Source organism: Lytechinus variegatus, chromosome 7 (genome assembly GCF_018143015.1).
Source record: "Lytechinus variegatus isolate NC3 chromosome 7, Lvar_3.0, whole genome shotgun sequence".
Classification (NCBI taxonomy): domain Eukaryota; kingdom Metazoa; phylum Echinodermata; class Echinoidea; order Temnopleuroida; family Toxopneustidae; genus Lytechinus; species Lytechinus variegatus.
The window spans coordinates 9215336-9276283 of NC_054746.1; the positions used below are offsets into that span (position 1 = coordinate 9215336).

The 60948-nt window shown below is 36.4% G+C and overlaps 1 protein-coding gene and 1 long non-coding RNA gene across 2 annotated transcripts; one reads left to right on the forward strand and one right to left on the reverse strand.

The window, feature by feature from the left end:
• Positions 1-23431: 23431 nt before the first annotated feature.
• LOC121417957 lies at positions 23432-25810 on the forward strand. Its single transcript, XR_005970405.1, has 3 exons — positions 23432-23581; positions 24301-24358; positions 25251-25810. It is a non-coding gene; the product is annotated as an uncharacterized LOC121417957 (long non-coding RNA).
• A 19115-nt stretch (positions 25811-44925) lies between these two features.
• Positions 44926-60670, reverse strand: LOC121418385 (DNA repair protein RAD51 homolog 1). Its single transcript, XM_041612224.1, has 10 exons — positions 60565-60670; positions 58184-58276; positions 57089-57226; positions 55930-56047; positions 55083-55174; positions 54216-54310; positions 51505-51618; positions 48354-48483; positions 46959-47080; positions 44926-46288 (listed from the first exon to the last, which is right to left on the reverse strand). Exons 2-10 carry the CDS (start codon positions 58256-58258, stop codon positions 46165-46167), a joined length of 1008 nt encoding a protein of 335 aa, XP_041468158.1. The 5' UTR covers positions 58259-58276; positions 60565-60670; the 3' UTR covers positions 44926-46164.
• Between the last annotated feature and the right edge of the window lie 278 nt (positions 60671-60948).

The window sequence follows — 60948 nt, forward strand, 5'->3', positions numbered from 1 at the left end:
AATAGATTAAACAAATATAGGCCTAAATATAAATTAAAAATAAATATAAATTAAAAATTACCTCGGCCTCGAAAGGGACTTTGCTTGTCTCTTCTACAGAAATACAAGGAAGCCCGTTGGTGGCGCTAATAATTTCACAACCTTGATTCCAGGGTGACCAGATTTCACAAAATGAAATACGGGACATTTGACAAATTAAGATCAACAAAGAAGCCCACACAAAGTAATAGACTTGTGAAAAAAAAATATAAATAATTGGAAGAGAAGGTGAACGAAAGAATAAAGGAGAAAGAAAAGAGATGATTGAGAAGGTAAGAAAATAAAGAGAAAAAGAAAATATAACAGAAAGTTAGAATAAAAGAAGGATGAAAGAAATAACAAAAGAGATAAAAATGTAAGGTTCTTTGAAATTAATATAGAAAGAAAGAAAAAAAAAAAAGAAAGACAAAAAAAAGAAAGAAAGAAAAAGAAAGAAAGGAAGCGAAGATGAATAAATGTCTGAAAGACAAAATAAAGGAGAGATTTAAAGGGGGAAAAGGTAAGAAAAAGGAGGAAAGAAATAATGAAGGAAATAAACATGTTTCCTTCATTCTTTGAAAGAAAGAAAGAAGAAAACTGGAGGAAGGAAGGAAGGTAGGTAGGGAAAGAAAGAAAGGAAGAAAGAGCGGAAGGGAAGAATGAAGGGAGGAGAGAACGCAAAAAAAGAGAAAATAATGGGAGGAGAGAAAGAACGAAAAGAAACAGGAGACGAAGAGAGAAGGAAGCCACGGTAATTATAAGGAAAGAAAGAATGTAGGAAATAAAAAAGGATATTTGATAAAGAAGGAAAGTAAGAGAAAGAAGGAAAGAAAGAAAAATGAACAGAGAGAGAGAAAAGAAAATGTCTAGGAAAAAAGATAGGAAATAAAGATAGATGCAACAAAAAGGGCAAGCAGAAAAGATAGGGTATATATAAAAGAAAGAAAAAGGGAAAAGTTCAAACTTCAAGTAAACAAAAAATCCAAACATCTAATAAAAATCATAATTTTATTTGGTGTTTTTTAATGTATTTTTAAAACTTAAAAAATAAAATGTTTTAGAAATTAATAAAATTTCAAAGTGAAACATATTGTCAAACTTAAAAATTAGGTGAAACATCGCGGCATCGTACACACCAAGACCCAAAACGAAAGCTGAAACAACTAGATCTATGAAAAGTCAATAACTTGTTCCTCCGATTACATCTCCAAATCATTAATCTGAGAATCCATAGTATAATTATAAGAATTTCTTATTTTGGTGGAAAAACTGTTTATCATGTGAGATTGTTTGCACCATTGAGAATTTGCTTCGATCCTACATGCCTAGCTAGTAGCCTGCCACACACAGGCTGGAGGCCAGTTCGTTTGCAATGTATTGGGTTAGCAAGAAATCACCGCAGAACTTGCAAAAGTTTACAGTTATCGATTTAATTGTTGTCCCTGCTTCGTCAGCTGTTGGTTATTTAATGAAAATTCGTCACTTTTAAAACTACATTTTGTTCAATATTCTGAAATACGGGACAAATAGGCGTCCCGGGAAGGGTTTGTCGGGACGAAGGCCCTCGCTGCGCCACGCGTAATTCAATTTTGGAGATTTAGCGCCACGCGTAAATAATTCCATCGATGAAGCGCCACGCCAAATTCCGCGAGCGCCACGCCTGAATTGCTCGAAGCATTTTCTACCTCCATGCTCGAAGCAAGCGCCTGGCTGACCGCTACCATGCAACCCAAACCAGTAGGTGAGCGGCATGCACTGACTGACTCCAGCACACCGCCCTGACAGTGTGTAGGCATGGCGGTTTTAGTGAGCGTGTTTACGTTATTTGCCTGCATGGCGAGCTGGTATAGCCAGAGAGCTACACATTTTCTAACAGAAGTACATGTACACACACAATCAGTGACTGAGAAAGAATGTATTGCTATGAATTCAGTATCCTCGAAGTCTGTGCATGATCGCGTACTAGTATTTCAAAATTAATTTTTGATGATTGTTTTGAGTGACTTGATAAAGAATTAACTCCATCAAATGTTACATGTATGATTTTGTTTACCCTTATTTTCCGACCTACCTTTTTCAACTTTGTCAAGTTTCACAACTACAGGATGTTTGTGTTTTTTCTTAATCATATGGGCCAATAGATTGGCGCGGTTCCAAAATTTTGAGGGGGTGGTTGTGTCTCCTAAATTAGTCGACCTCCACTATAAAAATAGTAAAAAAATGCCATCATTCATAAAGGAATTTTGCCCCCCCCCCTGAAAAATGACAAGCAAATAAAAAAAGTCATCAATTCCAAACTTATTTTGGGTACATGTATGCACACACCCCACCCCTGGATCCGCGCCTGTCTGTTATAATAGACCTGATATTTTATTTTCATTTTTATTTTTTAATGACTTAAATTGATTGAAATATTGTTATGTCACTAATCTATAATTTCTCTTTCTTTGATGGTACCGTGATGGTAATGAAATATCGGAGTGATGTAATGGACACTCACAAAATAGAAAACGCCAACTTAATTCATACATGCAGTTGGCGTTTACGAGGTAGTACACGGGTCATATAAAAAGTTCCTTTTTTCTAGTGTAATACAAGGAAAGTCGAAGTTGCAATTTTTAGTGTTAGTGGTAAATGGTATTCGATGGTTTAATGTTATTTGAACTGATTTATGAATGTGTAATATTTGAGACTTGGGTTGAGGTGAGGTTTTGGTATTTTTTTTTACCTGCACGAATTGTCAAATCAATCTTGAAACTGAAAGATATGCCTTTGTTTACAATTATTAGGGCGCAAAGTTTCGAGTGTTGGATAATTGTGATTTTTTTTCAAGCAAAGATAAAAGTTACACATTTTTTGACAGAAATTGCAATGTATGAAATAAGTTGACATAGTTTTTACCAAAGTTAGGCAATCATAATAGATCATGAATGCCAATATTTTCCATGTTCTTACCATTATATTTCATGTCTCACAGTTATGCTAAAACGGGCCAACATTGAATAAATCCCAAAATACATCATCATGAATGCTCAAGAAACCTCGATATCTAAGCAATATCCCGGGGGAGCAATATTCCTTCAAAGTCAAATAAGCTTTGTCTCGCCTTTGATCTGACGGTATTTTCCACTCCCCCCCCCCTCCCATCTAGAATGAAAACCCCAGACAACACAAGTATCAGATTTCTGATGACCATGTGGTTCTCGATCAAGATTGCGCAATTTGTACTTTTCCGTAAACATAGGGATGGGAGGAGGGTTCTTGAAAGGGGCTAGTCTACGTTTTCAGTCGGTTCTAAAATGTCAAACTACCAAAATGCATATTATTCAGTAAACTATACATGTATTCAAAATAAGGAATAGTTGGATGAAACTAAAAACGTTTGCATTAAATATGACAAGAAAATGTCCATAATTGAATTTGAACCACGACTGGTACTTTTATTAATCATTATCGTGCTATCATTGATTTCTTGCCAATAAGGCAAGCCTCCAATTTAAGACTAGCAAACAAACTTCTCTGCTTCAAGGAAAGTCAGATGAACTGATGCCGAAAGGAGCGACATATGGAGTTGGAAATGGTACAAAATATTTTTTCCGGGGGGGGGGGGCGTGTTATCATCTACCAATACAGCAGATCAAGTTGAACAACTGCTCACACAATCCACACACAAATTAAAGCGCAAACATGTGATGTCACTCAATGGTCAGAAGAATAAAAAAAAGTTTTACGACCCTCATAACTTACACATCAAGCCTGGGATCCACTTGTTAAGATAACTTGATCGACTGTAAATAAAATGTAACCTACGAAAATCCTGGGGGACAAGCTGTCCTTATCTGACCTATAGTCAAAACACTGAGGCTAATCATTTGTACGAGAGCCAAACCAAAGAAGAAAGGGAGATCATAACAAAATGTATATAAAACGAATTTTAAGCCATTATAATACACGAAAACAATTCTAAAACATTCTAAATCGATCGTTATTCTGAGATGTTTGTGACTTCTGTTCGAGAACGGGATTTCATAACGAAATGTATATGAAATATATTTTAATTGTTAGCACAGGTCTCAAAACAATTTCAAAAAGTTCCTGATTGTCCGTATAACTGAGATATTTACGACTTCTATTCTGTTTTATTTCCCTTTCCACCATTGTCTAAATAATATTATGCCATTTATATTTCTTTTTGGAGAACGGGATTCATAACGAAAGGTATATAAAATATATTTTACTTGCTAGCATCTCAAATCAATTTTAAAATGTTCCTGATTGTCCGTATAGTAGTCTGAGATATTTAGGTCTTCTTATTTTTATTCTGATTTATTTTCCATTCCGCCGTTCCTTTTGGAGAACGGGATTTCATAACGGAAGGTATATAAAATATATTTTTACTTCTTAGCACCTCAAAACAATTTTAAAACATTCCTGATTGTCCGTTTAGTAATCTGAGATATTTATAGGACTTCTGTTTTATTTTCCTTTCCGTCGTTCCTTTTGGAGGACGGGAGTTCATAACGGAAGGTATATAAAATATAATTTTTACTTCTTAGCACCTCAAAACAATTTTAAAACGTTCCTGATTGTCCGTTTAGTAATCTGAGATATTTAGGAAGTCCTTTCCGTCGTTCCTTTTGGAGGACGGGAGTTAATAACGGAAGGTATATAAAATATATTTTTACTTCTTAGCACCTCAAAACAATTTTAAAACGTTCCTGATTGTCCGTTTAGTAATCTGAGATATTTAGGAAGTCCTTTCCGTCGTTCCTTTTGGAGGACGGGAGTTAATAACGGAAGGTATATAAAATATAGTTTTACTTGTTAGCACCTCAGAACAATTTTAAAACATTCCTGATTATCCGTTAAGTAATCTGAGATATTTAGGACTTCAATTTCTATTCTGTTTTATTTTTCTTACCACCGCTCGTTTTGGAGGACGGGAGTTCATAACGAAAGGTATATAAAATATATTGTTACTTGTTAGCACCTCAAATCAATTAAAACGTTCATGATTGTCCGTTTAATAATCTGAGATATTTAGGAATCTTATTTCTATTCTGTTTTACTTTCCTTACCGCAGTTCCTTTCGGAGGACGGGAGTTCATAACGAAAGGTATATAAAATATATTTTTACTTGTTAGCACCTCAAATCAATTTTAAAACGTTCCTGATTATCCGTTAAGTAATCTGAGATATTTAAGACTTCTTATTTCTATTCTATTTTATTTTCCTTTCCGCCGTTCCTTTTGGAGGACGGGAGTTCATAACGAAAGGTATATAAAATATATTTTTACTTGTTAGCACCTCAAATCAATTTTAAAACGTTCCTAATTATCCGTTAAGTAATCTGAAATATTTAAGACTTCTTATTTCTATTCTGTTTTATTTTCCTTTCCGCTGTTCCTTTTGGAGGACGGGAGTTCATAACGAAAGGTATATAAAATATATTTTTATTTGTTAGCACCTCAAATCAATTTTAAAACGTTCCTGATTATCCGTTAAGTAATCTGAGATATTTAAGAATTCTTATTTCTATTCTGTTTTATTTTCCATTCCGCCGTTCCTTTTGGAGAACGGGATTTCATAACGGAAGGTATATAAAATATATTTTTACTTCTTAGCACCTCAAAACAATTTTAAAACGTTCCTGCTTATCCGTTAAGTAATCTGAGATATTCAAGACTTCTTATTTCTATTCTGTTTTATTTTCCTTTCCGTCGTTCCTTTTGGAGGACGGGAGTTCATAACGGAAGGTATATAAAATATATTTTTACTTGTTAGCACCTCAAAACAATTTCAATACGTTCCTGGTTGTCCGTTTAGTAATCTGAAATATTTACGACTTCTATTCTGTTCTATTTTCCTTTCCACCATCGTCTAAATAATATTATGTCCTTTATATTTTTTTGGAGAACGGGATTTCATAACGAAAGATATTTGTACTTGCTTGTTAGCATCTCAAATCAATTTTAAAACGTTCATGATTGTCCGTTTAATAATCTGAGATATTTACATGTAGGAATCTTATTTCTATTCTGTTTTACTTTCCTTACCGCCGTTCCTTTCGGAGGACGGGAGTTCATAACGAAAGGTATATAAAATATACTTTTACTTGTGAGCACCTAAGAACAATTTAAAACGTTCCTGGTTGTACGCTTAGTAATCTGAGATATATAAGACTTCTGTTCTGTTTAATTTTCCTTTCTGTCGTTCCTTTTGGAGGACGGGAGTTCATAACGGAAGGTATATAAAATTAAAATATACTTTTACTTGTGAGCACCAATTAGAACAATTTAAAACGTTCCTGGTTGTCCGTTTAGTAATCTGAGATATTTACGACTTCTGTTTAATTTTCCTTTCCACCATTGTCTAAATAATATTATGTCATTCATATTTCTTTTTGGAGAACGGGATTTCATAACAAAAGGTATATAAAATATATTTTTACTTGTTAGCGTCTCAAATCAATTTTAAAATGTTCCTGATTATCCGTTAAGTAATCTGAGATATTTAGGACTTCTATTTCTATTCTGTTTTATTTTTCTTACCACCGCTCCTTTTGGAGGACGGGGGTTCATAACGGAAGGTATATAAGATATATTTTTACTTCTTAGCACCTCAGAACAATTTTAAAACATTCCTGGTTGTCCGTTTAGTAATCTGAGATATTTCAGACTTCTTATTCTTATTCTGTTTTATTTTCCTTTCCGCCGTTCCTTTTGGAGGACGAGAGTTCATAACGGAAGGTATATAAACTATATTTTTACTTGTTAGCACCTCAGAACAATTTTAAAATGTTCCTGGTTGTCCGTTTAGTAATCTGAGATATTTAGGACTTCTTATTTGTATTCTGTTTTATTTTCCTTTCCTCCGTTCTTTTTGGAGAACGGGAGTTCATATCGGAGGGTACATGTATTTTTTTTTAATTAATTAGCGCCTCAAATCAATTTTAAAATGTTCCCGATCGTCCGTTTAAGCAGCGCGCACGCGCGCGCGTGTATCGTGGGCGCACGTAATGCGCACGCGCGCAATGGCGCGGCCCGGCGCTAAATTTGGGTGTTGGAAAATATTATCAATTCTGAAAAATGGGCCACGCGTAATTCCTTACTTTGCGAGAGCCCTGGTCGGGACGCCGGGACACAGGAGCAAAATACGGGACAATCCCGGGAAATACGGGACGTCTGGTCACCCTGCTTGATTCAGCTCCTCGGTAATTTTATAACTGTGTCTTAATTCTTTGAATGCGCAATTCTCATTATTAATTTACTAATTATGGGCACCAATTAATGAAATACCTTCAAAAAACATAATTAAAGATTATTATTGGTGATGATAACACTTATTTGCAATTAATTTAAAAAGATGACTAATAAAAAAAATGAAAATAATATACGTGCCTGGAAAGAAACCAGCAGTACAAGCTTTAACGAACGTCAATAATACGTATACGGTATACCAAAGTCTATACAATAAAAAGATTGGACACTTCACAGACTTTGCATAATGCCTTGCGTCGATATGCGTGTAAAATGCCTATTCTTTCCCTTGTGTCTTTGATATGAATATAGATTGCGCGCCCTCTTCAGGAGAAAATTGATATCCACGCTGATCGATTTCTATCTCCGTGAAATCTTCACTAAAGATCAAGAAAATATACATATTTTTCGAAAGAAACTTCAAGAAGTCACGGAAGGATCTAAATGATTCGGTAAGTGTCATAGCAGGATGTGGAATACATGTACCAAATCATACATGATGTTTTATGTGGGCAAAAGCCCACTGTATTTTGGAAGTGTCTTGTGTGTCGCGTGCATATGACTGATATTCCTTCGCACGCGAGATGATATGAACCCATGGGTGTACTGAGGTCAGAAGCCCATTTGTTCTGTGTGTGATTGACAAAAAAAATATCAAAACAAAAGTAGACTGTGCATTTTCAAAGTAGACAGTGAAAAGGGGTAATTTTTCATGAGGAATCTGCTTATCACATTTTGGCATACTCTTGATAAAGGCCCCGCTCGAGAAAAAAATTGTAATCGATCATACCTCAACACAGTGAACAATTGTGTACAACGGATAGCGGAGCGTGAACGCTAGCGGTCATGTACATTTTTGCTTATTACATGACGTCATCCAGTCACTGCTGAGAGCCGATTTATGACTGAAAATATAGTAAGCATGTGCAGTGCAAGCTTTCCATTTCCCCACATAGTATTCCACCAAAACAAGTGTGCAATTCTCTATCACCTTGTATCAAAATCGGCCTAGAATTTCACTTTCCTATATTTCTATATGAATTATGAAAGTATTCTCGGAGGATCTATTTTCTCACCGATACCGCACAGGTAAGCGAATTTCAATTACTTCTTGCTTTTCCGTCAAAATCTTACGAATTAGCGTCTATATGGCATCGTGTTCATGGAAATTTGTAGAGTCTACCGCAACGGGCACAAAGTCAATTGGCTTCCAAGTTTCGGAGCGTCGCGTGAATATGCATGAATTTGCATGAATTTGCAGTTTTGATAATTTTGGATCGATACCGGAGCGATCCGATCACGAACCAAGACCATTTCCTGCCTATACAACATGACCAGATATCGTTATCGCATTTGATACTTCCGCACACAGTCCGAAGGAATTATTTTTGGGACCACGTGGTCATAATGTGATCTGGGCGATTGACCAATCAGCGGTCTCCGAATCGCTGTGCGGAGACGATCTATCCGTTGTACACAGCCTATGGACAATTGTTCGTTGTGCTCAGTATCTAGGTTGCTAACTTCAGCTCACTATATATACTCGTGATATAGGCCCGCTGCTGTGTTGAATGGCTTGGAATAGCCGTGCGCGGGGCCTATTTCACGAGTATAGTACTATAACCGTAATATAGGCACCGCACTACGGCACTTCAGACACTCCAACACAGTAGCGGGGCCTGTATCACGAGTATATATTAAGCTTGCATGCTAATAAGATAGTCGCCAAACTGGCCCCGTCCAATGCGCTTGTCCCAGCATTCGCACGTGTGTGGGGCTTGGATGACGGCTAAATGTATACTCGTTATCGAGGCCCTTACACTATAATATAATGGAAAATAGTGTGGTCATGGGGCTTGTTTCCCCGCGCGGTGCTCTGGAATTATCACGGCAGCGCCGTAGGGGGCCGGGGGGGGCTCCAATTTATTTTCCAAATAAACAAGGAAAGAATATCATGGGTGGCGCCAGTTTAGGGGCCGGGGCTCCAATTTACTTCTTCAGAAATCTATTTGTCGAATTACTTACCTAAATAGGCACGTGATCATAAGGATGCTGCCCTAATTCAGTACATATTCACATATATGAGCTTCATTCCAAGATGAGGAACAATTTACTACATGTAGGTAATGATAATATATATTTATATATATATAATGTAGTCTGCCCTTAGAAACAGTATTATTTATCCCTAGGAGTGATTTAAAGAAGAAAAGTGTGCGCAGAATATAGACTTACATCGTCACAGCGCTGGGCAGTATGTTTGATTCGGGCGAGGGGATCTCCCTGCTTACTTACTTCTTACTTCCAGGATACTGCCCAACTCCCCTGCACAGTCATGTTGTAAAAGCTAATGTGAAGTCAAAATCAAATCGGTTTATATCTTGTCAATCCTCGACAATATGGTAATGAAAATCAATCAAAAAGTGAGTAGAAAGAAAATGAATAATACTAAGCCAAAATTTGGAAATAATAATAAGCCAAAAAATAAAAATAATTTGCCAAAAAATAAAAATAATTTTTGCTCTTCGGAGGACCCAAAAATACGACCTCTCTCTCACGCGCGCACGCACCCTGGGATGAGATTGTGTAATGATACACAAGGTGCTCATGAGATGAAGGCACTGCTGCAATCCCAACAGTCGTTGTGGTTAGTGGATGACTTGATAAATGGATAAAATAGAAGATAGCAGCTCATTATGAGTTTCATGTCATGAACCACCCAAATTCGCACCATGTATGTTTGTATCATTCATGAATAATTAATTCAGGTACATGCGGGCCTGATTTGCATAATACCGTCGGACGGACGAGATTTGCATATTGTCGATTTTGCTGGCAGAACAAGGGGGGATAGTAGGGGTCCAAACACACGTTTCACAAGATGGAGGCGTACGGTCCTCCAAAAAGGTATAAAATGTGTGAAAATTTTGAGGTTGACCATCAGTATCCTTCAAGATGGCTTGCAACTTCCGTAAGCGTGTCGATCCTTCAACATGCAGGGTTTCCGATTTCTACAATCCTTGGAGTTTTTATAGCCTGTTGTGGCATGGATGATGGGGCAAGGACTGCTCTGTGAGAAGAAGGTGTGCACCCGATGCCAGAGAGACTGCTGTCTGGTTCAGCGCAAAGGCAAACATCATGGGTACCGGTGGCGATGTCGTCGGAACGACGTCCACAAGGATGTCGAGTTCTCAATCACATAGAATTCATTTTTCAGGAGAAGCCACTTCAGCTTCCAGGATATCATGGAGTTTATCCGTGATTTTCTCCTGAAGAACTCACTTCGATCTATGGCTACCCAGGCGGGACTGGACTACAAGAAGACCGCGGTCGACTGGGCCAACTACATCAGGGATCTGTTTCGACAATATGTGGCCGAGGTCTACAGCCCTGACGCCCCCATGAAGCTGTCTGGTGAAGTCGAGATAGATGAGTCATTGTTCAGCAGACGTTGCAAATACCATAAAGGCAACCCAAACGTCGGCATGAAGGTGTGGATCGTCGGCATGGTGGAGAGGTCGACGAAATCATTCTCTACCCCGTAGAGGATAGGAAGGAAGACACCCTGGTCCACATCATAACCCGCCACGTCGAGGTGGGGTCGACAATCTTGACCGACGGCTGGGCTGGCTATGCCTGGCTGAACGATCTCGGCTACAAGCATTTCAACGTCATTCATAAAGAGACGTTCAAAGCAAGCTACTGACATGCGACAACGGGGGTCATCAAGGAGGTGTGTACCAACCGAATCGAGGGCACCTGGAAGCATGCCAAGGATCATTTCAGACTGATCACCGGGACCACCATGAGCAATTTCGAGGCGCATCTCGCCGAAATCATCTGGCGCAACCACATTTCCGGGTAAAACATCTTCGACGCCTTCTTTGCCCTGGTGGGCTGATTCTACCCCCTGACTACAGCCAACCTCCTCGACGCCGAATCGCCTCTCTTTGACACGTGGACAGGTGAAAAGGCAGACTTGGCAGACATGTCGCTCTCGAGAATCAGTGACAGTGAGGATGACGATGACGACGGTGACCAGGAAGTCGACGACGTCCCTGCAGCTACCTCCACGCTGACGAACAGGCCCGACAAGACATCCAACATTCCGAGGAAAAGGAAAAAGATGCCAGCGAGAAAGGTCATCTGCCCAGCTGACTACATCGAGATTAGGACGGAAGGAGGAGAAGAGGAGGGTGCAGGTTCAAGCAGTCGTCAACCAGCCACGGCATACAACTACTCAAGGAGCGCCTTCACCTGGAGCGAAGGCGACGACAGTGACTTCGAATGACTCTCAGGAGTAATTTTGGCGTGAGATTTAATCTCGTCCATAAACACAACGGCTCTTTTCAGAGCCACCAAATTACCAAGAAAGAAACTGAATAGATATGTCTCTATCTCCCTCTCAAACAAAAATTGATAAACACCCTGCATTATTTTCGTCAATTAATACTTATGGTTAAGCGATTGATTTCTAACCCAGAAAAAATACAGTATCAACGGATGCGATTTTGAAATAAGATATATAATTGGCAATTTGATTTGATAAAAAAGAATAAAAATAAATAATACAACTATAAAGACAGGGATAAACCTCAATGCACCCCTAATATAAGGCACTAGTTTCGTCAATGCTTAATATATACTCGTGAAATAGGCCCCGCTACTGTGTTGGAGTGTCTGAAGTGCCGTAGTGCGGGGCCTATATAACGGTTATAGTACTATACTCGTGAAACAGGCCCCGCGCACAGACATTCCGAACCATTCAACACAGCAGCGGGGCCTATATCACGAGTATATATAGTGAGCTGAAGTTAGCAACCTAGATATTGAGGTAGTATAATCGATTACAAGTTTTTCTCGAGCAGGGCCTATATCACGATTTTGCCCACATTTTTATTTGCCGCCAAGGTAATCCTTTTGCAGCAAATGTAAACAAAGGAATTTGGTCTCCAAAACTGGAGACTGCCTCTGAAATTGGATACCCAAATTCTTTACAAAAGTCTCTGATATTGGAGATAATCTCCCACATTATTTGGAGGCAGTCTCCAATATTGGCAGTGCGCCTCTACTGCTCATTCAATGAATTGACTTGAATTGAGTTGCATCTGTCTTTCTTCTGACTTTCGGACTTTAGCCTTTAATTATCTAATTAAGTCAGTGTGATATGTGAACAGTTGTGTGAGAGTGAACCTTTATTTTTTTTGTGGCTTGGGTTGTGGGCGACAAAAATACAGTCAAGACTCACACATTCTTGTCAGTGGTTACGGTGGTTACTCTGTGAGTCCTCACCATTAGTTCCGAGGTTGGTCAAGTCTCAATACAAGAGACAGCATGGGTGTCGATCGGACACACCCATGTTACGTTTGGCCTTGGCTTGAGCATTTTTTTTTTTGGGGGGGGGTGACTAAACCAAATATTTTCTCTAACTGTGAAGGATTTTTTTTCTTTTAGTTTTCAGGGGGAGGGGGTGGCTTGCAATGCGAGTCTACAAAATTAAATTAATGTGACCAGTTTGATAATGTGGTCGGCAAAGCACCCCAAATTAAAGGGGAAATAAATGATGCACTTACCTGGATTATATGGATGAAGATCCATTGAGAGACAATCCTGACGTCAATGCATAAAGTGCAAGCTCAAAATGGTGAAAGTTAGGTCGCGTTCGTTCTCCTGCTTTCAAATTGAAAACAAAATGGCTGATTGATACTGAGGCAACTTTCTCCTTTTTTGAGCTTGCAGTTATATGCATCGAAGTCATGATTGTGTCTCTCGATAGACCTTGATCCACATAATCAAGGTAAGTGCATAATTTCCTTTCCCCCTTTAATTTAGGGCAACCACAATTCTACCCAATTTTATGTCTGCCAACTATTGTACTGACTCTGCTGCAGTTCCCTGGGTTAGATTTTGACATGATATTCTTGTAACTTATATCTAAACTATTTCACCCTTTTTCTTTTCCTTTCTTCTTTTTTGGTATTGAAATGTTTTTGGGGCTCCATCATACTCATAGTCTTAGTCCAAGCCCCACGTGTCTGTGCAAGTGCTATTTGAAGGGGTTGGCAGGATAGTCGTGAGACTGAAGTTCGGAGTAGAGTTTCCAGGGATGTTTTGTAATCAATATACTGGTGTTCTGATGTTGATGTGTTAGTAATCAAATGTTTTAATGTTTATTCTACTTAAAACATAATAGATGGAGCACAGCAACGTTGCAGCAGGAGCAAATATTGGTTGTGATGCTGCAATTGCACCACTGCTGCCTCCACCATCAGTGCTGCTAATGCCACCACCACCAAGTCTGCTTCTGCCACTGCCATCGCCATTGCCACCGCTACTACCAAGACCACTTCTGACACAAAGCCCCCTTGTCCTCAACTGACCAGCTATTGCCGCTGGAGAAGGAAGACCAGCAACTTCAAAGCCAGGGCTTGCTGATCTCCTACATTAAGAAAAGTGCCAGGGGCCCATCTGATGAACTTGTAGCAGAATATTTGGCCACAGTTGTAGAAATGCAGCCACAGGTAAAAATCAATGTCAGATATATAATGATTACAAAATGATGGATAGTCCTTGAAATATGGGTTGCAGAATGAACACCAGTAAAACCAATTATGATGTGCAATCTGATTTAACCCTGAAAAGGCGTTGGGGGGGAGGGGGGCAATATTTTTCACAATAAATCCACAACGTGTAAGGTGGTGCCGCGTTATTTTCAAGTTTCATGAGTTTTCAGACAAAATTTGTGACACCTGGGTACCCAGTTCTTAAATTATGCAACGTTATGTAAGTACATGTCAGAATTGCTTGAAAATGTGATTTCATGAACAAATCCAATTCAAATTCTGTTTCTTGCCAAAATTCATAACTGGTCATTTTCAAACGTGAGTGACACGACAATCGGAGAGGTTTAAGGGCTCATATCTTCAAACTTAAATGTTATGAATCAATCATGACTACTATATTTTATGCAATGTAGGACTGGCATGGGCCACTACGAGTTTGATTTGAATTCAACAATTCGTTTAGTAGATATGATTAAAAAACGGTGCGTGAGTGACACGACAAATTTTGGACATGGGTTTCTGACCACTAACACATATGGTTGGATTCGTGCCCAAGTAGTTGTCATGGAGTACTGTGAGTACCAGTAAATGGACATAAATAGTGTACCTATCTAACACATATAGTCAAAATCAATCAAACCTTCTCTATGGAAAATGGTACCCTCCTATATACCGTGAGTGACACGACATCCAAAACGTGAGTGACACGACAAGTGCAAAAATACAACATTTATCTCAACATTGAAAGTATTTTTTGCATGATGTAGAAGAGTAAAATACCATTAACCAAAAAACGAGCTTAATTACATAATAACTGCTTTCTTTAAAGTTCATAATATGTCCTCCTGATGTTTTTTCTTGGTTTATGGTCATATTTGCCCATCAACTCACATTCTCTATACCATACCAAATTGTCACACTAGGGCTTCTACCACTCTCCTCTTTAGAGGAGGAGGGGGCACTTGAAGGAGGTGTTATGAAGTCTTGGCATTGACATCAACTCAAACATTCTTTTTGTGGCCTGATATCATTCAAAACTTTAACTCTTTCTCCCTATCTGTATATGAAAGTTTACAGGTTTATACAATTCAGCATTCACGGATGGAATAATTTTTCCTTGTAAGAAACGTATTCTCAATAGTCACTCACATCATCTGGCATGGTCTGGTAGCCAATGATGTCATGTATGACTCCTTTTTCTTGAAATATTGGATTATAATATTATCCTCCTTTAATATTTTAGGCATTGTCCAGATAGGACATGGCAGTTTCAATGTCTTTTTTGGTACCAAACCACAATCATGTTGCTGCACACTTCAGATGGACTATCAGCAAATTGCCTTGAGAAACTTGGGAATTCAACTCAACAAGCATAGGTTTTCTCCTGAACACTGCTTGTATGTGGACCCTCCCAAGGCAGTACATGTAGGCACTGTACCAAAATTCAGAGCTATGCTTTTTGCTGGAATCTTGTAAGCGCCTTTTCATTGCTAATTATTTGATCATATACCATACCATGGGAATCCAGGGAAAGCCACAAGGTGAAAGATGCACCCAGTACCTGATTCTTGCAGTCTGCTACTATTACATAACAACTACAAGTCATTAGCCTTTCCTTTTCTAAGCCCTTGGATGTCACACTAAAATCCAATTCAGCATCCCAACCAGGCTCCCTTTTTACCTCAATAGCTTTTTCCCCTCGAGGTCCAGCTCTGTTCTTATCAGGGTACCCCCCCAAAAAAAAAATGATCTACTGGTACATGGCAACCCATCCAAAGTTGCTTGGTTGGGACTTGTTGGGACCTACATGAACATGCATCATTTTGTTGTAATGAATATGTGTAAATGCAAATCTGCTCTGAACACACATCGGCCCACTTACGGTAGTTTGCTGTTCAGACCCTACATGTAGTTAATCACTAGCGGTATGAATGGTGGCCGAACAAATAATGATTTTGAACTTGGCATGTAGCTGCTTCAAGCAATATCCAAAATGTTCTATCAAATCTCAGTACATTCTCACCTGAAATGTTTGTTTTCTTGCAAATTTGTTTATTTCATGTCCTGGAATACAAGCTTTATGGCAAATGAAAAGGTTGATTTAATCAATCAGAAGGAAAAGAAAAATATTTTCTTTTCTGAATTTGAAAAAATGTTTGGTGTTCATGGTGATCTCTTATACACTACTTTACCACTAAAATTTCTGCAAATTTCAAAAAAGGATCTGTGACTTTTCTAGCTGAGTATAACAAAGAAATAACATTACTCAAAAGAAAGGTGAACTTTCTGCTTATTTCTGTAAATGGAGACAGAGAATGTTCGAGTAATACCTACATGTAGGTATGACTTGAACCATCACCAACCCTTTATGCATTGTAAATATGTCCATTGCTAAAGTATAGTGGTTTTTCTCTTGATACATTCATAATTTTGTGTTGATTGATTATGTTGTTATATTCTTAATCACAGTACATTCACCAAAATATGAATTAGGATCCGAGTCTTCACACCAATGGAAAATTGTCAGGATTTTTTAAACCAAGGCAACCACGGAGAGGAGAGAAAATAGATGAACTCAATGTCAAATTCAATATTTCCATAAAAAGGAGTAAAATTAGGAAGATGGAGGAAATTATTAGCCTAAAATAGGCCTAAATGATGTCAGGAACAACATTTTGACTGTATCCCTGGTAAAACGCTTCAAAAATTACTGGATGTCCTTTTTTATACACAATATAATACCGTGAGTGACACGACATTTCGTGAGTGACACGACATTGTGAGTGACACGACACAACAGTTAATTTTAGCTTTACCTTAACACATTGGACCAAGTTACTTTATATACAATAAGGTACAGATAAACTGTATTTGCTCCAGTACTGGGATAAATTAATTTTCAGAATACACAGCTCTAGAAAACTTTTTGCATTTAAAACGTGAGTGACACGACAACCAGTTTTGAAAACTTCGAAACCCAATTTCTTTCAGAAAAACACTTCACATAATTTTTTTTTGCTATTTAGGAGTTAGATACAATACACAGCTTGTATCTTGCCAACAAATGTGCTTCTAATACAAATTTTATATTGTGATAGGCAATATGTGAATTTTAATGCAAAAATCAACATTTTGTAACATTTAATTTCCCTTGCATAAGATTCACTGTATCTCAAGACATGATTAATAATTTTATGTAAATGAAATGAAAAAATATACTTTAAGATGTCTAGTTTCAAAAAACATTGAAGCCTAATGATTTCTAGCAAGTTTTAATTTTCACCCCCATGTCCACTTTTGTTTGAAAATGACCAACTGTATCAACCGGTAATTTTTGTCTCACCTGCATAGCAGAGTGAGACTATAGGCGCCGCTTTTCCGACGGCGGCGGCGGCGTCAACATCAAATCTTAACCTAAGGTTAAGTTTTTGAAATGACATCATAACTTAGAAAGTATATAGACCTAGTTCATGAAACTTGGCCATAAGGTTAATCAAGTATTACTGAACATCCTATTAGAGTTTCATGTCACATGACCAAGGTCAAAGGTCATTTAGGGTCAATGAACTTAGACCATGTTGGGGGAATCAACATCAAAATCTTAACCTGAGGTTAAGTTTTTGAAATGTCATCATAACTTAGAAAATATATGGACCTAGTTCATTAAACTTGGAAATAAGGTCAATCATGTATCACCAAACATCCTGCGTGAGTTTCATGTCACATGACCAAGGTCAAAGGTCATTTAGGGTCAATGAACTTTGGCCGATTTGGGGGTATCTGTTGAATTACAATCAAAACTTTAAAAGTTTTTGGATCTGATTCATGAAACTTAGACATAATAGTAATCAAGTATCACTGAACATCCTGTGCAAGTTTCAGGTCATATGATCAAGGTCAAAGGCCATTTAGGGTCAATGAACTTAGGCCGAATTGGGGGTATTTGTTGAATTACCACCATAACTTTGAAAGTATGTTGGTCTAGTTCATAAATCTTGGACATAAGAGTAATCAAGTGTCACTGAACATCTTGTGCGCATTTTAGGTCACATGACCAAGGTCAAAGGTCAATGAACTTTGGCCAAATAATTTTGGCCAAATGAATTTGGCCACATTGGGGGTATTTGTTGAATTACCATCCTATCTCTGTAAGTGTATTGGTCTAGTTCATAAAACGTGGAAATAAGAGTAACCAAGTGTCACTGAACATCTTGTGCGAGTTATAGTAGTTTTCAAAGTCAGCAATGCTGCTATGTTGAATCGCGTGATGCAGGTGAGACGGTCAGAGGCATTCCACTTGTTCATTAATACATGCCCTTTTATTATACAGTGCGTCCCAGAAAAAACGAAACCGAACATGATGAACTGAACATGCTAATCCTCTGAAGACTTGTACAAGCTGGTAGCTGTCAACAATCAACCACTAATGGTTATGACCTTGAAAGAAACCCAGGCTGTTACAAGAATCAATATAAAGTAAGTGCAGTGTTGATATTACTTCTTGAATTGATAACTTTATTATCCCCTGACGGGAAATTTGGTTTTCCCTGGTGCATTTCAATTACAAAGTAATGCTTACAAGGAAATGAAGTTTACAAATGAGATGACAAATATGAATAAATCAACAAGTCAGCAGGAATAATAAACTTAATTTAAACATAACAAACATAACAATGATAATTTTTGAATAGAGATTAAAGTGTAAAGAATCAAGAATACGGGCATACACTCATTCAGGTGAAAGATTGTCTCGTCCTTGCTCGGGCAGAACTCGGTACGCAAAGGCGAAAAGCCGAAAACCTGAACTTTTGTAGTTGTAGTTATAATGGAGTGGATGGGTGGGGTCATTCATGATTCTTTTTACTTTAGCCACTACTCTTTCCTCATATAGAATAGTCATCGAAACTAAATCCTTGCATCCAATTATCAGAGCTGCCAAGTAGTACGATTTTTCCGTATTTCATACGGAAATCAATTTAAAATACGGCAGTACGCTTTTTCATGATAAAATACGGAAAAAAACAAATTAGAGAAGCAAAGGTATTGTTCGCCCTACTATAGCATCTGGGAGCTTTCGGGCGGAGATGAAAAAATGGCAGCCGTGTGTTGCTGCCCTCTACGTTCAATGAGTTATGCTTTCCGATTAGAATTTTCGATATCCTGGCGAATCAATGCGGGTGACAAGTTCCGAGCGCACGCACGTAGTTTACAAGCGCAAAGCAGCGGCTCAAATCGCGATATTTTGCGACTGGTAAATACGTCTGTAAGGATGATGACGTCATCCAAGATGGCAACTTACGTTGACCGACGGAAGGATCGAAGATGACGATGTTTCGATCATAATTTGAAACGAATTAGCAGTAACTGCGGTCTAAGGTACGATATTTCTGAATTTCATACATTTTTCCGTAAATATGGATGCAATTTCTTTTTCATAATGTGACATTTTATGATTTTATGTGCAAAAAACGATCGGAAAAAAATCAGGTTTCCGTCGAATGTTCGATCTAACGTTACTGCTAATACGTTGTCTGTACGTACGGGCCTCCAAATTCTTCAGTCTATGCATTGGTGAGTGAGCCAACGCAGTTCAGCGGATCAACCAAAATCTAGACTGAAGCTTTCGGTCTCGTGTGCGACGGTGTGGGGCGCAAAATAATGTAAGAAGTGAACGAACTTTGCCATTATGCATGCATATATATCTCATGGTAAAAATACGGATTTTTTTGTCAAAATACTGATTTTGGGGGATAATAATACTGAAAATGCAAAATACAACTTGGCAGCTCTGAATTATACGTTGGGCTACTCATCGTTCTGTCTAGCTTTTTTATACCTGCCTGCGCTGCATTACAAAAATAGCAGATGATGTTGTATATAGCAACACTTTCATTTAGTGATCTGTAAAAGAGAATTAGTATAGTTTTATCTACGAGCATTTTTCTCATCATTCTCAGGAAATAGATTCTTTGATTGCACTTTTTCCTCAACAAAGTGACATTTGGTGATCGGTCGAGAAATTCACATACAGTTGTTCCCAGATATTTATAAATTTGCACTCTTTTAATTTCTGATCCTTGAATAATAATCTGCTGTCTTGCTTGTGGATTTCTCCGGAAATCTGTGACCATTTCCTTTGTCTTTGAGACATTCAATCTGAGGTCGTGGCATTCACACCACTCTACAAACCAATTTACGCAACAGATTTCGGATATCTGATATATAGCCCGAAATTAACCTATCATCGGCATACTTTGTGATGTGGCAATTTGGCAATACACTCTTACAATTACTTGTGTAGATAGAAAATAACACTGGGGAAAGAACACAGCCTTGGGGCGCTCCAATAGTTATAGATCTGACATAAAAGTTTACGTTTCCCATGTGAACATATTGTTGTCTTTTGTTTAAAAATTCTTGAATCCATAAAATAGGGTAGGATGTGCTGTCATCTCTACAAGCTTGTTAGCAAGTATATGCGGTACAATGGTATTGAAAGCACTTGAAAAATCAACGAATAAGCATCTAACAGAATTACCTGCGTAATCCAAGTGATTATATATATTATGTAGAAATGTCAAAATTGCATCATCTACTCCTCTACCTTCTCCATAAGCAAATTCAAATATTCAAATATGATTCAGTACCAGATGGTTTCCTTTTAACACTGATGGATTATGATTGGATCATTGTTTAAACAGACCATTGTGTTCCAGAAGAGTGACGTTTTGGTCAGTGTTGTTGATATAATCAATGAATTTGTTGATATGGTCACAATCGATTACTAATGTGTTGTCCACGTATCTCTATCAAATCTGACGGGGAGTGTTGCTTCCATGAACCTGTTATAGGTATAAAGAAGTGAATGAAGTTGTTTCTTGAAAATTCCCCAAGATTGTCCAAAATTCCCAATCTTCCCACAAGTTCCTGTTTGTTTCCACCACCACAAAAATTCACGGGAAATTTGCAACACTAATACAGGCAAGTTGCTGGGTCCTCCCTTTGTTACCTCTCTGCCACATTGTTGATGTTACCACGTTTAACTGCTCGGCCTACCTCTTCCATCTGTGCTTATCCCTCCATGCCCCTGGAACAAGGTTGTAGACTTCATCTTCTGCATACATTTGGCCAAAATCCAAATTGGCATTCCCCATTATGGTAAGGTCGTGAAGGAAATATAAGCAATGGCTATAGTCCTCATAATCTTTGGAGTTTGAAGTGTTCTTTCACTCAATCATTGACAGTTCTTGTCAACTCGTCTCCTTTGTGAGAGATGGTAATTGAAGATCTTCTGCTGATGTGTGACATTGGCATGTCTGTAAGGTCTTGTCATTGTGGTTCTCATAAGAAAGATGTCATCCTTAAGTATGACAAACGGAAAGCATTCAAGTGTCCTGCCGTCGTTTAGGATTGGTGATAGATCTTGAAACCCAATGCTATCGTCTTTGATGCTGTCATTCAATTTGCAGTTGTTATAGATCTACGCATCAGATTTTTGGTCGGATTGGTCCAATCCTCTGGTATCAAACCAAATGAACTTGTGGTTACTGTTCACCAGTGCCATGAGGACAATGCTAGTGAAACCTTTATAATTGTGATAAAGGCTTTCGGAGTGATCTGTATTTAGATGGCCATATGCTTGCCATCTAATGCTCCCAAAGCACGGGGTATATTCCACCTTTGTTTTGAGCCATCCTACTGGGGTTAGGGGGGGCAGGGTAGTACTTCTTCTTTGTATTCAGCTGCAGTGGCCCTGCAGACCTCGGGTACAAAAGGGCATATTGTTCAGATGATGTCCATTAGTCAAATGACAATGAAGTGTAGGTATCGGCAGTTGGCATGTACCTTAACCTCATGACCAGCTTCAGGCCTGCAGTGATAGTTCTCCCGAACTATGTATACTGCTTCTGGATTTGATGATGCACCTGATGAATATAACTGGGGTAATTCTCACCTTTTGAACAACTGTACGTCTTCAGCTTGGAGTTCTTGCATGTGTCCAAATTGATGCCTCCTTTCTGTTGTCACCTTGTCCATGGTTTCACAAACCCTGCTGTGACGTCTTCTTTTTTTTATTTCATTGATAGCTCTATCTGTTATATTTGATATTGGAAAGTCCAAACTGAATTTTTAGTATACAGTGCGTGTCAAAAAAAAAGTTTACACTTTGAAAAAGCCGTGGGAATTAAAAGATATGCAACATGTGGGTATTTTTTTTCACATATAATCTTGGGTTTGGGTCTCATCTATCCAATGAAAGTAAAATTTTTGACAGAATGTTACAATTGAGTGAGCACTGTCCATTTTGTAAAGCTCGCAGAAATCTGTTTGTGCAGAAATGCTTGTTTTCATGCTGTGTCAAGGGAAAAGGGCTAAATCAAACTTATCCTGCAAAACATTTCTCATCCATTTTCTTGCACTTTTAGTTAATTGAAATAAAAAGGATACATTCAAGCATTTAGTATTAAATCATTTTGCCACCCAAATTGAAATTTACCATTTTTGTGCCAGCTGGATCTGAGGACATAACTGACTCTGAACAAAAGTTTATATCAGACATCTCTAGCATTTTTTCACTAAGTTTTATCATTTAAAGTGGGTTTACATTTCATTTTTCATTTAATACATGTTTCTCCACACTTTTTCAAAGCTTGGCAATGATTAACAAAGTAAAAATCAAGCCTAAGCCATTTCATGTAAATCACAGCTCAGTGTAAATCAAATATCGTCACAATGGCCTCGGTGTGTAGGGGAGTGGGGAGGGGCACAATGCACTCTTAGAAGTGTTGTGGGCAAGGAAACAAGTTTAAAAAGGTAAAATATATCTTCAGTTCAAATTTTACTAGCTAAATTCCACGTGTTCTTCATTTAAGGTCTACTTTGGTTTGCATAACTATTTCAAGGTTCTGCGCAAATCATTTTTCACTAACTTTTCAAAAGTAAGTGGTGCTCACTAAACCGGAAATATTTTTCGACATTTATATCGTCATTTGCTTAAATGGATCTGTACCAATGTGATAAAATGTGGAAAAGTTTTCAGGATATTTATACAAATGTATAACTCTACAGGATTTTTTCTAAGTGTAAACTTTTTTTGATACGCACTGTATAATACTGTTACCTGTATCAAGAAACTTTTCATTGTACAAGAAGCTCTTCTGTCTGCACAAGAAAGGTATTGTGAAGAGCATGAACAGTCTTGAAATGAAAAATTGTGAAATTTTGGATTGGCAATGCATTTTAAACATCATTTCACAGTCACTTTGATAGGATTTCTTTCATTTTTCAAATTCAATACTGAATAGCAAAAATTGAATTTTGTCTTAATGTTTTCTCTCTGCAGCAGGCACAGACTGCTATCCAAGAGAGCAAAGCCCTGGAATCAAGGGTTCATCTGGATGTCATCAGAAGTCACCCAACATGAAGCAAGCAATATGGACAAGGTTATGAAGAAGTCATTGTCATGCTGGAGGGATTCCATGACATTTGCTCCAGCAACAATTGCTCTGTTTTAATTTCTACACACTAAACAAATGACTAACTTCAACCCTGGGTTTAACACTATACCCTACCCTAACCCTAACCTAGGACCCTATTAGAAATCTAACCCTGCATCTTACATGAAACAAAGTCCGGAGCAATTGTTGCAGGAGCAAATGTCTTGTCACCACTGGAAGATGGACTCGACAAACTCAGTCAAAGGTCAAGAAAATTATCAGAAATATGCTGTGAGATCCTGTGGTAAGTTGTGCAATGTTTATTATTTTTACATGTATCTCTATGGGGCATTTTAGCAGTGCATTAAAAATACTTATTTTTTCATAAATGGTTTGTTGGTGCAATATCAGGGCATATTTAACAATGGCCAAAATCTTATTAATTCCCCATATAGGCAACCTGCTGTGCAATGTCAGGCCTCAGGTCACTTTGATAAAAGTATTCAATTTCTTTGTGTGAGATGGTTTAATATTTGATATCAATAATTACATTCTGTCATTAAAGTTCACCTGAAACTTCTACTAATGATCGTAAAAGAATAGAACGTTTTCAAGTCTTGGTCAAATGTTATTTTAGGTCAATGAACTTGAAAATAAAATAATTTCATTTTTCCTTTAATTTTGAAAAATTGTTCATTTTGATTACTTTTCATGAAGCTTCTATAAAGTGTCTCATTTTCAAACATAATTTTGAACCTTATCTTATCCTCTCATTATTATAAACCAAATCCAGTCACTACTTTCAATCTTATGTCTTCCATGAAACTTAGATGGGAGTGGTCTGTCACCGTAGTAACTGTTTGGTCAGCCATTGATAGAAGCTACATGTACATGTATGCATTGTATCAGGTTTCAGTACAGTGAAGTTTACTTTTGCAATCACCTTTTTTTATATAAACTTGATTATTTTTTCATCTTACAAGGACTGGAATAATTAAGTTGATACTTTTCTTTGGTTCACAGCTTTACCTCATGGCTGAGAGGAGGCTTACACAGCTGAGAGATGACAGTGCCATTTAAAGTGAGTAGAGGGAAATAAAGATAGTTGCAGTTCATTGAAATAAATCTTGATTATGGAATGCCAATAATGCAATTTCAAGTTCGGTGTTAGTTTGCAAGCACGATTGTGATCACCGACCATAACACCTAGTGGGACTTTATAACAAGAATGATCCAAATCACATTGTTAGCTTAACATAAAGTGAGATTGGTTCTTGAACCAGCTTTGCTTAAATATAAATGCCCAGTTCTAGTGACAATATATAAATGAGTTAAAACAGAATCCATTAAAATGACCACCCAAGTGTTTGTATGTATTTGATAATGAACAAATATGTACCAGATGATTCTAGTAGAAAAAATATGTAATTGGTGAGAAATGGACAGAATAAACAAAGCATTCCAGGCAGAAATTGGTCCTTCTTTTTATTCTTCCAAGCAATGATGATATACTGTACCACATGTGCTTATCTGTGTTTGTGATCTTGAGTGTAATCATTTTCAGCCAATATTTCATGATTTCACAGATTTAGATTTATGTACCGATAAATGAACCATGACTAGGTAGAGTGATTTTAGATGATATATGGTTTCAGTTATGACACAGTGTACTTCTTCATCAAATTCAATGTTGGAAATATATGTGTGTAAGCATCATGCCTTATGCTGCAATATGCACATATGAAAACTAGATACAATGTAATCAAGTTAATTAGCAAGATGTTTTTGATGATGTCAATGAATTGATGCAAATCCCCAAATTAAATTTTATTTCAGTGTAGTCTAGCAGTAGTACATTTGTCCTAAATTCAAATTGTATTAAATCCTATGTAGATGTGTCACAGTACAATTTTTATGCTGGATATATGTTTAATGAATAATGTTTTTTTTTTCCTTTCTCCTTATACTTGCAGTCATATCACTCGTTGTACAACATGGATACACCCCCTTTCAAGGAAATTCTACCAGAGCTAAAGATGTGATGCCAATCTTGCCATCTTTATCTGCACTGAATGTCTGGTGTGATCATTTGTTGGTACATACATGGACATGATGTATAATCCACCTGTATAGAAAGACCACCTTTTCAGATAGACCAATTGTTATATCCTTTGAAACATACAACAAAGGAACCTGTTTTGTAAATACCTCTTTTTCTTATCTCTGAGAGGGACTGGTATTTTGACACCAGACATTATCCATGCTCTGTTTTGGTGCTCCTCTGATGTACATAATATGGAAATTTCCACCATGTAAATCAAATTGAATGAACCAAATGCCAGTTTAAAAGACTAACTGCATTGAGCTACTTATGAACCAGGATGGGAAATGGTTTTTGTCTTACCTGCATAGGAGAGTGAGACTATAGGCGCCACTTTTCTGGTGGCTGCAGAGTCAACACTAAATTTTAACCTAAGGTTAAGTTTTTGAATTGACAGCATAACTTAGAAAGTATATGGACGTAGTTCATGAAACTTGGCCATAAGGTTAATCAAGTATTACTAAACATGCTGCTGAGATTCATGTCACATGACCAAGGTCAAATGTCATTTAGGGTCTATGAACTTTGGCCATAATGGGGGTATCTGTTGAATTACCATTATAACTTTAAAAGTTTATGGGTCTGATTCATGAAACCTGGACATATGAGTAATCAAGTATCACTGAACACCTGTGAAAGTTTCAGGTCACATGATCAAGGTCAAAGGTCATATAAGGTCTATGAACTTTGGCCAAGGTGGGGGTATTTGTTGAATTACCACCATAACTCTGAAAGTTTATTGGTCTAGTTCGTAAAACATAGACATAAGAGTAATCAAGTATCACTGAACATCCTGTGCAAATTTCAGGTCACACGACCAAGGTCAATGAACTTTGGCCATGTTTTTTTTTGGGGGGGGTTCTGTTGAATTATCATCATAACTTTAAAAGTTTATGGCTCTGATTCATGAAACTTGGACATAAGAGTAGTCAAGTACCTTTGAACATTTCATCCGAGTTTTTGGTCACATGACCAAAGTCAAAGGTCATTTAATGTCATTGAACTTTGACCATTTTAGATTTAATTATTACATTGCTGTCATAACTTTCAAAGTTTATAGATATAGTGTTTAAAATGTGCATATAGGGGTATTCAAGTTTCACTGACAAGTTTTAGATCTGTGAATGGTGTTTTTTATGAATAATTATTTGATAGTAGTTTTCTAAGTCAGCACTGCTGCTATATTGAATTGAATGATGCAGGTGAGACCGCCAGAAGCATTCCACTTGTTATTTCTAGGGGCTATTTTTGTCCACAATGGTGGTGATTGCAGACTTTTTGGGGTTATTTCTTTCATATTAAGAGCTACATTTTTGTGGAACAAGCATTTACGCTGCAAAAGCATTTCTCATCATTCTGCTGTATGTAGAAAATTAATTTTTTAGACAATATTAGCACCCCAAAGTGTTCAATTTTGTGAATTTTCCAACACTTGTCATGAACCCATTTTTAAGGTATTTATGATGACTGTGTATCTTAGAGGAGCAGGTCCAAGCTATTATCTCTGAACAGTGATTTTTAGTTTAAATTGAAAGAAAAAGATCCTTTCCCTTTCTTGAAACCTATTGTTCTGTTTCAAACTTGATCGAGAATGAAATTCTGTTTTTGAGAGAAAACGTACACATAAAAAGCATGAATTCCATTTTGCAGTGAGTTTTCTCCCTATAAGTATAGAACCAAAACAGATTTTTCGTTTTGATTTACTGGTTAACAGAAGATCACTGTCCCTAATTATTTGCTGACTTTCCAAATTATCTGAATTATCTGTTGTTTGATTAATGGATGCATAGAATGTAGAGCATGATTGCTAGGAGAAAATATGTTCACAAGGTTGCAAATGTTTTTCAAGTATCCTTAGGTTTATAATTAATATGGTGTGGTAATTAGGGCTTGTAGGTTTTTGTGGAGTTAACTCAGTTTACATGAAGTTAGTAATTGTGTTCATATTGTGTTTACTATTCTGCAAAAGTGGACCCAAAGGTTTTCCAGAGTTTTTCTCAAATGAATTTTACCTCTGGTTTTTTACCCTGGATCTACTTGTCGTAGAATAATTGCTTAAAGGGGAACAGAAGTCCCGGACCATGGGGTCTACGTGGATCTACTTGTCGTAGAATAATTGCTTAAAGGGGAACAGAAGTCCCGGACCATGGGGGAAATTGGATCGTAAGCAATTTGCAAAAGGCTTGTTTACTTTATGCACACAATAATAATACTGTACTGGATTAATGAAATAAAAAATTGGAAGGTGCGAATTCAACCCAACTAGTATCACACTAATATGTTCAAAGTAAAAATTTACTTTCATTTGGATGGCTCTGCGCCAATTATGTAATACCCCTTAACCCTATTAGGACTGGGAGGGGGCCATTATGGCCTCCCTCTGATCTCGGCTGCCGTTTGTGCAATCGCGCCGAAATTTGGCAGCACATTCTTTACCGCATAAACTACAAGCCAGTATAAAAAAAATTTAAAAATTCTGAAAATAATTATTTTTTATTTATTATTAATAAAATTCCCCTGTCTTTTTCTCTGATTTTATTTGTTATTGCTTTTTCATGTAAACAGCCACCCCCAAACCAACAATAAGTTGCCAGGGAAGCTTTTAAATAGCCAAAATAGTTCATTTGATCCTCAAAATAAAAAAAATAGCTTCTTCTTCATACTGTCAAAATTTTAGATTAGAAAAATTGAATAGAAAAAAAATAGATACAAGGGTTTCTTTGACATTATTTTTTTTGCAGGCTGCTTGAAAATTCCACAGTGGGCTTCACCATGGTTTATGACTTGCATTCACTTTACAAAGATCCCCCCCTCCTTTGGAATTTGTGCGCAATGCAGCACAATAGCTTGATGTACACTTATTTTCCATGAATATCATTAATATGTTCTGTCCAGTTTCATAAATTGTTATGATACAAAAAGAGTTTAAGATAGTTTTTTTATTTATTCTAAATTAGAGATTAAGGCTATTTCAAATGCAGGAATAGCAAAGTTTGTTCCAAGCTAATTCAGTCTGTTTTTTATTACAATTTCATAAAATATATTTTGTATCATCTACATAGATAATGAAATGTGATACTTCAAAGGATTCAACTATGAACGCAACAAACACCCAAGTATACTTCATTGCAGGATAACACATGTTTTGGAAAGAATGTCTTTGGACAAAATATCAGATCAAAAGTTATTGGAAGAAATTAACTAAATTGGTCCCGAGATGAAAAAGGTCGCAAGTCAAAAGTCACAGAGGTAATTTTGTACCCCCAAATATCCTTTTTTCATGAAAAAAATAAATAACCATGTGAAGATTCAACTTCAAACTTACCTCTTGCGTATGGGTGTGACAAAGCTCATGAATCCATCTATTTTGTATCTTATTTTTATTAGTCCCAGCAATATATAGTGCTAGACTGCTAGTGATGTGTTTTTCTTTTTGTTTCATTATATCCAGAGTATATAGTCATGGTGTTAGATTTTTGAAAGGTTTTATGAATCTAGCAAAATGATTCTTTGAACTGTTTCACGAATAGAATGAAAGTCCTGCCTAATTGTTAATGTACATATGATATTTCATGTGCAGTCTCTTTGATTCATACGCAGTAGAGTGCATCTTCTGAGGGTGATCCAATCAATATGGTGATCTGTTATTTTCCAGTTTCCACATGCAAGTGGAAATTAAGAGCGATTTTTTAGTCACACTCAAATCTTTGTGAAACACTCCTTTGATTTGTCTCTTATGTCACATATAATGCCAGATAGCTTGGACCTGCCCAATAATGTTTGCTTGTTTGTACTATATACTTGTTTTGTATTCATGATTTTATACTTATTTTTTATAAAATTATGTAAGACCGGCAGCCTGGAAGATTTATTCAAGTTGCAGGACCATAGCAGTAGACCTCGATTGATGGTGGTAGGCCCTAAACCTTACAAATATGGCTTCCTGTCTGGTTTGAGCTGGGATCTTCCTGCCAGAATCACACAATTAGTGACGTTACTACCGAGAGATCTATTATTCAGTATGCAGAGAAGGGCACTGGACACTGTTGTGCATGGTATACAACTTACCACAATGTAAGTGCTTTGATAATGATTTCAATGATATTTTGTGTAGCCTATAGTATGCAAGACAATGCAATCGGTTTTCCAGTGATTATGTACTGAGGGCAATAACATTTGTGAAAATATTGGGTGGCAATTTTCCCCATATCAGGATTTTCTCTCTTTTCTTTTAATGACTTTAATCCCTTCTCTTGACCTTTACTGTTATTTCTTCCCATTCCTGTTTCCTTTTGTTGGGTATAGTCTTTCTTTGTATACCTCCCAGTGCTATCTGTTCTACCTATATCTTTGTTTCACATTGTTGTAACATGATATTTGCCATGACTGATTTAATAATTCGACAAAAAGATAAATTTTATAAGAATTTTTTATATATGTATTATACTTTTTTAAAAAGCAGAGAAAGAATAGAGCAATGTGAATTATGATGCAAAATATTTATTCTCCTTTTCTGTATGTGTTATTTTGGGGGTCAGACTAATTTGAATTACTATTTTCAAACTTTATCGCGGTCATTTCACCATGTACCTACATGAACCTTATGATGCCGAGTATGTATCCTTCATGAAATCACAGAATGTGAAGAGGTAATGTGGACTGCACGAATGTTAAGATATGTGATGATAAGGTAGATTCTCAATATAGGTTTGTCTGCCCAAATCTTCAACTTCGGATGTGAATTTTTCACCCATTTTATGAGGGTTGTGCACTTCAATGGTTTTTCCATGGTGTGTAAAAAAAAAATTCTCCTTCAATCAGAGCAATGTATGTAAGTCTGGAATCTTGTTTTTGAAGTGCAATGTCAAATTGTGATTTCTAGAGCCTTGCCAGTATAGTGTTTCAAGTTATATTGATATTTAAAATATTGATGGAGCAGTTTAGCCAATATGGATGTGAAACTTGTTGAAATTGATCCAGATTGATGAAAAACTGGTTTGCACTCCAAATTGACGCAGGTAACCATTTGTTCTGCACAAAGAGAAGAGAGAGGAACGGGCAACGATACTGACTTCCAGAAGTTTGTTTTAGTTGATGTGACATCTTTATATTTGGTGTTTTGGAATCTGGTAATGTTGCGATAATCTTCAAGTACTGTCTGACCACAAGGAATGGTACTCCTTTCAGCTTACGCATGATAATTGGAGCTCTTCAAAACCTCATGAAACTCACACATTTCTTGGACTTACAAATGCTGATATCTTGTGAGAGTGTTGGCCTCTTCGTAGTGGCATTAGAGGAATTCTCAGTGGATCTTGTTCTTGGCGGTCATTTGTGTCTTTTCCAGCCATTTGTGGATACTTTCCTGTGTTTATTAGATTTTCCTGGATTTATTTGGCTCATGAAGTGAAAGGCAATGTGAAGCCTTGGTAATATAGAGTCAGAGTAAAAAAAACAATTTTTTGCTCCTTATGCATGCCGACATTGTCACCAAAAGGGAAGCTACGTACATCTGATACTGATACATCTGGTTCTTGAAGTCTTTGTCTACGTTCATTTTCTGTGTCCAGGAGGAAACGTTCTTTGTTTGGAAAGAATTTTGAATAGATTTTCTGTGTTCATCAGTTCAGATATTCAGAAATGTAATTCCTTAAAGTGAGGAGAAATTACTGTGTTTAACCCAATATAGCCCGGGGGTATGCTTTTTTTAGCTCTCCTCTCCCTGATCTTGGTTGTTGATCAGGGCCGGTACTCAATTCGACACTGAAGCCAGAATTTTAAGTACTAGTATTTTGCCTTAAAAACACAAAAAAAGCATCCATCTTTGGTAATCAATTGTATTTTGCTCATAAATATAAGTCAGCCACATACCAGGCTTGAGTCTGGCTTGCGTATAGTTTACAAACGTGATATGCGCAGTCAGATATTCTGCACTCAGATAACATACATTGCGCGTTATTTGGCTCAAACTTTATCATGATGTCAAAATGGTTGTGATGTGATTTAAATTAAAAAAAAAACACCCCCCCTGGGCTAGATAGGGTTAAGTTATGTATGTACCTGCTTATTATTGCCAGTTATTTTGAGAGAAGGGCCTCCACTCAATGATTATGAATGTTTCTCAGCCAGGTCCTGAAGCTTGACGACATGAAGTGATGCTAGGCTGTTCATTCATCCATCTTCTGGTCTGTGGTAGGGCAGTGATTGGTAGATTTTTTCCAACAACGTCCATTAGTCTGAAGAAATGGTTTCCTAATATCCAGTGCGGAACAAGTTTGGGAATTTTTGTTGGGTGTTGTTTGACAGATTTGGTAGATTGTTCCAACTCCCCATGACCCTTTGGCTAAAGAAGTGGTTTCCTCCATCCATTCTGGAACAAGTTTAGGCAATTTTATTGGGTGCTGTGAGAGTTGTCATTGGTTCTTGATGACCATTTGGCTGTTGAAATGGTTCCTTATATCCTTGGAAAGATTTTTTTGAAATTTTGTTGGGTGCCGTCTCTGAAGTTTGACATTCCGCTTCAATACTAGGGTTCATGCATTGTATTGTAATGATTGATGGGGAATTATAAACCATTGTGGAATATGAAGTGTACTCCCTCAGGACAAGCCTATGTTGAGGTTCCAACCCATTAGATCTATCTTTCATTGTCGGTGCCTCGCCTGATCTCTCAGAGTTCATGGTTATGTGATGGATACAGTATGCAAGCAAACATTTGGTTCTTGTATGATGGTGAATGAATAAATTAGCTTGACGGAAAAGAAATAGTCAAGTATTGAAATTCATAGAAACGCTATTGCATCATATACAGAAAAGGGTATATTTAATTTATTTGCAATATATTTTAAATGTATTCCATTTGCTCTTTTGAAAAGAAAAGCCCCCCCCAAAAGGCAAAAAAAATGAATTTTTTTAATGTGATTATATAAATTGAATTTTTTTTAATGAAAATGATTAGTAATAATACTATGAAAATATTAAATTGAAAATTAGAACTCTGTAGGATCAGTCATGGATAGTTAATGTTGAAAGGATGTGAAATGATTGAAAATTGGCAGATACTGGGAGCATTTCATGACAAGTTTTGTTAATGATTATCACTGATTTGCTCTAAGCCAATCAGATGTAAGGATTTTTTGAATAAAAATCTTCATGAAAAGCTTCCCTGGATGGATAGTACAGGGAGGTATACGAATAGAGCACAATCAGTGGATTAAATGCTATTAGTGTTGAATTGGGGAGAGGGGAGGGGGAGATGGTTGTAAGGAAGGGTGGTGGTTTTGTTCAAGGGCGAATGAAAAGACTACAAAGGCAAGTAAGGGGAGTAGTTCGGAAAGATTGAGGGGGAGGGTTAAAAAATTGCTTCTTGAAGCAAATTTCAGAGGAATATAAATTAAATTCCCCCCCCAAAAAAAAGTAACTGTTGCCCCCAGGAACACAATCACTTGGAGAGTCGGTCATTAAAAGAAGAGAGAGAAAATCCTGATAAGGGGAAAATTGCCACCCAATATTTTCACAAATGTTATTGCCCTCAGTACATAATCACTGGAAAACCGATTGCATTGTCTTGCATATTATTGGCTACATAAAATATTAAAATCACTACCAAAGCACTTTCATTGTGGCAAGTTGTATACCATGCACGACAGTATCCAGTGCCCTTCTCTGTACACTGAAAAATAGGTCTCTCAGTGGTGATGTCACATATTGTGTGATTCTGGTAGGAAGACCCCAGCTCGGACTAGGCTGCTGGTCATTTTGTGAGGGGTGGGGTTTGCTCCATTGAATTCAGAGGTCAGCTGCTATGGTATCCTGTATACTTGAATGAATCTTCTTGGCTGCTGGTCTTTTTTTTTGTTCTTTGAAAAACATGAATTAAAAATCTTATAAATTAAAACTTATTTTAGGCTCATTTGTGTATCTATATATGTACCATGTCAACCCCCCCCCCTTATCAATTTGACCTGCCTGCCCCCCCCCCCCACTATCAATTTCAACCTGCCCCCTTTTAATCTATTTTGACACCCCTTTTCCCTTTTTTATTGGGAGTGGGGGTGCCAAGGGCCCTGTCGCATAAAATTACTATAAAGTCATTTTGAGCTACCATTGGATGGTATGACCTTATACGATATGCATCATAGAGAGCATTAGAAAGAATCATACACAATTTAACTGGAAGTTCCAATATGCTCAAGGCAGAGCTGAGAGTGTTTGGAATGTTTCTAAAGTAACAAGTGTAGGCAATTATTCTAATGCCCAAGCAACATGTGCATTATTTGTTTTATAAGATAGTGATATGGATTCCCATTTGATAAACCATCATCTCTTCACCATGACCGGTCAAAATAATTTTTTTTTTCCTGAGCGCATAGAGAAATGTTGACGTGTGATATGCGCTATATAGAAAATATGATTAGTAGCACCAATTTCGGCAATTTTACCCCGTTAGCTAAAATGTATTACTGATCATGTGATCGATTTTAGCCAATCATTTGATTAGGATTCATATCACCATTTTATATTTTTTATGCAACAGGGCCCAGGGCCTGTATTCTGAAAAATCGTGTCATTTTTGCAACCTTGTTATTAAATTTTTTAGAATGTCATTATTTATGTCATTTCTGTACTTTTTCTTAAAATGAAATATTAAGTAACCTGGACTTATTTTCATTGTACTTCCTTTTCATATCGAATACAGGCAATATACAAAAAATGTATATAGAGCAGCCATGAATACCATTTAAAAATTTGTAATGGCATTCAATATAGAAAAGGTAATGCAAAGAAAACACGATTTTCAGAATACCGGCCAGCTTTTAGGTTGTACAATGTGCAGAAGGTAAACCAAAAATTAGAAGGCTTATGCGTGATTGTATTCTTCCAGGTTTTTTTTAAGAAAATTTCTTGGGCCTACATTTTCCAGGTGCAATTTCCATCTTTTCCAAGATTTGAGAAGGCGGAGATGAAATTTTAAGTTATGAATTAACCGAGTGATACGTCACTGAACTTTTGCGATAAGGAGTATGCAAGTTCCGTCTCATTTTCAATGACCCTCACAATTCAAATTACCTTCTGCACTGTATAAACCAAATATTGAAGTTAGTGGCAATTTTGCAGGTGATTATCTTGTAAAATTAGTGAAATGCGAAACCTCAACAATATCAGCTGATAAGTTACAAGAATATTGTCAGTTCGACATTTAAAAGTATGTTCAGTTTTTAATATTTTAGAAGAGTGAACTTCACAAAATGAAAATAATTTTATTCAATACATTTTGATTTTGAACTATATTCTAAATTTGCTTGAATAGTATTTTAAGATGTGCTGTATTTTGTCACCTATTTGGTTCATATTTTTAAATAATCATCAATGCCTTAAGAAATGCAATACATAAATATTATATGGAATTTACAAAACAAAAATGAATATTATTTCAAATTAGCAATGAGAAAGGTTATGTTTAGTTAGACAAATTTGAGTTTTCCAAAGTTTGTAACAGCATCTATTATAAGATGTTTTGCTCAAGTTTTGAGTATAGTTAATTCATGTGAAGATGCATTCCACTAAGTTTATTTTTCAAAATCCGTAAGAAAATGAGGTAGGCAGAATATACATAAAGGGATTTCAAAATTAGTCATTCGACCATTGCGGGCATTACTAAATTTGGCAAATTTTAAAGTAACCAAACGGTCGCAAAACTAAGTGTGAAAGTCCCTTCAGAGGTAGATCATCATCTTCTTTGCTCATGAGCAAAGAAGATCTGCAGGAGGGGGGGGGAGAAAGGGGAGGAGAGAGACAATGGAAGAAAGAGACAGAGGTAAAGAGAGGGAGAAATGGCAGAGAGGAAACCGTGTTGTACTAGAATAAATACAAGTAGCCAAAAGCAGCTTAACGATTGGCGGCGATTTCATGGGATTTTTGGTCCATATGGGGGGGGGGGTGGACGACAGCCCTCTACAAAAAACTTCTGTACAAAATTTCTAAAAATCAAAGGGGAAGAGGGCATGTTCCCTTCATCCGAAATCACCGCCAATAGTTGTAACACAATCATTTATTAACTAATCATCAAGGCAAAATAACAAATTCTTTAAAAATTTGGCCATATTTCATTTACACAGCAACTAATAGTTCGGATTTACCAGGTGAAATTGTAAAATAGCCCTACCGTATTTCATTCTTCGGGGAGATGGGAGCAATCAAACGCATACAACGAAACATTTTTATTGTCAAATTCTATCAAGCTTATTTTTGAAGACTTAAAAGTTTGTCAGGTGATAATTACCAGTACTGGGGCCCATTGCAGAAAGTGTTGCGTTTAAACGCAAGCCAAAAAATCAATCGCAAGTCCCAAATGCGCGCTGTTGATTGGTAGAAAATCAATTTGCACATGATTTTTAGAGTTGCGATTGATTACAACTCTTTCTGCAATGGGCCCCTGACCGCACAGAAACGTTGTTAGGATAACAATGCATTGACAGAGGCCCTGTTACAACAGATAATGTGGCAGCGATTCCTTATGTTACAACAATACATTATTTACACATTGAAATAAATGTTTTGACTTCACAATCCGGAAGATGTGACTGGGCTTACTGTTAACGTTCTGTAGTCACTAACTTCGTTTCTGTACGGTCGGTACAGAATGGACGAATTCATTAAGAGCAGATATCAGAAATATATCGTTACTTAGTCCCACCCCACCCCCCACCAAAAAACAGATAGAAACGTCCATGAAATCAATTCACTTAAAAACGGTCTGTTGAAATATTTGCCTTATCACTGGCTGTCTTTTTTTTTTTAATCTGTAATCTGAATTTGCATCTGAGAGGGGTATGATCTATATTTTTTTTCTACACTTCTGCATCTAACCTGTGCACCAAGAGTAAATGAAGATAACCACCCCCGGGGGGCCACTTACATTGACGAGTGGATACCATGCGCGACCAAAAAAACACGTAAAAAGGATGTCTTTTTCATGATAGGGCACGTACGTTACGTACGTAACGTGAAGGATTACGTGTTTAGGGTCGAGTTTGCGGGGATGATAAAACAAAATTAAAATGTTTTAAAGGATGTCCTTTTTGCCCCAACACTTCGTGTTTAGAGTCCGATTTGCGCGAGGTGTAGATGATGGGGTCGTAATAAACCAAATAAGGTAAAGCCGACGACCGAAGGACCCATAACAATAAAGCATTCCTATATACTTGTTTAGGGGTTCATTTCAGGGAATATATGCCAAGAGTATCGTTTTGTTTCCAATACTTGTTAGGGGTAGGGTTTCACACGCCAATACTTGTTAAGGGGTGCATTTTCAGAATATGGAAATTACGTGTTTAGGGTGCTTTTCGAGACCCCATGGTCGCGCATGGTATCCACTCGTGAATGGAAGTGCCCCCCCCCCCTCCCCGGTAACCACCCTAAAAAGTAAATATACCAGGGCACTGAATAAGAATTAATCAAAGAAAGGAAGTAATTAATATCAGACAACATATACAAAATTACAACATATAAATATATATATTACAATTTTTGTTCATTTGACATTCGTGTATGAATTAATGAATAAATGGATGGATGGATTGATAAATGAATGAATGAACAAATAAGTGATTGGATGAATGGATTGATTGATTGATGGATGAATCAATAAATGAATACATGTGGTCATACACAAATCGATTAATGGCTAAGTGAGAGAGTGAGTGAGTGAATGAATGATTGCATGAATGAATGAATGAATGAATGAATCAATCAATCAATCAATCAATCAATGAATGAATGGCTAAGTGGGTGAATGAATGAATGCATGTTGTATGCGAGCATGCATGAATTAATGAATGGATGGATGGATGGACGGATGGATGGATGGATGGATGGATAGATAGATAGATGGATGGATAGATGGATGGATGGATGGATGGATGGATGGATAGATAGATGAATTAATGAATGCATGTATGCGAGCATACATGAATATTAATGAATGGATGGGCGGATGGATAGATGAATGATTAATAAATGGGTGAATGGATGGATGGGTGGATGAATGAATGAATAAATGGGTGGATGGATGGATGAATGAATAAATGGGTGGATGGATGGGTGGATGAGAATGAATAAGGATGGATGGATGCTCGTCCATGGACTTTCAAAACTGACCCTAAAATAAGCATTCTTCATTTCAGACCCCTTCTCAAAGGGACGATACCGGCCCTACACAAGTATTTTTCATGTTTTCCCTAGCCTTTATAATACCATTTTCACGTATCCAGAGTTGGAGATTACTTTTTGGGTTTGGAAATTTTTATTCCCTTTTTACTTTATGCTCTAGTATCCCCCCCCCCTTCCCTTCCCCGCTCCCTCCCCAGGGTTCCTCAGACAAGCGGAAGATCAGCATGATCTTGATCACCTCCTCACCATGATGGACTACATCGGATGAACTTTCCACCATGGTATTATCAGGATACTCGTCGACAGAAGTCTACCATCCACGTCCTACTCCTTCTCATAGTAAAACTGGGTCCTTTCGTGCATGGAGGAAGTCAGTCGACTTGCATGGCCATTCGACAGTGACATCATCAGACCTCATCTCAGTGATCTCACCATCAGATAGATGAGTGCAGATGAGCGGACGCCTTTCAAGTTCCAAACAACTTTCTCCTATACAACTGATTAACCCACCATACCAGCTATCATCTCCTGATGAAAACCTGCTCCATGAATTTCTTCGCCGCATGGATGGTGATGTGTAGTCTTCTCGAGGGTAGGTCTGGATCTATTCCACTTCCAGTTGTGGCTCAGGGTGTACTGGCAACAGGCGGCGATCGATCTTATTGAAAGTCGTGGACTCCGGATTAATTCTTTGCTGATGGAAAAACAAAACAGAACAGAAAACAAATGAAACAATCTGATACATGTTCCATTTTTGTCTCACCTGCATAGCAGAGTGAGACTATAGGCGCCGCTAGGTTTTTTGAAATGACATCATAACTTAGAAAGTGTATGGACCTAGTTCATGAAACTTGGCCATAAGGTTAATCAAGTATTACTGAACATCCTATTAGAGTTTCATTTAGGGTCAATGAACTTAGACCATGTTGGGGAATCAACATCAAAATCTTAACGTGAGGTTAAGTTTTTGAAATGTCATCATAACTTAGAAAATATATGGACCTAGTTCATTAAACTTGGACATAAGGTTAATCAAGTATCGTCAAACATCCTGCATGAGTTTCACGTCACATGACCAAGGTCAAAGGTCATTTAGGGTCAATGAACTTTGGCCGATTGGGGGTATCTGTTGAATTACTATCAAAACGTTAACAGTTTTTTGGATCTGATTCATGAAACTTGGACATAATAGTAATCAAGTATCACTGAACATCCTGTGCAAGTTTCAGGTCACATAATCAAGGTCAAAGGTCATTTAGGGTCAATGAACTATGGCCGCATTGGGGGTATTTGTTGAATTACTATCCTATCTCTGTAAGTGTATTGGTCTAATTCATAAAACGTGGAAATAAGAGTAACCAAGTATCACTGAATATCTTGTGTGAATTATAAAGTTTTCAAAGTCAGCACTGCTGCTATGTTGAATCGCGTGATGCAGGTGAGACGGCCAGAGGCATTCCGCTTGTTCTTCTATGTTATCGAACATCGTTATCTTCGTATCAATCTGAAAAATCCCTGAAACCAAATTAAGTTTATTCCTGTTGACTCACATAAGTGCTGTTCAAGACAACTCGAATATATAAATTTGCAATTTGAATAAAATGAGCAAAATAAACAAGCACTATGAAATTTTTATCAAAATCTAATGTAAAACGAAAAAAAAGATACATTTGAAGAAAAAAAAAATTTCATAAAATAAACTAAAGATACATCAAAATACATTACCACGGGGTATGAAAATGGATAACTCTGAATTTGATAGAGTATATCTACCTTGGGTAACATATCAGAATGGATCACTGGAGGAAGTTTAAAGGAGGACAATTAAGGGCTGGATGGAACGCTTTGGGGAATTTCAATGACATTATTAGAGCAATATGCCGGGCAATATGCTAATTTACCTTTAAAGAACAGTTTTTAACCAATGTGTTCTACCGGCAATGACCTATAATATGGTTCCGAAACGTTGTCTGTAACAAAGAAAAAGGAACAGAAACTAAAAACCATTTTCAGCGTTATGATTGTTGCATTTTTTCTGCTTATTCAAACCAATTTTGTTGTGGACTTCACTTCTACAGGCGGAGCTAGTAACTTTGATAATATTTTTTTTCAAAAATTTACGAAACATCCTATGCACTCCCCCCCCCCTCCCCTAACAAAAACGGGAGAAGGGAAATAGATAAAGGGGGGAGAAAAAGGAGAAAGAAGGGAGAAAGAGAAGGGAATTAGGGAAAAGGAAAGGACGAAAGAGAGGGAAAGAAAACGAATATAAATCATAGAAGATAAGGAAAAAGTAGGGAAAGGGAGAGTAGAATTAAATACCCTTATTTATGTACTTTTGATAAAATTTAATGTCCCTTTTCTTTTTATAGTTTGTTCTATTAATGTTCTGATGGCGCTCCTTTTCTTTGAGAACAAGTGTTCCTAAATGAAGGGGGGGGGGTTGTAAGAATAATCCTACGTGCCTTGAAGACCCAGACCAGACCAAAAAATGAAATTGAAAAATCCATAGGCGGATCCAGGGGGCGAGGGGGCCCAGCCTATTCCCCCTATTGGCGGATCAACAAAAGGGGGGAATAGGGGGAAGAAAAAGAGGAAAAAAGAGGAGGAAGACGAGTGAATGAAATAATTTGTGGGAATATCAGGGGAGTGTTTCCGACAAAGTCCTAGTTACCATAGTAACAGTGCTTCTAAGCCAATCAGATTCAAGGAAACATGTTAGATCTGACAACTTGTCGGACGAAAATGTTGATAAAACACTCCCCCGGAAAATCAATTTTGAAAATCTTCATAATTATCACAATATTTAATTTGCGCTCGCATTGCAAGTTCGATGAGAGACATATCTTGCTAAATGAATAGGCTGATATGGAGCTTTAGTTTTAGATCGGACATCGAGCTTTCATTATTTTGTTTGATTTACAAATATATAAAATTACAAACAGTGATCTGTTAATGTCCGTTTCATTTTTGCTCGCAAAAGTGTTTTAAAATATCAATTTTTCTCGCGCTTTCATTGGGTTCCAGGGGCGGGAATCTTTCCCAAAAGGTAGGGGGAAAGGGGGATGGAAAATTTGACAAGCAAAAAAAAAAGATTGTCACCCCAAATTTAATGTCATTTCGACGAAAATAAATTTGACAAGCAAAAAAAAAATGTTATCATCCCAAAAGTAAGGTCAACTCGTCCTAAAATACTGAATGATGTATTTCTTACCATCATAAAAGACCAAATATAGTAGGGGACATTTGATATGTGTCCCCCTACTATTTTGAGTAGGGAGATTTCCGCCCATGTTGGGTTCATTACATCAATAAATAAGATAATATTTTCATAAATTCCTGATAATCAAATTGTCCCTTTTTTCGGAAAGGACTATCGATAAGCATTATCTCGCGCTTATAGGAAGATAGTCATAATTTTTCATATGATGAGAAAATCAAGTGTCCTTAGAATGCCCTGGTCCAATAGGTCAAAATCATTTATTAAGTGCAATCCATCTCCACTTCATAATTGTCCTACACAGTATAGTTTTTAAATGGACCCTGTCTACGATCGGAATATAAAATATTTCCAGCTCGCGCCCTTCGCGCTTGCATTCTTGATTTTCATGATAAAAATATATTTCGAATGGCCAGATTCTAGGTCTAAATCTGAAACATGATCACGTGTGCATGTTTGGTAGGTGAGATAGGACATATCGTATCCATGTCTATAGTGAAAAAATTGATGTAAATATATATCAAAGTTTTTCATCTCGCGCTTTGTTTTTGCAATATTTTAAGTAAGATGTGGGCCACTTACAGATCTTGATATGAAAAAAAAATCAGCTCGAACTTCGCGCTCGCATTATTTGTTTAGTGATATAAACTTATAGATAATGTGTTTTTGTTTTACTCAAGATAACCTGATCAAATTTTTAAACAAGTTGTTCATTTTTCAACAACGTGCTTGAAATTTAAACAAATTGTTTTAAAAGTTTAAATAGTTGTAACTTAGAGTGACGATCGTAAACAACGTTCTTTAAAAATTAAACAACGTTTTTACTGCAATATACAACACCCCCCCCAAAAAAATGTCATTTTTAAACAGACAAAAATTAATACTAAAGTTTATTCATTTATGACCTGTTTTCTCTATAATCTTGGGGTTTTTACTTTTATGTATTCACCAAACATATAAAGCACTGAAAAAATGAGCATTTGTATTTTGTAGTAGAAATTAAACTGACTGTGCCCCGAAGTCAAGCATTTACCCACTAGATCAAAAGAAATTAAGCCAAACATTGCCAATCTTACTTCACCACACAGTGGTTACTGAGCACAATGTTATGTCATAAACTTGTATACATGGTAAGAGTGGATCTCGGTGATTGTAAAACACCACTTGAGCAACTGTTTTTAACAATTAAATAATCATTTCACTTACCTGATTATCACCAAACCTATGTTTGAAATCGCTTCCTGAAGTTCCCATCCTTTTACTCTTGATCGTATGCAGTAATAATCATCAGAAAGATGATTTTTGTTTGAGAATACACGCCCGCTGTTTAAATCCTTCTCTCGTTGTTTTATTACTGTATATTCCCGTCTGTGAGTAGTTTTTAGTTGTCGTACTTGTCCTGTTGGGGAAATTCATTCACTCTCTTCTGCCTCGCAGCTTTTCAAAATTTCCCGCCATTGATCGCTAGATTTCGCCTCAGTGCGCAACAATAGACCAACGAAGGATGGACAGTCGTCGTTTTATGAGGGGGGGGGGTCTTCTTTTTATTTGGCAACCAGTCAACTTGACTATTTGATAATTGTGAGTGGATTCACAGAGAGCTAGGTACTGCATGTTTCTTTGGTTTGATGAAATGTTAAAGGAGAAGTCCATCGTAAAAAAAAGTTGATTTGTATCAAAATTGGATTAGAAATTATGAAAGTAATTACATAGTTTCGCTTCATTTAATGAAAGTTAGGCTATGTAGCACATCTTGTTCGGTATGCAAACGTGGGTAGCCATGATCCAGTCATTATTTCTTTGTTTTATTACGTAAGTTTATAATTTTTTTCACCCCATTATACTTCACCTCCGAAAAGAGAATGACCATTTATTGCAGTCCTCTTAATTCCATATCCTGTTCTCTCTCACTGTATTTTGCAACTTCTTTTTTTCTCTGTCCAATGCGCTTAGAAACTGTTGTATTAAGCGCTATATAAATGTTAATAATTATTATTATTTTATTTCCAAAATAGCAAAGTGAATATTAATTCATGAATTTCATTGAAAATGTGCGATATTTCACCCCCCCCCCCCTCTCCGGTTCGGCTATGTTTGTCTGTTCACTATTAAAAAAGTAACTACATTTCAACTAAAGGGCTAAAGCCTTGACGGGTTTCCTTAGAATTATAAGTTAGGATTTTGTTTTATTTTCTTAAAAGTGCCCTGAACGCCCTAATGATTGTTAAATATAGGAATGACAATCCACCTCTATGTGAGAAAACGACATTTTTAGCTTAAATCATTAAAGTAATCCCTTGACGCTTTGAAAACGCGTTTTTAGAGCACTTTTAACAAATTTCAAAAAATCATAACTTTATTATTAGAAAACTCGCAAGGAATTAGTTTATTTTAGTTTAAAATTTGTGATACTTACTTTAATACTATGTTGATTTATCGACGTAGATCTCAGTATACAATTTCATTTTATCTGTCTCATTTTACAGCTACTATTCCTCCGACATTTTCATCCCTACCATTTTAACCCCTGCCTTTTTAAGCTGTAATTTTTGCCTCTGCAGTTTTAGTTCATTTTAATTTGGTCTACAAGCAGTGCACTTTGTTCTCAGATAGTCTTCGCATTGGATAACCCATTTAGTCTACTATCAATGTGATCTACTTGATATTTGGTCTACACTGCACTACACTTGCTCTAATACCCACCGAGTAGAGATGATGAGTAGAAGCAGTAGAGTCTACTGCTTCTACTCATCATCTCTACTCGCCGACTCAAGCCAGCATCTCCTCATCCGTCCTACTACTCAAGCTGTTTTTTAACTCATCAATCTCTCCTGGTTTACAGTCCTTTTCCGGACTACTTTCAAGAAAATACTCTGCTCTCAAATCTCCACTTTCTTGCCTATCCATTTTCTTCTTCTATCCACTGTTTCTATGACACTCCACATGGTGTACCGTAAACCACATCATCGATTGTACATGCCACCATGCAAACCTTCAAACAACATCTAATTGATGCTAGTTTATGCGTAATTAGTATGCAAAATCATACTTTTCCTTATCTAGTTTTTGGTGTAGAAATTGTTTGCGATGTTTTTTTGGTGCAAATGTATGTGAAAGAAATTGCAATATCAGATCAATTTCTTATGTATTATATTTTTTTTTTGCAATTTCTTATATATTTCTTTGTTTTTTTATCTTTTCTTTTTCATTGTTTTTTTCCAATGAACTTTGTCAAGGACTCTGACTTTTAAGATCATAAACAGCATAAAATAAATCCATTTAGACCAGCAAAAGTAAAAATAACATACATTTTATGGTTTCTGGTTGAAAACACGATTTGCATTGACTTTGAACACAAAATCATGTTTTTGAGCAATTTCGGGTCTCATTTACAAAATGTTGCGTTATTTTGGAACCGCAAGACATGAAATTCAGTCAGTGAGCGGAAAGGTAAAATGTTGAGGGGAGCCTCCGAGCCCCCCTCAGGCTCCCCCGTTTAGATAGGGTCAAAGGTTTCATTTCTCTCTTATTAAAACTTCCTGCAGATAAATGAATACAATAAACAAATTTGAAAATTTGAGGATATTTACATCAGAGATTCCACAAATCCTTGCTTTTAATAACAGTACCAAAAGAAAAACCAAATTCACCAAAAAGAAAATCATTATTGACAGCTAGGACCAGGACCAAACTCCAATTGAAACCAGTTGGATTTCCAACTGGATTCATTAGGTTTCAACTGGTTTGAATTGGTTTTAACTGGAATATAACAATTTCCAATTGAAACCAATGGTTCCAATTGCCAAATTGGTTTTAACTGGAACCAATTGGCAACTGGTTTCAATTGGAACCAGTTGTTCCAATTTCATTATTGAAACCCGTTGACCAACTGGTTTCAACTGGTTTTGCTCTAATTGGTTTCAACTGGATTTGGTCCTGGTCCAATTGGAACTTCCAGTTGGAATGAACTTAATTAGTTACAAATTAGTTAGCATTTGCACTAACTCATGCCAACACAGAAGCAGTGTTATATGTCTATTAATCCAATGCAAAGGGCATTGATAAAATACAGACTTTAATATGTATATATTATATGGAAGATTTTCAAATACATGTATTTTTATTTGATGTAATTTGGTAACAGTAAGTAGTGTACTAATTATCTTTGAATCTGCTGTGATTATAATCTATAACATTTCTGAACATGGTTTTCACTGCTAAGTATTCTTAACTTTTCGATGGAAATTATTCTGACCATAAATAAGATGAAATTATTAGAGTTTAATCAGTACAAGGGGAAATAATGATACATCAATGAATTTTGGCAAAAAAATCCATTTACATTGAATTTGTACACAAATTTGGGTCAGCATACACTTACAAAATGTTGCATAATTTCAGAACCGTGAACTTGGTAGTTGCAATTTGGGTCTCAAAAGTTGCACGAGTAAACAGTGAGCAACGCAGTAAAAAAAATTTGCACAGCGGATTAATCACAAAAAAATCTTGAGGGGGGGCTGAATCGCCCCCCCTCCTCCCGTCTTATTAGGGTAACTATATTGATCACAAAAACAAGAAATTATCTGCTGAACAATGTAAGCTACATACAGAGTAAATACATGTAACAAAGCATGAGTAGTAAATGAATTGATGTCCTTTCATACAATACACAATATTAAAGAAATTTTCTGGTAGTACAAGCTATGTACAAATGGCTCGATCAGGAGTTCAATCTCTACAGAAAATATGGGAGAAGATGCATCGAGACGATTAGCATGGAGTATGAAATTATGACATTAATGAATGACATCCAGACTGATCAGGATATTCCCACTCTTGTCTTCATAGATATTGTTCCAATGTTCCCGACTCAATGTACCACTACGGTGCGCTATGATCTCATCTATCCGAAGCAAGAGTTAAAGGTAAATGCCAGTTGTGACAATTTCAAAATAAGTTCATACAGAATCCAATGAAATGACCACCAAAGCATCTTCTGTTTATATAAATACAAAACATGTGCCAAAGGATTCTGGAAGAAATTGTATAATTGCTGAGAAATTAGCAAATAACCACAAGATTCGGGTCAAGTGTCGGGCCGACATTCATACCACGGGTGCTTATCTGTGTTGGTGATCTTCAGTGTGAACATTTTTCAGCGTAGATTTCAAGATTTCACAAAGTTCAGTTTATGTAACAGTACCAGATCTAGATCCTCGATGATATAGTAACAATGAAGCCTGGTTTTACTGACTTTCTTGTGAAATCAGTGTTTACTGCAACTACTTTCATTTATCTTTAACTGAACCTATGTCCATACAAGATAGGCCACCTCAGGTTGGCCCAGTGATAATAAAGAGTTCATAAACTTTTCCTTGTGATAGCATTGATACGATCAGTCCTTGGCATCACCGATACCATCAGCATTGATAGCAAACATTGCCTCGGCTTCAGGAAGGCATGGGGAATCATAGATCTTACATATCCTGGTCTCACCTCGACCTTTCCTCAGATATAACCTAGAAAATAAAACAGAAGAAAATGCAGACAGAAAGAAAGAGATGAATTGTGTGTGCAGAACAAAAAGGGTGGCATTCTGATAGCCATGATTAGGTTAAACCATGGACCTAACACAAAGATCAAAAAATTTCGCAAAACAAAAATATTGAGAGAATTGTTGAGGGGCCCTCCGAGCCCCTCCATCCTCCCCCTCCCCCGGCCTAAATAGATTTAATTATCAGAATATCACCCAAACTGTTTAAATCAAAAAGTATTCTTAAAAAAATTATATAGAAAAACATTCCAATTATGAATATACAAAATACGAAAAGTTATAAAGAATTTGACAACTGGGTTTAATTAAAGCAAGCAAACTATGTAAATTTCAGTTTGTGAAAAATTTGTAGTATATCTCAAAAATAGTCTTGTTTTAATTCTGATTTACAGGAAACAACAAATGTATGGGATTTTGTTTTTGTTGTTGTTTTAGCTTATACGGCACGTATCATTCAGTAGTAAATATTTGCGCCAATTTTACTTAGATTTTGTGTAGTGTAGCTTCAAGCCTTCAACACTATACTTTGACTCAATTACATACATTTAAGGGGACGAAAAGACCAATATATTAATATCTCACACATTGATACTAAATTGCATCATTAGAAATCGAAATGAGCCTTTGGTATTAACCTTGTAGTGGAAGCATGAGCCATGATGTGACCTCCTATTGGTTTCTTAGGATCAGATGTGAACATCGCTGCACCGTCTACTTGAGCAACAACCTGGTTCGTTATCACCACAGCAACACCAAACTGAAATAAACATGAGATATATATATATGTATTTACTTCGTAGCATGTCAGACCAATAGCAAGATGCTTTCATGAATGGCCATTTCCAATATACATGATTCTATAAGAATAATCTCTTCTTTTTTGTAAACATCTGACCTCAATTTCTCTCCATCCTTCATCTCATGACCTACCCACCCATGATCATTACACAGCATTATCATAAGAACTAGAAAAGAGAGCAAAGTAATGATAATAACATAGTATTTGTATAGCGCACGTATCCACCTTGCTAGTTGCTCAAGGCACATTACCCCGGCTAAGCTAGTCTACCGATTCTGGTGCACACAACTTTTTGAGGAATTACTTCCTGTCAGTACCCATTCAAGTCACCTGGGGCGAGTGCAGCAGTGTGGATGAATTTGCTGAAGGAAAATACGCCATGGCTAAGATTCGAACCCATGACCCTCTGTTTGAAAGGCGGGAGTCAGAACCACTAGATCACAACACGCCCACATTATTACATTATCAGGAAGGTCCCACAAATACGAGGTCCTGCATTCATCAAAATGTGAAAGCAGGACTGAAAGATTCTTTAGATTTTATATTGGCAATTTATAATGCAATATTTTTAAACAACCGCATGCTTTCACCACTCAAAATGATAAACATGCAATATTCTTCTAATAAGGATCATTTTCAATGATTACCTTCTAAAATTCAATAAGTTCAGAAAACAATTTACATAATTATAATAAATTCACAAATTTATATTTATAGAAATGACTTAGCTTAAATCCATTTGCATTGGAGAAAAAGTATCCAAGGTATTTTAAAATTCTGGTGTGTGTTTCATAAAGCTATTCATAAGTTAAGAGCAACTTTAAGAACGACTGGTGATCATTTCTTGTAGTAAATAGAATGTACAAAAATGTTCATTGGCAATGGTTTAGCGCGTAAGAAAGGATCACCAGTCGTTCTTAAAGTCGATCTTACAAACAGCTTTATGAAATGACCCCCTGATCTCACAACAAATCAATGTATATTAATCCTTAATATCCAAAGCCTACAAATAACAAAGACAGGGAATTAAATTAAATGTTTGGAGAAAATTTGTATTTGGCTTATAGTAAAATTAGTTCTATTTACATATTTCCACAGATAGAAATCCCCAAATACTTCTGATCTGAAGATTCTTCATTTTATGGCATCAGACAGAAATAGACTTTTTTGATAACTTGACTGGCTGACCTTCATCCCCCCCTGACCCCAAAAAAGTTGCAGATTAAATTACCTCATCAGCAAGTCTGAGCAATGTCCTTAGAAAGCGTCCCATATGCATCTGTCTTGATGCTAGCTCACCTCGTCCTGAATAGTCTGTACGGTAAAGTGCTGTAGCACTGTCCACTATCAGCAATGCATACCTGATGATGAATGAAAATCATGCATTTCCTTCAAAAAAATGTATTTTTAAAGGACAAGCCCACCCCAACAAAAGTTGTTTTTAATGAAATAAGAAAAATTCAAAAAGCATAAGACCAAAAATTTCGTCAAAATCGGATGTAAAAATAGAAAAGTTATGACATTTTTAAGTTTTGCTTAATTGCACAAAACAGTTATATGTACACCCTGGTCGCTATGCAAATGAGACTGATGATGTCCACTACACACTTCTTTTGTATTTCAGTACATGACATATTTCAATTTTCTCTGCAATATCATTTGAAACATTGATTTATTCCTACATGAACGTGTGAAATTACCACTCCTAAAACATTTTGTGATTCATTTAAGTTGGTCATTGTTCTCAAATCTGAAAAAATAGTACTGTACAATTTAAACAATAAAAAACAAAAGGAATATGTGAGTCAGGGACATCATTGACTATCTCATTTGCATGTCACTGAGTTGTACATATAACAGTTTTTGTGAAAAATAAGCGAAAATTTAAAACATCATTATCATCTTTCATTAACATTCAATCTTGATGAAATTTTCAGCGTTATGCTGGTTTGACCTTTCTCTATTGAATTTAATGAAGATTTTTATGGGGGTGAACTTATCTTTAATAATGATACTAATGACAGACCACAAAATGACCTTACCATGATATGCAGGTCTCCTAAGTACATCTACAACCCATGTTTGGGTGAAAAATGAATTACGGTTCCAGAGTTATGTCATAAGAGAGTCTTGCATGTAAACTTCAACATTGACCTGAAAATGACCATTGACCTTACCATGTGACCTCCGACTGAACCCAAGTTTGGGTGAATAGTGACTTGCGGTTGCGAAGTTGTGTGTCATAAGAGTCTTGCATGTAAACTTTAATGTTTACCTGAAAATGACCTTTGACCTTTGCATGTGACCTCTGACTGAAGCCTAATACGCAGGTCCTAGGGTTAGGGTCAGTATGTACATATTGTACATACTCTACATGTTTTAATACTGTAAAAGCTGTTATTTTCGCGTACAGAATTTTTCGCGAATCGCGGGGGTCCCGACATTTTCGCGGGTTGTTAAATTCGCGATCGGAAGATGTACCATACATTTCCACAGCATTTCAAAGAAGCAAAACTAGTGCAATTCATGTGCAAATCTACACTCTTCAAAGTCACCATGCTCATATGTATTTTGTACATAAATATGTCCCTGTAAAAACAGTTACAAATTGTGGAAAAAGTGGCTTAAATTTCACTTTTTTAACCTTTAGATCTAAAAATTCATCATGCCACAGGATCTATAGAGTTAAGCAATCTTTGGAATTTGTGTTTGGTTCGATTCATTTTTCAAAAAGTTGGTAAAAAGTGCAAAATTGTGGAATTTTGTGAACAGAATGTTCACCTTCAAAATTCTGGTCATGTGACTTATGAATATTAATGAGTATGCAAATAGCTACCAATACGTGTGTATAGAGTCAATCATATGACAATAAAATCAAATTATTTCATGGAAAATACATTTTAATATTACAGTGAGTGTATAAATATTGAAAAAATAATGTTAGAAAATAGTTTAGGCCCCGATTTTGTTTGAGAAATTAAAAAAAGTGAAATTCTAGCTAACTTTTTGAATCACTAACTGTACTTTCTAAGCCTTATTTTTTGTACATATAGAGGTGCATATCTCCATTTTCTCATTATGCAGGATGTTTTCAATAGCATAGCTTTGACGTTGGGGGCATTGGCACTGATTTAGAAATGTGTCAATATTTTCGCGTGTTGTTAAATTCGCGGCCGATCGGCAATTCGCGAAATACGCGAAAATAAAACCCCCGCGAAAATAACAGCTCCTACAGTAGTTTTCATTATGACATTTTCTGGTGGTATGCATACTTTCAATTTTATTAGCTCCTTACAGGACAAGTCCACCCCACATGATGCACAAGGTCAAAACTTAGGTCAAAGTGTCAAAACACCTCAATATGTTCCAATCATAAAAGTGATGGCAGATTTGGAATCCTTATTTAATTCCCTTTCCATCAATACCCAGTTTGTGAAGATTGGCCTAGTGGCTTTTAAGATACCAGCGTTCAAATGTAGGCAGCCAAGCCCAATTTTGCTGAAAATCTTGAAATTCAACGGGCCGTATCTCTTGAACTCCTGACCCGATTGACCTAAAATTTGAAATTTGGGACTGTGGGATCACAAGTAACAAGTATACCAATTTTGATCAGAATAAAAAATGGTTGGATTAAACCAAATGGCTCATATTCTGAAGTCAGGTTTAATTCTGTGCTAAAATTATGAGAAGCCAAATGTGTCAATTTTTTTATCAAGTTGTATATTTCTTATGTTTACTGTGATCTTTCCTGATTCATCGATGGTGAAGACCATCATCTATTTATGCTTCCTAGATAATTATGAATGACTTTAGAGCCAAATGAGCTGAAATACATCTCTACTGTTAGTGATTTAAACCTGAGTTTAAGTTAAACCCGACTTCAGAATACGGGCCATTGGGTGATTTGATATGGAATGGATTATTCAACCTGTCTATAAAGACCACTAAACGGAAATATGAAAATTGAACTGTATGAGCAGGTGGCCTTCCTGAAATAAATATTAAAATGGGGGAACGTGGAGCATTGTGGCCCAGTGGATTAGTCTCGGGACTTTGAAACAGAGGGTCGTGGGTTCAACTCCAAGCTATGGTGTAGTTTCCATCAGCAAGAAATTTATCCACATTGTACGGCACTCATCCCAGTTATTAGGTGAATAGGTACCTTGCAGGAATTTATTTCTTGAAATGCCACCGCGCTGTAAAAAGACTGCAGGGCTAAAGCCAGGGTAAAGATATCCAAGTCCTGTGGAAGCGCATGGAGACGTTATTGATAATGTGTTATGCGCTATACAAGAACTGGCTATTATATTATCATAAAAGGGAAAACAAATAAATGGTCTTTATAGACAGGTGAGGGTTCTTGAAATGGGTGTTTTTCTGACCTTGATTCTGCCATCATAGCTGAAGCTTGAAGGAGAAGTTGAGACTGATGATCTGAGTTATGGGCTCTAGCGTATGCTACATTGTCTAAAACATCACTTCCTGATAGATTGTATCTGAATAAAATCATAACAATCATATAATCATCAAAATGTTACAGTAATTATTTGCTCTATATCTTTCTTTCAGCAGTCATAAATCTATCATTTCATTTGAAAAGATATTTTTTTTTAAATCGTGTCATTTGTCATGTATTACATCATTCTCAAAGACCATCCACAGAACAAAGCATTTTGAACAATGCCTACTTAGCTTGTTGTACGCAAGCAAATGGAAGGCTGAATGTCAAACATTTGTACTGTTGCACACGTACCATCCAAGAATGTACCTTTGCAGTACAGACGTCATAATACGATTCAATTCATTGCGCTTAGTAAATAAATGTAGGTGCAACATGCGTAGGGCTTGCTGGCTAAATGCGCATTGCTGCTCCAGAGGGATTTTGCCAGCTAGATAAACATAAGAAAAAAAATCACTTATTTTTTTAAAGGCGTAGTCTCGCTGAATTGAGAATCTTTCACCTCGTTCAAAATCTTGTAACATCAACATCACACTTATGCCTATTTGCTTTTTGTTATGTACATGTACAAAGGGAAGTTCACCCTGAAGAAAAAATTGTGGTAAAAATAGCAGACAAGAAATAAAAAATATTGATGAAGATTTGAGGAAATTCAAATATTAAAGAACTTATTAGAATTTTAAGTTTTAGATTTGTGACGTCTGCTAAACTTTTTGTCAGGGTGAACTTGCCGTTATGCACTAGACAGCTTAAAGGTATTGTTTAACTTTGTGAGCAGCCGATTTAAAAAATTCTCAAACCAAGATGAAACATGTGTACAAGTGCAGGCATTAGAACTAATAAACCCTGAAAACAACCATTATTGAGAATGAAAAGGTAAAACTACAAGGCAAACCCCGATTTTGTAAATAGGCGTCTTATAGACACCTAAATAGTAAACATAAGATTATGGGATGAAATTAAGATGGTGTTTCCGGTCACTTTATATTTCAATTTTTGAAGCACTAAATAATCATTTTCGAACGCAATTTTTTCTGGGCTTCATTTTTGTAACATATCTCAGACACAGGAGACAAGTGTGACCTACTAGCTCAGATTTTTTAAAAGTCAAACCAATGTTAACCAATCACTTTAATCTTTGTGTACTGCAATCAAATGGGGAGCAAAAAGGTTCACCCTGACAAACATTTTATTGTAAACAAGCACAATAAATGGTAAATACAATGGTGAAGGTTTGAGTAAAATCTTTAAAGACTATTAAAACAAATTATTGGAATTTGAATTTTTTATTTGTGATGCCATATATGCGAGCAGCTTCTCCAAATATATTGTCTAGAAAACAAATATCATTGAAATGTCATTATCTCCCAAATTTGAGAATGGTTTTTATTGTACCTGCTATATATCAACAGACAAATTATTTCATTTTAAATTACCAGGCCTGTGAAAACTGATTTTTTTTTTCAAAATCCCCCAAATGTTTAAAATAAGATTTTTAAGAGGGAAAGTTAAATAAAAAAAAAAAAAAAAACAAGTGGAGCGCCTCTGGCAGTCTCACCTGCATTACTCGATTCAATATAGCAGCAGCACTAACTTTGAAAACTACTCTGAAATAATTATTCACAAAAAACACCATTCATATAATGAAACAATACTAAGTTCATTGACCCTAAATGACATTTAACCTTGATCAAATGGCACAAGACTTGTCAGTGATACTTGATTACCTCTATATGTCCATAAAATATATCCATAAACTTTGAAATTTATGACAGTAATTTAATAATTACCTCCAACATGGCTAAAGTTCATTGACCTTAAATGACCTCTGAACTTAGTCATGTGACATATAACTCACACAGGATGTTCAGTGATACTGGATTACTGTTATGTCCAAGTTTTATGAACTAGACCAATACTCTTTCAGAGTTATGATGGTAATAAAAAAAACATGGCAAAAATTATAGGGAACAATGTTCCTGGTATCGCATCGCAATTTGCTCCACATTTTTGAAAGACTGCTATGCATAAATAAAGTCTTTTGTACAGAATATTTTTACATAGACTGTACATTACTTAGTTGAGAGCTTTTCTCTTATGACCAAAAATGCTCTTCAAATTTGTAAAGCATAATCATTCCCTGAAGGGTAATCTTCCCCTTTAACCCTAATCGCTGAATAACCGCCGGGGGGGGGGTCAAAAACAAAGAAATACATAAGAAATTCATTTTCAAACCCAGATTTTTTTTCATTTGCAAAATAGCAATGGTATAAAGAATATTCACACCAAAAATTGGCATTCTTTGAGCTTCTTATAGTGAATGAGAGCAAAAAGTATGATTTAGTCAAAAATTAGCATTTATTAATTCACATATTTTGAAACAAATTGACCCAACGGCCTTGTAAATTACATCCAACACTATTATCATACCAATTTTTATGCCGTTCGTGCAATTGGTGACTGAGATCTCCCCCCCCCCCCCCCCCGGCCCAGTTAGCTAGCACCCAAAAAGCCTGGTCTGGTTTATAGGTCTAATGGCTCAATGACCTTCTGACACTCACCCAGTTAGCTAGCACCCCAAATAGCCTGGTCTGGTTTATAGGTCTAATGGCTCAATGACCTTCTGACACTCACCTATCTGCTACAGCAATTAGTCTCTCTGGTCGGAATGTACCCTCTGTATCTATGTACAAGCATTTTCCTTCTCCTCCACCCATATCAATAGGAAGCTAAATGGCAAAATATCAAAGGAAAATGAGATGGAATAAAAATAAATGTTTGAATTGGCTTTGAGTTCTTACTATACTTGGTCAGGTTGCATCAGCTTGCATCAGTGTTGTTAAGCAGATACTGATTGATTTTTATACACTAACTCTAAAAAAAGAAAGATAACTATCATTTCAATGATGTGGAGGTCACCAATTATATTGGTGACCAATGATATTGGTGACCTAAATTGAGGAACCAGAATTGAAATTGCTGAAGAAATGACAGAGAAGAAGCATTTTTCGTGACGTACATGTATGAATAAATTTCATATAAATTAGCATAAATAATTTTCTAGTCAAAATTTCTGAATTCTGTGTAGAACCTTGTCAGGTAAAAATTATTATTTGGTAGCATATTTTACACCAAAATTTTCGCCTACATTTTATTTACAAAATCTTTAACTAAATTCAAACACATAACCAGAGAGAATGATTCTTTTTCTTTACAATTATACCAAAATCGTGAAATTTGATGTATATTTACAGCAGCAATGACCGAATAAAAAGGGGTGTTTTAGTCCGCATCACATTCATTAAATATGCAAAACCTCTGTAGTCCGGTATCACATCAGACACTTTGGAGCAACATTGCAAATTTGAGGATCACCATAGAAAAAGACATGAGAATTTTGTTTTCAACATTTCTCATTTCCAAACTGATTTTGATGCTCTTCTCTATTATCTCATTTCTACAAAACTGACTACTTTCCAGACAATGCAAAGCAAGTTTTACCTGACAAGTAACAGCCATAGTATGACAGAGTTGAGTCTTTCCAGTTCTGAACTCTCCAAAGATTTCAGTGATAGAGCCAGTCTCTATACCACCTATACAAGGCCAAAGTGGATTGATATCATTAGTTTCATTTTCACATCTTAAAACATATTGAACTTTTTAAAATTTTTACAAAATATGTAGACCAATCAAGCTCTTACATCAGGAATCAACAAGATCTGAAGCAATGAGGACAAGGCAAAATATAATGTACATGTAAGACATAACCCTAAATGATCAAGTTCCTACTTGTCCTGTTCACGAGAGGGTTCACTTTTAATTTTTTTCCATTTATAAGCCCCATGCCCCCAAAGTAAATGAGTTAGAGAATAACTATCATTGTTGCTAGTTACATCCAATAGGTCCTACTGCCACTAGCTTAAACTGGATTCATTCTCTGTTTCCTTTGGGTGTAAAAATGTTTGGCCAAAGTGAGCACTGATGTTGTCAACCTCAAAATGGCATAATTTAGAATAATGTAGAAGAATTGGCATACAAGTCCATTCCTTCATTAAAAAAAACCTCTTACATGTACCACTTTTGTGAAAAATATTGCTCCAAGTTCAGGAGATTGGGTAGAGTACGAAGTATAGCAGATGGAATTAAGGTCCAGAAGTAATTTTTCATAAAGATTTATATTCTAAAGTTTCAAGAAATACAAATATATTTTTATATGGGTTTGAAAATTTGACACCTAGGTTGACAAAAAGTGGACCCTATCCGTGAACAGGACCTACCATATAAATCTTGAACAAACAGTTTCAACTCAAGAATGACCTCAAAATGTAAAAAAAAAGGTGTTCCATACCTTGTAGAAGTTTATCAAGTTCCTTCGAGCCAGTTGTGACCTGAATAATCTCTGACCTTTGTTGATGGAATTGAGTAGCAGTGGTGAAACCCATTGGAACAAGCTTCTGGGCCTCATTCTGTTCGAGTGAATAGTTTTGTTTTAGTTACGTTTGATTTATAAAAAAATAATAATAATATGCAACATTTATATAGTGCTTTGTCTATAAGCGCTGCATACTATTTACCCAGATTTTGCACCGCTTTCCTGATCGGACGCTCGAGCATTCAAGGAATTCCTTCCTACCGGGTACCCATTTACTACACTTGGGTGGAGAGTGGCAAATGTAGATGAACGCCTTGCCAAAGGATGCTAGTGCTGAAGTGGGAATTGAAACCCGGACCCTGTAGTTCAAAGTTCGGAGACTTATCCACTGAGCCACAACACCCCAAAACAGTTATGTGCACATCCTGGTTGTCATGCAAATGAGGAAACTGATATCGTCACCCATTCACTATTTCTTTTTTGTTTTTCAATGAAACATGAAATATTCTAATTTTTCCTCATTGTTTTGTAAAACAATGTTTTGTTCCTTCCTGAACATGTAGTATTACCGTTGTTTTTCAATTTTATGGCTTGTCAGTCAAGTTGGTCCTTATTGTCACATTCGTAAAAATAAGAATAAAAGTACAATTAAAACAATAAAAAAACAAAAGAAATAGTGATTTAATAGTGAGGGACATAATCGAATGCCTCATTCGCATATCACTGATTTGTGCATAACTGTTTTTGTGAAAAACAAGCAAAACTTAAAAATGTCATAACTTTATTTTACATGATCCTATTTTGATGAAAATTTCATTTTTTTGCTTGTTTGATTTTTTCTCTTTTTATTCAAATCATCATTTTTCTGGGGTGGACTTGACCTTTTATCAATGAACGCAGAAAACTGAATTGTGAGCGGTTAAGCTTGAAATTGATTGCTGCCTCATGTGTGGACTTTGTTTTTTTTTTTAATAATCAAAATAGGCTCTAAACAAAATTAGCAATATGGTATGCTCAAAATATACTGCTTTGATTCTTTCTTTCACTCTCTTCCCTAACCCCAGGGCCCAGACCCTACCCCACCCTCTCTGGACTCATACTCTGCAAATTGTATTCAATGTTTCAAACATCTTACCAGGATCTTATCTGCCTTAGCCTCACTGATACCTTTGACAGCACATAGTTCTTTCTTGGTTGAATACGCCACTGATTCCACAGTGTGCATGCCGGCTTCCTCTAGCTTCTTCACATCATTGGAACTTATTCCGCTACCCTGCAGGATACACAATTTAATTCAATTCTTTATTCCATTTCCATTCAGAACATAATACATAGTAATAATAAAGTAATACAAGTCAAGTACAATTTTACAGACGAGCATTCTTACTTCGTAAAACAAACAAAAAACAGTATAGTATTGAGCAAAAATGAAAATGAGGGGGGTCCACTAAATAGCAAAGGTTGCAAAGTGTGGATCTGAAGAAAATCTGAAGAAATGAAGAAAATATAATCGACTTTATATTCATATATGCCTATATATACATGAAAGAAAAAAGAGAAGGAACAAAAAGGTCGAAATCATATTGATGCAAACATAATTACTGAACAAATGCAAAGCTATTCACACAAAGAGATCTTCGCTGTGAAAAATGCATCTTAACAAATTCAAGGAAGCTTATTGGTAGGAATAAGCTTTGAAGAAAGTAGAAAATTTGCTTCTGAAGAATAAGTGTTGAATCAAATGGAAATCATTGTATCTGAAATAATAAATAATCACTTGGCTATAAAAGCTCTGGCTATTACTGTCTTGTCTGAATTATGGGTGACAACATTTGCTGATGCAACAATTGCTCCGGGCTTAATTTGGTCTAAGATAGGGTTGCATTAGGATTTTATGTTAGGTTTTAACAGGATTAGGGTACAGTGTTAAACCCAGGATTGAAGTTGGTCATTTGATTAGTGTGGTGAATTTAATGCGGAGCAATTATGATTTCAAAATTAGCAGCTGAATCAGTGATTTTTATTTCATAATCCTGGACAAAATTTACCATGGATTCAGAAATTACTCACAGTACTAGAGTTAATCTTTAAAGATGATGCTTATACACTGGATTCCAATGATAACCTACTCCTAATGAAGATAGTTAAGGACTGTATTTCAAAAGGAAACAATGAGAAATAGTACAGTTTTGGGGATGTGATTAAAAGCCATTTAGCCATCGATGCTTACTTCAAGTCTGCTGATACCTAGTGGTCCGAATTCCTCAGAAACTTCCTGCTCAGCATTGTGCATTTGCATTGCCATGGTTACTCTTGAATGAACCTGAAGGATCGAGTCATTAAAAACATTCAATGAAATTTTAAAAATACAAAGATACATCGATACAGGCAGCAGGTTCTGAACACACTGAAGTCTCCAATCTTCCTTCCCTTTGAAGTGTCTCTGTGTGTGATCATGTATTGCTGACAACATACAAAGAAGATCAAATCACATCAATTGCCACAAAGGCCCGAATTCACAAAGGTGGTTTTGAAAACCCGCGGTTGAATCCAAGGTTTATGCAGGTTTCCCGTATGAATTATGCCTAATTTAGCATGTATCGCACGCGTATATCGAAAATGTCCAATGCTGATGCACGCTTTTGTCACATTGCGCCAAATGGATGCCTGTTTTACCATGGTTAGATACGCTGTTTTATTCATGCGTACACTGTTTGAAGAGTGGACTCAGAATCAAAACAGTGGACTCATGAATGAAATAGCATATCTAACCATGGTAACAGGCGTCAAATTGGCGCACTGTGACAAAAGCGCACATCAGCATTGGTATTTTTTATACAAGCGCCCGATACGCGCTAAATTAAGCGCAATTTATACAGGAAATCTGCATAAACCATGGACTCAACCGTGGGTTTTCAAAACCACCTTTGTGAATTTGGGCCAAAGAGACTGGAAGCTGTTCTGTTAAGTCCAGTCTCACCTTTTTAATTCAGTGGCTGCACCCCCAAACATGTATACATATGTCTACTTAAAACTTTTTTTTGGTCGTGTTTCTTTGGAGGTGGGTATTACCCAATATGAAAATACTTACCTGATTTTATTTACAAGATAACTGGATGCATGTATTTGATTTCCTGGTTCTTGTCTCATCCAACTCGCTCCCGAATAATTAGTACACAAATTGGATGCGCAAAAATAGTAGAGGTAATATAAAAATGGCAGAGGTAAAATGGCAGAGACAAAAATGGCAGAGGTAAAGATGTTACCTCATCAAGGAAAAAAGGAGAGGCTTCATGTAAATACAAAAAAGGAGAGCCTTTCACTTTTCAGTGATCTATCATTTGACATCAAACAGAATCTTGTTGATGAAATAGGCTATGTGAGCTGATGTGTGTTTAGGTCTATAATTCATCAATTGATGCGATTAACCTAAAACATTTTCTAGCCAAAACGACGTCAAATAGTGAGTGATGAAACGATTCATCTCGGTAAGTTCTTTAGTATATGCATACTGTACTCAACGATTGCACTACCATGCACTTACTGAAGTAGTCAAATTCGTTAAGACTTTTATTTTAAAAAATATGTGCTTACTGCAAAATGACAAAATACAGCTCAAGCTGCATTAAAATTCCTGTTGAACTGACACTAGAGGGAAAATGTGATAAAATTATGATTTCATATTTGAAGTTCAAGGTAATACTTCTGATTTTCCAGGTGATGGTCAAAAATTATTTTCATACCATTACACAGCATATTCATCAATTCCCGTTTAATTGAACAGCAATGCAAAAATTTTGAAATATATGAATCCATAAATTTAATAGTAACAACCTTGACCAGGCAAAAATACATCAAATCAAAATATAACATCCTGCCAACTGCCAAGTTTCATACCTGTAATGCAGAAAACATGGGAATAAAACAAGTTTGAAAATATATTTTAGGTTTTGCATAGATAGTGCCATTCTCACAACAAATTAAAACAAAAGAATGACCTTTCACCTTTATTAATATTACGTCCAATTGCCAAAACACAATTGGGCATAATGACTCGTTGGGTCATTGACATTACTTTGTCATTAGCTAAAATTCTTTATTACATCATTATAAAATAATCAAGAATATCTCTACCCGTCTGCGCGCGTCTGCAATCATGATTTGTCGTGCATGATTTGTCGTGGAGGGCCAAGCTAAGCAGGGGTAGGCTGCTGTGCGGCAAGTGCAATGTATTTCCTCTACTCTACTTAGTACTAGCTCTATCTAGGACCTAGTTGTCATTTTTAAAGCACTGAAATAAAGGTGTTCAGCAATGAATAGGATACACTGCCATACTTTCTTCTCTCGACTTCCAGTCCACATGCACTGGCGCACTGTCTCCAGTTCAACTTCCAGAGTTGTCCTCATTCTCAGTCCCACAATTCACAGTCATGACAGTTCAGACAGACACATTTGTTAACTTAAACGACTATCGTACACTGCACTGATTACGGAAGCATTTTTCTTTAGTGAATAAGAGTAATGAAGAAAGGAAAAAAGCTAAAAGTAATGAAAGATCATGGCACAAATTAAAACAATAACGAAGCTTAATAAGAAATCACTACACATTACCTCTGATTTCTCTGTAAAAGTGTGAAAATACGTCGGTCTTGCAATGTCAATTATAAAGTAAACAGTGCAGTAAAATTTGTAGAGCGCGCGCTGGCTGGATCTGGAGCTTGCAAATATTTTCGGGGCATAGGCCCATAGTGTCTACCAAATTTTTATCAGTGTATCTTTCTAAGAAACTACAAAACAGAAATAATACTATCTGAAATAAAACTGTGAATAGTATCATTAAATTTATCAAAAATTACTTTTATGGATATGACTAAAGCAAAAAAAAAAATAATAATAATTATCATCTACAAGATAACCCCTATAATTCAAATGGAATCGTCTAAATGAAATAACAGAACTTCCGTGCTTATGTAATATGGTATCTTGTAAGGAAAT

What these genes read in the sequence shown, in the direction of transcription:
- LOC121418385 (XM_041612224.1), bottom strand. Translation starts at nt 58,258, where the DNA reads ATGGCAATGCAAATGCACAATGCTGAGCAGGAAGTTTCTGAGGAATTC. An exon ending in ACTTGATAAACTTCTACAAG is followed by an intron (nt 55,175 to 55,929) that starts GTATGGAACACC and finishes GGCCTTGTATAG; the next exon opens with GTGGTATAGAGACTGGCTCT. An exon ending in CTAATTGCTGTAGCAGATAG is followed by an intron (nt 51,619 to 54,215) that starts GTGAGTGTCAGA and finishes GATTTTATTCAG; the next exon opens with ATACAATCTATCAGGAAGTG.